Here is a 63,988-nt window from a genome sequence, read left to right as displayed (position 1 = left end):
TTGAATTTGTTAGCTGAAAAATGGTATCCATATAAATGGACCACAGAATCTCTCAGTTTTTGTGACTTCCTTCTAATTTGATCTTAAAGATCAGTGATCTGTAAGCAGGTTGTGGGTAAAGATAAAGCTATATATTGGTCCTGGTGTGGAGTTTAGCGTGTTTGCTTTTGTGCTTGCAGTAAGCACAGTGCATCATGGGTAATTCCGTTTGGTGTATTTCATGCCGGAGAACTCACTGGCCTGATTTTGGTAGTGTCTGAGCACTTCATTATAATGGATTTCACAGTGCTCCTTAGAACTCCTTGGTCTTCACAACAGCAGTACTGATCTGATCTGCCATTTTCACTGTGAGACCTCCCAAGGTCAGAGATATTTATTGTACAAGCATTCAATTGGCACAGATGGATGTACAATTAGCACAGGTACCTAACCTAACACATTGTACCTAGTTTAACATATTTAGTTCGTGCTCTTGAAAATTGAATACAAGTCCTAGTTTAGGTCAATAAAATGAATGTACAATGACAATTGCTCACTAGAGAAAACATTATATTGTACTAGAGCAAAAAGAGCGATGGGATTCTTTCTGGAGACACTGTGCGTCTACAGTCTAACTAAGAAGACTACACCTTATTGAAGACTACATATAGGGTTGTATAGGGTAGACTGTATAGGGTTGTAATTTTACTCAACTAAACTAGGCAAATAATTTATAAAGTTATTGCAACTTATGAAATGATATTTTTTCTTGCTTTCTAGCTACATATATGTAATTTTTATATTAATTATTTTATGTTTTTATATTTTATATTCCTTTTAAATTAGGAGAATTTGCCTAAAAAATTGAAAAAGCTTTTTATTTACACAGTTTATATATAATTTGAATAGGGCAATATGACTCAGTTCATGTAGGTGGTTAGAGGTATTTGAACACACTCACATTTGAAAAGGTGTCAAATTTTCTTAGACTGCACAAATAATATGTGTAAAAAATGACAAATTATGGCAGTTACATGGGCATTTCAAATAGAAACACCAATTCATGAGGCTTAAGATTGCATGGTTGATATAATTCTAAATATCAGCGCACTCTAAAACAGTCTAAATATCTAAACAATGTCTAAATATTAATATTCATTGTATTTCATGTGCTGCATGATCGCACAGCTAAGATAATACATCCAATAGATAGAAAAATTCAACAGAAATCTATGCCGCTTGTGAAGGTAAATTACTCGTAAAACTCTCCTCATGAAGCACTAAACCCCTGCATTATAGAAAACTCAAGATGATATAAAATAAAAATATGAAGGAAATTAAACAGTGTTATGATCAAAGGTCCATCTCATTACAGTTATGACATTATTCAGCTATTTATTATGCGTTTAACATGAAAACATCTGAGTGTCAAACAGGCCGACAGGTTAAAAAAAAAACAAAGTAGGCTGTTACCGGTTTGCAGCTGTAATGAATTCTGAAAGGCAGAAATTCTGATCCTCTCGCACTTCCTGCCCATGAACTGAGGCACAAGGATGTTTATGATTGCTCACGCAGGAGGAATGTGAGGACTAGTTCACTGGGTCAGGAAGGGACCTAAATAACACACACACACACACACACACACAGGAGACCTATCATTGAGAAGAAAGACGTAGAAGCTGCAGGTCCGGAAGAAGGGATTAAGAGAGAGGGCTATCCCATAATCCCTGTTGTGACCAGCTGGACACAGGGCTTGTTCCAACAAATATACACACATACACACATTTGTAATTGTATCTTTTTTGGCCATTTTTATATGTCTAGAATCTTGTCTTGAGTTGAATATTTTTGTCATTTTTATATATTTTATATTTTCTCAATTTGTTTTTAATTAGCATGCACTCAAAAATAACCTGATATATCTGTCTGCATGTGTAAGTCATGTACAGTGTGTGTGTGTGTGTGTTCACCTGACCCCCTCATGTCTTGTAGTTGCTAAGTGATAAGAGATCATTCTTAGCACACTATTTGTTCCATGTTACAAAGGCCTAAACCACCATGTGGGTGGCAGTGAATTGTGGGAGATCATATCACATCACGTTGCCATGACAAGTAGAAAGTCAATAATGGTGTGTTGTACCACACAGCTGTTCCTCTTTTCATTTTTCCTCTTTCTCGTTCTGTTAATCTCTCATCTCTCAGTGAACCTGCACTTGTTTTTCATATACTTCATAATTCATGGTTGATTCTATGTGCATGCTCCACTAATCAAAAAACATTGAGCCTTTAAATATATTAAATACATGCTTTCAATAGGTCTAAGTGGGAATTCACACAAAGCAAATGTTTAGATGGAATCTATAATAATTGCATAGTAGATTTGCACAAGAGAAACTGATGCTTAGCAAGTATTAGTGTTCATATCACATACATCAATCTGTACTGTATATAATTAAAATAGAGATAATTTAATTAAACCAACACACAGCATGATGTTACTGAGAACTACTTTTGTATAAGAATATCTGGGTTGGTTTTGTTCAAAAAGAATTTTACCTTTAATACATTTTAATATAGTAGATGAGTGGAGACAACATAATAGATATATTTGGATTTACTGTATATATTGTACACTTTAGTTCTATATCTCCTTTAAGAATTCATAATATTGGTATATAAACTTATACTATATTTACACATATATCTGCTTTATAACTGTATAATAAAATATAGACTATTTCATAGATTATATAAACAAAACAATTATATAATATATATATATATATATATATATATATATATATATATATATATATATATATATATATATATGTGTGTGTGTGTGTGTGTGTGTGTGTGTGTGTGTGTGTGTGTGTGTGTGTGTGTATGTATATATATATATATATATATATATATATATAACATGATAATGATAACTAGGAATACAATGAGAATAGGCCACAGGACCTTCATGTCATGTAATGTAGTCAGTATACTATTTTAAAGTTTTTTTCTAGATCTGCAGTACAGAGGACTATGTATGTAACGGTGGTCTAATGACTGAGGTGACCTCAGTCTTTTTGTTTCCTTGTTTCCTAAATGATTTGCAAAAGCAAAATCATCATAACCTGTACGTGAACCTCCTGTCCTTCAGGACCTCTCGGACAGTTTCTTCAGCACTAGTTGAGGCCAAGTATCAAAGCTGTCATCAGGATTTGTAACACAAACTGACAGACAATAACAGACAACTCATAAATATCACAGAGTATAAATTAACTGTACAGTAAGTTTCTAAGGGAAGTGGAAGGTATGAGAATGTGTATCACTGCATGAACTGAAAATAATAATAATAATAATAATAATAACTGAAAAAAATACAATAAAAATAAAAACAAACAAAAAAAATGTGTCTGTAAAGGTGGTAACATATTAATAGTGCTTTTCCACCAACAAGCATTCACATTTTGTCTTGCACTTCATTTATTACAGAACGGTGTACTGGTCAGCGGTGCACTGTCCATGTCTTTTACTGTGTCCAATTATTGTACTGCACTGTCTTGGACTGTTAGCACTCATCTGCTGTACTGTGTAGGTCTGTGACTTATTACTGCGTTGTCTTCTGTAGTTTTACTGTGTTGTCTTCCGTAGTTTTACTGTGTTGTCCTCTGTAGTTTTACTGTGTTGTCTTCTGTAGTTTTACTGTAAACAACAAATGTGAGCACAGGATTATCCCTGTCTTGTGATCATACTGTATGAGAATGAGGCAAGAAATCTTAATAATAAAACAATACTCTAATTTTATATAAACTATTCTAAAATGAAACCAGCCATATCTTATTTGTTGTTAAAAAGCATGTGCCTTTTTGAGACACAGCAGGTTTATTTGAATGGTTTTCATTTCAACTCCCAAACACAGACAAGTGTGCCAATACTTTTATACTTATACAGGCATTTGACTGCAAGCGTCTACCAGACAGTGTTAAGTAAACAGACTTGCAATGTTCATGAGAAAGTATAACATCATGACATGCAGGAATGGGGAAGTACAGGCTCAGAATTCCAGAGCATGCAACAACAGACTGCTGCAAAATGATCGAAGGTCTTCCCTCAAATGAACACATGAACAACCCAGTGGACCTCAGATGTATGTGTTCACAGCACTGGCTGATTATTTGTATCTGTCACAGGAAGCACCCTTCTAATAATAAACCTACAAGATCAGCGTGATGACAGATCCCAATTAGGCTCCCAATGGTGGAGAAGGATGACTGGGGCTGAGCTCCTGAGATTATCTACTTTGTGTAATGAGGATAATAAAGGATTTTGAAAGGAACTCTCTCTCTCTCTCTCTCTCTCTCTCTCTCTCTCTCTCTCTCTCTCTCTCTCTCTCTCTCTCTCTCTCTCTCTCTCTCTCTCTCTCTCTGTGTGTGTGTGTGTTCACACCCAAACCCTGACATAACTGACACATGTTCACCTAAAAAGCTAACACCTGGAACTCAAACAAGCCCACCCCCCTCCGCCCACACACACACAAAAAAAAACACACACAACACACCAGAGTATCTCAGCAGTCTGTATCGACATCAGAGAAACTGGAGAGCAGACTCCAGCTGGAAGAAATAATTCAACACTTTAGAGGGAGAAGAAGAGAAGTTCTCTTTGTTTAAGACATTGCTGCTTGTCACTTGTCTCAATCACAAAATATAAAATTCATCTACAGGCTGCATTCAAAACAGAAGGAACAATTATGTCCAGACAAGCCAAATTGAGAGGCTTATTGAGATGTGGACATGGCTGCAGATTCCACTTAGCTTATATATATATATATATATATATATATATATATATATATATATATATATATATATATATATATATATATATATATATATATACATATATATATATATATATATATATATACATATATATATATATATATGTATATATATATATATATATATATATATATATATATATATATATATATATATATATATATATATATATATATATATATATATATATATATATTATATTATATAATTGTTAGTTTAAACCAAATAGTGGGCGGAGCAAACAATTAGCCACAGGGAAAGACAGCAGACAGAAACAGGACAGAAACACAGACAGACTCATTACAGCTCCTAAGTGACAGTCAGTTAAATGTCAGACCTACAAGTGCAAGATATACGTCTTTTCCTCTGATGTGTGAGCTCAACCATTTAGTGTGTGCATTAAATGTCAATGTGTTAGTGTGTTTGGGGGAGAAGGAGTGGCAGAGAGAGAGAGAGAGAGAGAGAGAGAGAGAGAGAGAGAGAGAGAGAGAGAGAGAGAGAGAGAGACTGAGGGGCACTTAAGGTGCTGGTTCAGTAAGAGGTTGGAAACTGCCATGCTGGTGTTTGTGAAAGAATCTGATTCCACAGAGAGAGGTGCGTGATATTCAGAGTAAAGGTACTAACTAGTTCCGGATCATGAGTGGAAACAATACATTCTTCTCAGCTCTGTTTGTTTAATGTACTTGTTTTTGTGTTAATGTGTGCACATGCTTAATAGGACCATAGCAGCAGGTGTGGGCAATGACAGGTAATGGATTTTTGGGAGTTGGGAGAACTTATGAAGCAAATATACTCAGACATTAGCTGGTGGAAGTGATGCTTTGGCATTAAAACTATTAATTTCTAAGAAAAACTGTGAGGTAGTCTGTAAAGGGATGCTGAAAGAATTACTCTCCTTAATTTTGAACAATACACTTAACAATAACTTGAACCACAGATGTACAGTTATGCTGAACCTCTCTAACTGACAGAGTAAGAGGTGTAGAAGGCATGTGAATGAAGCCTTCAAACTGTATGAGATCATGGACCAGTGTGTTACAGTTCTCTATTGCCATAATCATTGTATTCCCAAACATTGTATTCCCCACTTTAGTTTGGATAAATGGTGTATAATATTTGAATTATATTCAAATAATTATAAAGAGGGTGACATAGCAGGAAGCACTGCCATTTGAAAGCTCCAGGTTCGCTGGTGGAGTTCTCCACATGTTGTCATGGGTTTCCTCCAGCATGATTGTAGTGGGTGCACTGGTTATTATAAAGTGCTTTCATTGTTTTATACACAGTGGCTCAGTGGCATTTCCTGGGCTCATTTGACCCAAGGCCATACATCCAGGAATACAGCCTGGAAAAGCCACCGGTCCAGCACAGATTCATGACATACAATAACTGATTAATTTTTAGTAATGATGGATGGACAAGTTATAGCCACATAATGTATTAATACACTATTGTGAACTTTTATTCTATTTTAATAAATTTCTCATTAAATCACAAAGTATTCACAAGCACTAAATGAGCAGTGTATGAGAGTGTATGGGTGCTTGTCTTAGAAAAATGTTTTTATCTGCACGTGTGATCACATGACAGGACAGTACGCTGATTCAGCTGCAGGTTATTGTCACGCCGAGATTCTTTCTTACTGAGAAAATATTGTGGTACATCTGTTCACACTTAGACACACACAGATAGGAGAATCAGGGCAGATTTGAAGGAATGAATTTTAGAGCACATATTTTTGTTGGATTAAGCTAAAATTATAATGTATAATGCACACAGATGTTTTTTTTTTTATTTACTGTCTCCTTTCCTAACCTTACACCATCAGATCCATCCATCTAGATCCAAAATATAGATCATGATCCTTTTCATGATCCACAGTGTCATATGATGCTTTTAAAAAAAAGTAGTTTGGTATATTTTGTTGTGTGTAGAACAGTGAAAAAAATGTATAGTTTAACTAGATTTGTAAAGTTCAATGTCACAAACTTTGATGTTGGCTTGTCAGAGCAAGTATTCCCAAAGGCTGGTATGCTAGGGTGCTAATACCTTTGGAGGTGAGTGGATATGTGCTTGTGACATCACCTGAATACCCATGATGCAATTCCCCTCATTGTGCTGAGTGTTTTGATATATCACATGTTCATTTTGTCTAACGTTTTTCATCTGAATACATGTGAAGAAGTTCCCTTCATTGTTCTGAGTGTTTTAAAATGGCACATGTCAATGTTGTGAAAACTTATTTGATTTTGGGGGCGGGGCTGAGGGAAAACCGAAAGGCCAGTCGGTTCACCAATTTAAAACTGTGTGCAGAGTAACATCCTAAAGAAGCTGGCTAGATACATGGAAAGCTTGCCGAGTTATAAACCTCTACATTTTTTAATGGTTGTCTCTAGCAAAAAAATGCCATTTTGAGCCCCAGTACCTTGAGTACTGGTACTTGGATCACTAAGAAAAGTAACACCGACAGACTTCAGACCAGGGTCTACGACATATCCGATTTTGGTGCATGTGACTCAAAAGCTGTAGGAGGAGTTAATCTTGATATATTTTTGTCTAAGAAGAATAAGCAAAACAGAATGTTGTCTTCTACAAGCAACACAATAATTAATTTGTATATATTATTACTATATTATATATTAATATTTAATATTCTCTCTCTCTCTCGCTCTCTCTCTCTCTCTCTGAGTGAGACATTATCACAGAATGACCTTCCTTATTGCAGATGTGGTAACTGTATCTGCTGTGACCCTCTCAACCTTCTCAGACTTCACCCCCTGCTATCTTACTTTTTCTTTTTCTCTCTGTAGCTCAACCTCACACACACACACACACACACACACACACACACACACACACACGCACACACACACGGCACAACCAGGCTCTTTATAGGACCAGACTTATCTCATTATTTGTTCAGTATGTTGAACTAATTTTCTGCATGTCATGAACGGGCCTTCTGGACTGAGTTACTGTTCCTCAGAGTTCAACACTGACACTCCCAATCACTGAGAAAGAGAAAATGTGATCACTGGCAGTGTCTTAGTGTATTTCTAGCCAGCATCTCACCCTGTGTTTAAAGCATTGATCCTTATCATGAATTAATCTAATAAAGCCATATTGTGCTGCCAAGCTCTGATCCTCTCAGCAAGATCTGGATTCACATTGGTTTTCATCACGCTGGTGCACGAGGCCACGTGAGACAGTTTATTTGTGTCACCTGTGTGTTGTGTGTTTGTGTGCCTTATTTTGCAGCTGTATGAATCCATGTAAGTGTAAATACTTATATGTTTGTATTTGTATATAGGATGTAAAATTGTGTGTGTGGGTGTGAAAATGTGTGTGATTGTGAGCTAATCAGAAACAGACTAGTGTGTGTGTGTAATGTGGTAAGCATGAAGGCTTAATTACATTTATTTTATACTTTATTTATATAGTTTTTTTTAACCCAGTAACAAAGGAAGAGGAAAGCTAAACCAAGGTCACCAAAGCTTTAGCAGGCTTCAGAACATTTATCAAAAGGTTCAGTAATGTTTTTGACAGGTTCTGTAGCAAAGTTCAAACATTGTTGTAGTACCACTGTGTTTTAGAGTAGATTCCACATGAGCGATTCACTCTTGAGTTATTCTCAACTTCAGAAGGTGAAATGTGCTGACAGGGTTAAGTGCATCAGTTGTCATGTGATGTTATCGCAAAACTGACTGAATTTTAAGTGGTTGATTAAATATAACTACAGGTGAAAAATGTCTGTTCCTAGTAATTTAACATCAAATGTGAGGAATATGTTGATTTATCAGATTGTTTGGTCTCCATTGTTACCATGTTTTTCACTGAACTCAAAGACGTAAGGCAGCATCTCATCATGACTTACAGCATGTGAACACTACGTTTCTCATATTAAACATATTAAGACAATGAACTCACAAATTTCATTTCACACCGAACAAGATTAGGCATGAGATCGTTGATAATGATTCTGCTGCAGTCGGTCTGACTACATAATGTTTGTAGTTTGACAAAGACCATCTTTATGTTAATTCTCCAACACCTAATTTTTGCAGAAATATTACTGGGTTAGAGTAATATTTGCACTGTAAAAGTTGAATTAATCAACTCACAGGAAACAAAGTATACTTGACAGTTTTAATATTATAGGTGCCAAAAGGTCTGAAAACAATGTTGTCTAAATGACAACCTGATATTTATGAAGGAAACAGTATTTTAACATCAATTTTAATACATGAGGATGAGGTCGAATTTTCATTCATAGGAATAAAGTTGCATGAAAATATTTATATGCTAATCCCTAAGTTTAACCTTAACCACACTTCTTATAAGAAGAGAAGCACACTAAACACTAAGTAAGAGAAGTACACTAGGTGCTAAGTGTAACACAGGTATGAACAAATTATATTTTAAATACTAAGGTTTAATTTTGATTTGTTTGATTTAGTAAACATTGCAGCAAACAATAGACAAAAAAATGTTTGTCTTATTGTCCGTTAAATGTCTCTGAGTGGTGCATTGGTATAGGATTCTTATTATGATCAAAGGTTTCAATGTTAGCAATGACAAACATGACTTTTCTTTATTTTTAGTCAGAAAAAAAACTCCCATCTTTTTGCCTCATTCTATTTCTAAAAAGTCATGAACTTGACCTCAAATAATGTAAAAGTGTGGTGACAAACTTCATGCAAGTAGCATTCAAGCAGCGTAAAATTGTTCCTGCTACACATCAACCACAATTCAATTTTGACCCATCAGAACTTTTCTTCGTGACCTTGTAATCGACACTCCTCACCTCACCAGGGGATAAGAATGACGGGTGTGTTGGGGAAGGGTTGGTGGGGTGATCAGGGTCTACATAGGCTGGGCTGGGGGAGTTTTCTCTCTATTCAGAGAGCTGTTCACTCAGGATATTTGACCAGTATTTGCCCTTTATCCCCCAGTCCTTTCCTTCTAAACCCCCCACCAGATCAGTCAAATTGGATCAAGATGATAGCAATAATTGGCTCAAGCTGTGGCCAGGACTTGGACAGATCTAGTGATCCATATCTGTGTTTGTCACTGGTGTCTGTATGCTTCCACGCTTTCAGCCAGATCTCCTTATGAGTTTCAGCACATGACATCACAAGATCTTCAAAGATGTCTTGAAATTTATTCTTTTTCAGCACTTTTATCCCATCGTTGTTCCTCAGACCCTGATCAACAGTCCCTGATGTTGTGTGACACGTTAGTGTAGATTTGAAACAGGATTAAAGAACTTTGAAAATAGTGCATGAAGGAAATCCGGTATGGCTGTGTTGCATGTGCTTTTTAGGCATATACAGAAAGACAAGGATGTCTGATACTGAAACTCAATCTCCTTAGAGTCTGGAAGGGAAAAATACAGAGTTCATATGATGTTTCTAAATGGAACTGACAGTAGGTGTTCGTTTTTTTCCAGCTGTAATTAAGCATTTAAAAAGCACTTAAGGCCAACTTAAATGTTTAACAATTTATTAACATTTAAATAAAACACACACACATGCACACACACACACACACACACACACACACACAGACACACACATTAAATGAGATGAGAGGAAGGACAGTGTTGTTAGGTAGCAGGTCAAGGAGAGTGTTCTTGTGTCCTGCACAACTAATGCACTTAATTACACAACTCATTAACTAATACAACACATCTGTGTGTGTGTGTGTGTGTGTGTGTGTGTGTGTGTGTGTGTGTGTGTGTGTGTGTGTGTGTGCGCTCCTGCTACTCTAAAAACCTACCTTTCCTCTCAGAGGTTCAGCTTAGAGTTGTTATAGTTAATAGTTAATGATCAGATTCAAAATACTGTACCATGTATTTCAGATCAGTTAGTTAATGCACTTATCTGTGTGTATATATTTTAATCCCATTACATTTCCTTTGTAATAGGTAAAAAATATGTTTGATCTGATGTTTGATGTAAATAATTACTTAACCTGTATCTGCTTTATGTTATGCATTGTGCCGTTGCAAGATTACTGGCTAATTGAATAATTGAATGAATGTTCAGGTGTCATGGTTTAGTAAAGTGGCCAGTAAGTGTATATAAACATGGTTCAATGAATAACACTGAGCTGCAGATTTTAAAAATTGTTTCCTTTAGAACTAATAGAGTATTTCCATTTGCCCATTTCCTTGTTGAGCAACAGCAGTACAATCTTCACCTTGTGTTCAAGTGTGTAGCTAATAAAATCTCAAGTGACCCATCTGACATGGAAATGGAAAAGTTACCAGTTACAAAAGGTCCTACAATGCAATAGTTATTTCTAGCCACCTTAAAATAGTAATGACAGTCAAAACCTTTGGGTCAGGTTTGTTGGAGTTAACATTTACACATCACGTCACATTCTCATCATAGGCACAAAAAAAGGACATTATCAGAACATTAATAACCTGAACATGTAGGACATCCCAAAAAACAACCAAGGATGCCAGCAAGTCCTCCTTTTGAATTTTATAATCATATTATCCTTAACAAGGCCAGTAGTTAACACTGTATTCTGTGTGTGGATCAGAAACATCTTTACACTAGCGCACACACACGTCAGCAGGTCTGCTGCTGTAACTCATCAGTTCTGTGTTCCACTGAAGCAGGTCACTAATGCACAGACCATTCAAACATTAAAATAACACTCACGCCCTTTACATTGTGTGTTTTACCCACATATATACACCCCCTCACACAGAACATACACAGAAACACGTGTGCACATATCCCTGAACACATACACACACATATTATCTGTAAAATATAAAAGTGTGTAATCAATAAGTAGCTCTTCTACATTTATTGCTAGATTAATAACAATCATTTAAAGTCAAGTTAGTGGCAAACTGGTATATAGTCTCTTTTCTTTAGTATGTGCATTATGATCTCATCACCTATCTTGTAGGCACTGAAGTTCCTTTTATCTAATAGTATCTAGATAGTTTCTGTTATACATCACTTAAATAGACTACCATTCCCACAACTTCATATCTTTAAATAAATTCGGTAATAACTTGAGACAAATTCATGGTGTCAGTTTCGATACCTCATAATAATAACATCCAAAAACTGTGGAATTTTATTGTCACGTCATATGTCTTTGTCTCCATGTTTCTAAAAACAAATTGTGGAATCCTGGACTATGAAACCTATTTAATCCTAAATATTCCCAGCTGTGTGAATAAATTAATTGTATTCTCTGTACTATGTCATAGCACAAACTGTATGACTTTTGAACTGCTGTTGACTGACTAAAATGTTTAGAAGCATTTAGAAGCAAACAAACAACACAAAAGATCATTTTTATAATTAAAAAGTAAAAAAGTAAAAAAGATTTTTTTTACTTATATGAGAGGTGATTGGTAACCATTGTGACATATATTATGTCAAATATGTGTATCAAATATCATAAGTAGCAGATTTTCCTCTGTGTTTCTGGCCAGCCCCGAGCCCCGTGCCTCCTCATGCTCAAAACAATCCACGAATGCTTCTGAAACTTTGTGGGCTACACCAGTCTCTTGGCAACCTTTAGTCTGCAGCTGGTGGACAGTCTTAAGGAGTACCTGATGCTGACTTTGGTGGATGGCAGTTAGGGTCTTGATGAGGTCAGCGAGGAGTCAGCACTCCAAGATTGCATATCTTCCTCAATCCCTGAAATGGAAGGCAGGCTCTGAAGAGCTTTCTTTCTAAACTGTATGGATGCTAGGAATTCATTCATTCATTCATTCATTCATCTTCTACCGCTTATCCGAACTACCTCGGGTCACGGGGAGCCTGTGCCTATCTCAGGCGTCATCGGGCATCAAGGCAGGATACACCCTGGACGGAGTGCCAACCCATCACAGGGCACACACACTCTCTCATTCACTCATTCACTCACTACGGACAATTTTTCCAGAGATGCCAATCAACCTACCATGCATGTCTTTGGACCGGGGGAGGAAACCGGAGTACCCGGTGGAAACCCCCGAGGTACGGGGAGAACATGCAAACTCCACACACACAAGGTGGAGGCGGGAATCGAACCCCGACCCTGGAGGTGTGAGGCGAACGTGCTAACCACTAAGCCACCGTGACCCCGGGATGCTAGGAATCTCAATCCTAATTTTACTGGACCTTCCCAAGTGGTACAGAGGACCTCATGCTGCCTTTGCCTTCCTAGATCCCTGTGGGTGAGGCCTGTATTCAGTGTTTTACACTTTAAAACAGGTGTTACCTCCCCATTGTTATCTCCACAGCAGGTAGTTTCATATATATTGTCAGAAGGTGGTTGGACTCTTACTTGGTGGACTGAGGACTCCAATGCCTTGTAGACCTGGGGGAGTATGGAGTATGGATACAGCTGTGCTACAACCTTTTCTAGGATCTTGGAGATTAAAAGGTGGTTTGATATTGGCCTATAGGTCGAGGTTAGGTTTGATAACCACTATCTTAAAAGATTTTGGCACATAGCCAGTGCTAAGGGAAGAAATTATTGGGTTGGGTAGCTACTAGTAATATCTGTTTTTGTGTGAGATTTGGTTGCTCAGTGTTTAGTGACGTGACGTGACATACAGCTAAGTAAGGTGACCCATACTCAGAATTCGTTCTCTGCATTTAACCCATCCAAAGTGCACACACACACCGTGAACACACACCTGGAGCAGTGGGCGCCATTTATGCTGCAGTTTAAGGTGTTAGACTACTGATTGGAGGGTCAGGAGTTTGAATCCTAGGTCCACCAAGCTGGCATTGCTGGGCCCCTTAACCCTCAATTGCTCAGTTGTATAAATTTAAATAAAATGTCACACTGGATAATGGTGTCTTCTAAATGCCAGATATGTAAATTAAATGTTTAAAGTAACATGTAGGTAAGGGATCCAGTATGCAGGTTAATAATTTTTAATTTGTCAGTCTCTTGAAGCGGATAAAAATGGTCTAAATACTGATCAAAAACAGAAATATTGTCTATGGCATAATCTAGCAAATTGTTTGGTATTAAATTAATGGTCTGACTTTTCTGCTTGATGTTATACATTTTTCTATTGAAATAATTCATGATGTCATTACTACAAATAGATGGTGTGCTCTTTTCAACAGTGTTTTTATTCCTAGTTCATTTTGCTATAGTATTGAATAAAAATTTAGGATTATTTTATCAGAAATACACTGATCTAGCAGCACTAAGAGATTTTTTTGTAGCTATGAAGGCTTTCCTTCCATTCAAATTAAAATACTGATCATTTAGTTTACTCCATTTACGTTCTAATTTCCTAGCTGATTCTGCATTATATAGTTTCTGCATTATGTTTCTTATATTAGCAATAGGTATTTGTTTAGATGAAAAAAGGATATTCTAATACAATTGTCTAGGGTTAGGGTTAGGGTTAGCTTCTTCAGCCTGCGGTAGCAGGAAGTTACTCAGCATCCAGTGACTTATGCCTATTACATATTTGTTAACTTTATAAGTCTTTCAAATGGTTTTTTTGAAACATAAATCTATTTGTTTCAATATAAAAGTTGAAGCTAATCCTATGTTTATGAATACTCAAAGGTAATTTACCATGTTCTACTAAAAGCTAAATTGACATAGTTTATTTTATGATTTCAGACAGGTGTGGATTTACACATTCTCCCCAACTAAAACTACTTTTTTTAACAGTATTTTGATGAGATATGGTTAATTTTAATAAAACAAGGAAACAAACTTTGCTGCATCTGTAGATGTAGATGTAGTGTTACAGATGAACTCTTCTGCACATCACAGCTCCCATTTTTACAATGCCATGCACTTTTGTTTATTTTAATTGTCACTTCCTGTTCTAGTCTCTGCCCTTGTCCTGTTATTGGTTCATTTCCTGTGTCCTACTTTGTAAAGGTTCTCTTAATTACATTGTTTATTTTAACCCTTTTATGTCTCTTATTCATTCACATCTTATTCACTGTGCTTGTGTTTTTCTTGATCTCTGTGCTTGTTTTTCACTTGTATATTTGGATCACTAGAGTAACCTGTTAATGGAATTTTGACCCTATTCCTGTTTTCCACACTCATATCGAAGCCTCTCCATTTGTATTACTCAAAGTGAAATAGAGGCATTTTGGCTTTTACCTCTTGATTGTGGAGATACTTTGGTGTACTGCCAGATACTTTTATTGTGATCAAAGCAACATACATTTCTTCGAAATGTATGACCATAAACATAGTAAGACTTTGGTAGTTCTTTTCCAAGATGTAGAAATTTATTATTGATGATGAGGATGAAGCTGGACACGGAATTGTTCCACTTGGACATAATCAGTATAAAGTGGTGAACTGTTTAAATGGCTGAAATTGTATAATGAATGAAGTAGATTTTCAAGTAAATTTTTATCGTTATTGAGCCAGGTAAAGAAAATATTTGAACTATTTTCATAGAAATTCCTGCAATGTTTCCTACACTCAGGCAACTGCCAATGGGTTTGGGTTAGATGACTAGCTAATACTGGTAGTAACAATCAGCTGAAAAACTAATGGGGGTTCATTAAAATGAAATCCAGGACAGTGAAGTCTGTTATTGCAGCAGAAAATCTGATCTGAATATTACATTACATGTTTATATGAAGTTTAAATGACACATCATGACCTATCTAACACCATCACCTGTGGAATTGAGCTCTGAACACTGTAGATGCTGAGGGTTGTGCTTTGTGTATGTAGCGCCAATATTCACTAATTAATGAATGTACCTGTACCTTAAATATGTGTTTAAAACATGTTATCTATAAATGTTTAATTGGAAAGAACATCTGTGAAAAGTTCAAGAATAAAAAGCATTTTATCTCTAATATGTAGCCAGAATGTTATTGTATTGTATGTAGCGATTGAGTTATGTTCATAAAACATCTGTCATGGGAAGTCAGAGGAATTTATTTCTTGGTTTAACAGTACTTTTAAGAATGCTTTGTCTAGAACATTATTCATTAGAGAAACAGGAATACGTCATTTTTCTCATCATAATTTTTTATTCCTTAATCAGCTTACAAATTTGTTACAGAAAAGCTTGTTCTGAAGTATTTAGTTCTGAGGGTCAGGTTTTTAATCAGTTACTAGATTTAGTATGTGCTAAAGATTTTAGTTAAGGGCAGTCTGAGACACAATAAGGCCACAGAAAACAGAAACAATGAATGATAGACTGACAGTAAAAAATGGTTAAAGAAGAGAAATTTACTTTATCAAAATTGTTATTGGTCTGTGGAGCAGCAGAAACCCAGAAAAAGACAAGCTCCATGTCTTCAAATGTCAATAATAAAATAGCATCAAAACAACTAAAGGTTTGCAATCAGAGACAAAAACAACCACCCCACTGTCGTCATCAAGTTTACTCATATCCTTCATCAACATCATCATCATCCGTAAACCAAGCTGTTGCGTGTCAGGCTACTTCCAGAACGTTTTTGAGATGACAGTGACAAATGAGCATCTTTTCCTTAGTCTTTGATTGGAGTATGGGAGTGGAACAGCATTAATGAGTTTGGAGCCATAATTAGCATCCCAGTCACTCATCACCAGAATTTATTCTCTTACTGTGTGTGTTCTTTCCTGTCTGGTGTGCCTCCTAATTACTGGGCCCATTGAGTGTGCCAGTGTGCTTGGACAAAGTGAGTGAGGAAATCATTCAGCTTCTGTCCTCAAGGATTTTGAAGTTGAAAAGCATTACATTAGGATTTGTCCTTTATTGATCTATACTTAGTACCATGTTTTACAAAAAAAGATGAAAGCTCTGTGAGCCCTAAAGCAGTGAGACAGAGAATCTTGAAAAAAGTCCTTATCAAGTGAATTATCATCAAATGATTATTCAGTAACTTACTACATATAACAAGACTAAAGAAGAACAACATGGTATTAAACTTATTCTTTGCATATTTTGTGTAATAGTTCATGTGTAACTGTGCAGAGGGATTATTAATCTTTACTTTCATCGTGAATCATGTTGTCAGATTTGTACCTACAGTACTCTACTACCACTACTACTGTATACTACTACTATACATTTTACCTGGAAATTACTGTATTTAAATTTATAGAGCAAACCAGAAGCTACAATGCCAATTAAAAACTCCTTGGCAATGAGAAATGATCATAAATACAAAAAATTTAACGTAATATTAAAATAAAAACAACAAAAAATAAACAGATAAAGTAGAGTGAGCAGCATGCATTTGTTTAGAATTTCTTTTAAAAAAAAAAGGTCCACTAGAAATAGATGTTTATGATGTGATGGCACTAGTATGATTTTCAATGCATGGGGTAAGTTAATGACAGCATTCCAGTCGTGTCACATTATCCCTACAATAAGCCCGCACCAGTGAGACTGAGTGAGAAGAGTGAGCATGAGAAAGAAAGAGTAAGATAAATGATGAAAAGAAGGCAGTTACACTGAATGTGAGAACTGACAAAGTTCTGGTGTCATGGTGACCTGCAGCTCCTCGCTCCCATCTGCTGCTCCTTTACTCCCAAAGAACACGGGGTGAAGAAAACAGTGAAAGATCTGTGGCGTTAGACCTTGAAGCATTTTTTTGCTTCCTAATGGACCTTGAACTTTTTTTTTTGCCTAAATGGACAGCATTCACAGATCTATTTCACCTTTTTCTGAAACATTTGTTCTGACAAAAATAAAATAAACACACACTACAGCAGGTGCACAACACACACAAACACACACTGTATAGACTACCACAGAGCTCTCTTCACTTCCCAGTCTGTAAAAAACCTCCTTTGCTGATTGTCTATTTGCACTAGTGTGTGTGTGTGTGTGTGTGTGTGTATGTTTGGTTGTGTGTGTGCGTGTGATTGTGTGTATATGTGTGTGAGTGGGTGTTGTGTGGTGTGTGTGTGATTGTGTGTATATGTGTGTATGGTGTTTGTGTGTGATTGTGTGTGTGTGTGTATGTGTGTGGGGGTGGTGTATGTGTGTGTGATTGTGTGTGTGGTGTGTGTGTGTATGTGTGTGTGTGTGTGTGTGTGTGTGGTGTGTGTGTGTGGTGTGTGTGTGTGTGGTGTGTGTGTGGTGTGAGCATTTTGAAGGTATGTGAGCCAGGAATAAAGAACATTTGGTTCCTTATGGAGGCAGCTGTTGCTTGCTGAAAGCTTGATTGTTTCTGCTGTCTTAATCCATCATAATCCCCTCAAACCTCCTCAAATAGAAAAATGCATGAAAAAGTCAAAATGTTCATGTGTTAGTAATAAACACTTATTAATGTGCCAATGTAATTATGTCTTAATAGGTTTGGTGGCAAAATCCAGCCACCAGACGCCTGCCAGTCTCATGTCTTACAACAACAATGGTAAGAAAAAAGACCTTTTGAGTCCAAAAGCTTACATAAGTATGTGTTTCCAGTAGAGCCAGAAAAATGTCAGCTTTGTGCAATGCTTGTCGCTGTTAGCTATCATGCTAAATGTTTTCAAATATAGCTAACAGGCATTTGCTTAGGAATTCTGATCGTTCTTCCTGATTATTTCTCTTCTTCCCATCGTCATTTTGTTCTGATGTGAGTTTTCTGACTAAACCTGATAAATCACTCTGAAAACTAAAAGTGAAAGTTGCACTGTTGCTACTTCATGTTTTTGATGTTGATTATCTTAGAAAATCAAGATATGGTTTGTAAATTTCTCAATCAGTTTACACATTTAAGTGACAGTGAAAATGTCAGTCACAGTAATCACAAAGCCAAAATGAATCAAAATATACACTTGTGGGTTCTCAAATGGGTTGACATAAAAAGTTTACCCTCAGCAGGAGGTCATGAGTTCAAATCTGATGTGTGTGGCCAGGAGTCAAAGAGCATAACTGATGAAGCTCCGTATGTGGTATGTAATTGTTGGCTTCTGTGAGCTTATGTAGAAGTATAAGGACATTTAGTGTTCTCCTCAAAGTGTTCAGCTGCTCTGTGATGTTTGAAATGTTAAAGGAAAGTATAACGATTAAAGAGAGAGAGACAGAGAGAGAGAGAGAGATGACAGCTGATATTAATAAAGTTATGCACTTGACACAGTGAAAGAACCGCATAAAGAAAATATTCACGTATTCACTTAATTTGCGGAAAAATCAGATTTTACCTTTTTGTAATCAAGTGTTAAAATGTTATCATCACATTATGTCACATGTGCTTACTTGTTGTCATACGTTCACAACACTATTTTTCTAATCTTATACAGAGGCTTTATTGCTTCACTTTATTCCAGTGCATTTAAGCAATCTGGCATAAAGAATGATTCTCTAGTTATCAGTGACAAATAATTTCTCAATAATCACATAATGTTTTCTTCATAATCACATAAGATCACAACAAATGTATTTGACTGCGTCCATTATTTTTGTACTGTATCTAGTGCACAACATGATGAGATACAGAACATTAAACTGGAGTCTGGTGTGACTTTAATAACTGTCAAAATAATTTCCCTTTGTCCTGCATGAAGCTGTTTCTCATCACCAGAATGTGTCAACACATCGGAGGGTGTAGAGCACACAGATGAATCACACTGTGTTCCACTGTACAGAGAGAAGAAGATGAAATTTCACTTGAGACAAAAGTGCAGACATCTGCACAATTCCAGGTTCCTAAATAGCCTCGAGCCAGAGTCCGACAGTACACTGTTATGTAGTGAATTTACCTGAGCTTGACAAAATCTTTTAAAATATGTATATTTTGACAATGTGAGTGAAATGCTCATGAAACAGAGATAATATAATCTTTTTTGTAAATATTTCCAAGGTGACTAATCCTGAGATGCTCTTCTCCGATCTAGACCTTGAGCTTTTACTCAGTCCAGGACATTCAAGCATGAGTTCTTTTTTCACAATATCTCAAAGGGAGCCAAATACCTTCAGCCAGACACTACAGGCTAAATGCAAACATAGTTATAGTCACTTAGAGTAATGTCTCTAGTGCAGAAAGCTTCAGGTTCCACTCTTTGAACACCACTGAATTGCATAACAAATTAAAAGCCTTTCTAGAAGAACCACGATTAGCTCAACCAGACAATAACATAAATCGTTAATTATTGAACTTACATAAGAGGAAAAAGGGGCTTTAGGCTTCAATAGATACAATATCTGCAATATTATCTGTCAAATTTGGGACAGTACCTCAGTATTTGCTGATCCCTGTCCTGGAAGTAAAAAAATGTTTTTCGTTGCTGACTGAAAATCATCGGGCAGTTTACCATCACATCTGGCCAGTAGAGATGATATTCAGTGTAAAATTCATGCTGACAGCTAATATTTAATATATATATTAAATACATATATATATATGACTTATTTAAATATCAATGACTGGAAGCATCTCAACAAAAATCTCCATAATAATTTCTGTCATGTATCCTGTTTAGTAAGCAGTGCCAGGTTATGGACCAGAGGAAACTAAACACACTGTTGCTCATCAAACTTAACAAAATATGTCTGAAAATTGACCACTGCCAATTGTCTCTGCTTTAAGTTCAGAAAAACAGTTTTAATGAATGCATGATGTAATTCTGGAGATAAGTGTTAACTACAGCCGTTTCCATCCGCTTAGCAAAGTCCACCACCACCATCAGTCCTTCTAGGCTCCTTTCTTTAACAACAAACTTAATACTGCGTTCACATGACACTATAATTTGACCCCATTCAACTAAGTACATGTCTTGAAATAACATAAATATGTATTTTAAGACGTTTTTATGGGTTTCACAGCAACAGCTGAATTTGCACGTAATCACAACTTTCCATGAAGATTCATGTCATTAATTTTAATTAATTCTCAGGTTGTAACACTACAAAACGTTCAGGTGTTCATCAGGAGACAATAACTTTATTATATTAAAAAATATAAAAAATAAATCTTAGTCTTGATTATGAACTTTATCATAGGAAACAAACAGTGCTGCTTCACTCTATGAGCTTTAGGAACACTAGTTGGCGGTAAGAGCTGAATCTCACCATCACAGCCACAGAGGAGGAAGAAGAAGAAGGTGGCAACATGGCGGCGCTCAGTGCTGCACTGCTTGTGTTTCGTCATGGACTAAAAACAGCGGATCCTAAAACTGTGTTAGGGCTTAAAATGTTGTCCTCTAGTGTATCAGCAGGGAAAAGTGAGTTTACACTAAAACAACAGTTTAATTGGATAAAAATGAAAGCTTTGTGCATTACAGTGTGTCAGTATGATAACCTTCAGCTTTAATGTTGTATTTAATGACAGATTTTTTAATCTTAATACATTTTTTACTGAAGTAATTTCATCTCTGGTGGTTTAATATTTCTGATGTTAATCTGCATATTTTAATGTATAACTTTATCACTAATGATGAAAAACTCCTTAAGATGATATGAGGAAGAAAACAGACCTGAAATATAACTATAATATATATAATATATAATATATAATGATAAGATCTGTCCTCATCTGTGTGACACAGTGTTGGTTATAAATCATTTATATTTATTACTGTAGTTTATGGTCCAAAGGAGCTTTTATTTAACCTGGAAATTGGTTGTAGTTTTAACATGAAGTCTGTTTTGTTGGACTGCACACTAATGGAGTGTAAAACTGTTCCTAGTGATTATAGACTTATTATAAATATTGTGCTGCAAACAGAAGCTTAGATTAACAATGCAGATTGATTTTATTCTTCTCCATTTGCTTTTCTTTTAAGACACTGACCAGGTCACAAAAGCTCAGTTCACAGATGCTGAAGTTCAGGACATTTTGAAGAGAATCACAGGTTTGGATTTGAATAAAGTTTTCCGTCCAATTAAACAGGAGCTTAAACCACCAAAGTATAAACTTCTGACTGATGCTCAGCTAAAGGAGGTAAGAGAATTTTTATCTTTTATTTTTTGTAACCATCGTGATCTTTTTTCAGCTGAGATCAGCAACTGCTGTGTGTTGGTTTGCATGTTCAACTGCAAATATGTAAACATGTTCAAATATGTCAACATGCATATAGAATAAAAGTGTTAATGAAAGTAAAAGAAAGGTGTGTGTGTGTGTATGTGTGTGTGTGTGTGTGTGTGTAGGCAGTGAAGAAGGCAGAGGAAGAGGCCCAGAGGTTGCTGCAGATGCCTCCAGTTTTACCAGAAAGACAACCCATCAGTGATGTCCTGTGTGAGGATGAGATACTGGAGGGAATGGACACGGCCAAATACGTCTTCACAGACATCACCTACAACATCCCACACCGAGTAATTATGACCATGTTCTTTGTGTATGAATAGTTATGTATTATGTATGTGAGTTGTGCGAGGAATCAGAGACACAATATCTGGTTGCTGATGAGGCCACATTTAACTGTCTGATTTAATCTGTTGTCTATAAGCAGCATTATTAGAATCACACAGATTATTTGTCCTGTGTATGAATGATGGGAACAGGTGTATATTGAAATACTTGGTGTGAAGTTCAGGCAGTCTACAAGAGGAACAAGAGATATTCTACCCAGAGTCTAAATCACAGGAACCAGTTATTAGAACCTGAGTCAGTCTTTGGAGCTGGAGTCCATCATAGGAACCAGAAACAGAGTTATTATTATAAGTTTAGCAGCTTTACAAAGCAAACACTGGTGTGTTCAACATTACTGATGCTGAATCTTTAGTTCCTTTCACCTTCTTTTTACTCCATACATTTTGAACAGGAGCGGTTTATTGTTGTGAGAGAGCCGAGTGGGGTGCTGCGCAAAGCATCATGGGAAGAAAGAGACCGGCTCATACAGGTTTATTTCCCCAGGGAGGGTCGTAAGCTCACAGCACCACCTATCTTTAAAGAAGAAAACCTCAAGGTACAGCAGAAGAAAATCACTTGTTTTGTTTTTTTAATATTAATTGAAAAGTGGTGGAGTTTAGTGTAACCCCAAACTTTTGTTCATGTTTAGGTTGTTTTTGGGCAAAACAGACACGAGGAGGTTCTGAACTACTGCCTGGTCCAGTTTGAACCCGACTCTGCAGATTTCAAGCGGGTGTGTGACTAAACTGTGGAACACATTAGTTTAAAATTTTTAGTGTTACTTATAAATGTATTGAAGATAAAGCAGAGTCACTTCTACATGCATTACAATTAGTGTATCATTTAAAGGAGTCCTGACTGTTTGTGTGAATCGTTCTCAGGTACACACACTGACCTACGAGGACATCGAGCAACACGGGAAATATGAGCTCCTCAGATCCACCTGTTTATTTGGAGGTCTTGTGTGGTTCCTTGTCAGCAGCCGCAGAATAGACGGACTGTTGCTGGACATGCTGCAGAGAGAGCGGTGAGCGGGAGACGGGCACAAGGCATCACATGTATGAGGAGAAATCCAGAGATTAACATTTATTATTATTTTTTATTTAGTTATGCCTCCCACTGATTAGTATCACTATGACAACAAGTAGGAACACACACTGGTGACTTTGAAGCACAGCGTCTGGTTGTCCAAAACACTGCGTGTGTGAATGTAGCTTTAGATTCTCTTCATTACTCCACATTTTAAGGATCAATGTTTTTTTTTAAAGATGGCATCAGAAGACATCAGTCCAGTTCATGGGACTCATTTAAGAAGCAGAGTTTGTGTAGATTTGGACCCCTTGTGTTGATATGGAGCCAGAGTTCAGTAAGATGATGGTTGTGTGTGATGTGTTTCAGGCTGCAGGATGCAGTGGATTTAGTGCAGCTGTTTAAACTGATTCATCCTCAGAGTGATGTAGCGTTAAAGAGCAAACAAGCCACAGGCATCGACCTGCTCAAGGTGACCACACACACACACACACACACACACACCATGTGAATACACTTTGCTCATAGATGATGTCAGTGTTTTCTCAGTATGTCTTTGTGTCCTGAAGCTATAATCTCACAAACATCTCCCACCTTTTTTCTTCTCAGGTTTATGCTGATTGTGAGTCTCAGAAGCCTGCGATCAAGTTGGCTTTGCAGTCATATGAACAGGTGACGGCAGCGAACTCGGTTTAAACTGAAACTGTACGAGAGTTCGGCGTCACGTCAGACAACACTGTATTATAAAATAAAAGATTTTGTAAGACTGAAACTGGATATTAACTATTGTTCTTGTGTAACACCGTTAATAAATCATCTGTGTACATTGTGTCATTCTGACTGTATGGAAATGAGATCAAAGATGCCTTGAAAATCTTTTCTTATGATAAATATCATTTGTAAGATTATTCAGTACTCAGGTTTTACTCATTTTATCCTTATTGTCATTCTTTTGGCAGATAATTGAGCTTTTTTATGAAATAAATTCGTAAAAATAATTCAAGCTGTAAATCAGTAACAGATGACTAGAGATAAGTTTCATTTATTTTACCTTTATTCAATCTGACCTCATTTCAGCTGCTCAGTTTTTTGGCCATTTTTACTAATTTCAAGCTAGAAATTATTTTAAGGGTTTCTTTTTTGTGTGTATTTTCTGTTAAAAGAATAATAAACCTTTGGTATATATTAATATTATATAGGATCACATTATTTACATTTAAAAAAAAATTTTGTATTAAAATGATTTACTTGATCAGGTTTCTATAAAAGTCAAATCTATGTGTAGTTAAGATGTAATTCACTATTTGTTATTAATTCATGTTATGGCTTTAGACTGAACACAATAAATCCTCTGATCCAGGTTGTATTTATTGATCGATTTGTGAGACTCACTGCTTTAAAACATTCCACATGCAGACGATTAAAACAGTTTAAATTAAAACTACGTTATCAGAATCACATCAGTACAAAAGTACAACATGAATGAACACATGAGAGAGAAACTGAGTCACACTGGAGAACTCCACTGTGCTACTGTTTCTTCTTAAACACCTGATGGCAGACTTTCTCCTGGCAGAAGATCTCCTGAGGAGGGAAAGGTGATAATTAAAACTCCATACACACACATGCGCATACACACATCCACACGCATACACACACATCCACGCGCATACACACATACAAGCATACACACACACACGCGCATACATACACACACGCACACATACAAGAACAAATCTTTGGACAAGTTCTTATGCTCCACTGGGTGAATACAGACAGAAATTTGAGTCAACTTAAATGTAAAATGTATACAGATAATTTTGTGATGCCAGAAGGCCCACGGGAATGTCTATGGACTTGGGGAGGAACATGGAGTACATGGAGGAAACGCCTGAAGCACAGGAAGAACATACAAACTTCAGACACACGTTACAGAGGCAGGACTTGAACCTCCAACCATCAAGGTATGAGGCCTTTGTTGTAAAAGCTGCATTCCCACTTTTATGTGTTTACATTTAGGATTAAATCCTAATTTCTGGACTGCAGCTGTTTAAACCAGTCCATATATTTAACTTGTCTTTATAACAGGTTCTTGATGTCTAAGTAACAACAAGGACAAAAGGTGCTCTAAAGAAAACCAAGAAGAGCTTGTTGTGACTTGACTGTGTGTGTGTGTGTGTGTGTTTCATCTGACAGGGGCATAAAAAAGATTTCAGCGCGTATTTCACAAAGATAAAAATGTATTTATAAAAACATTAAAAATGGTAATAATTGATGTTAATAGGTGTATAGGTTACTTCATGCTGACATGGCACTCTGTCATTCTTTAATCATCACTCGACTGTGTCAGTGTTAATTCTTTATCGTTATCAACAGATGAAGGTCGAGAGATATAAATGATGTCAGCTTGTGTCATATAATGATATCACATAAGCTTACTTTAAAATGCTCCTCATTCAACCAGCAAATAAACCTTATTTTTAATTATTTTAAAATCTGAAACTGTTAAAAATCAGCTTTTTTATACACATAACATCAGAGGAATACAACCAACTTTAATGATTATTAAACATTTCTTATCCATCTGAAAGAAAGTTCAGTTTGAACGGACTTGTGTTGTGTAGGTGTAGGTGTAAGTGTCGGTGTAGGTGTGTATGTGAGCAGTGTTCATTCTGATTAAGCTCATTCAGGTTATAAGGTGTTAATAGATGATTTACCAGATGCAGCAGATCTCCTTCGATCCAGTGTTTCCAGCCTCGATTCTCCTTCTCCCCTTTTTGCACACACACAAGCTTATCTCCGTCCCAGGTGACAAGTGTCTGCAAGATAAAGACTAAGTGTGTTTCACTTCACAACACAGCAACAACTCTGTAATAAAAGACTGTAAAAACTCACTGGTAATAAATTTTAAATCAAGAATAAAATAATTCTTACTGACAAACAAACACCTCCTGTATTATTTATTTATTCTACAAACAAACACAAAAAAGCATTTTAAGACGTACTGTGTGTGTATGTGTGTGTGTATGTGTGTGTATGTATGTGTGTGTGTATGTGTGCGTATGTGTGTGTGTGTGTGTGTATGTACTCTGCCCTTTGGCACAAACTGCACTTGTCACTAGCTCAGTGTCTTGTACAGATTAAGCACACAATAGCCTTTGAGCTAGTGGGCGGGGCTTATGAATGACAAAATTTTGAAAAGTGCTGTGTCTCTTTGTGTGTATAATAAAGGTAGTAATAATAATAATTGCAGCTCAGAGTGCAGGAAGGAGACCTTTGGCCAACACCTTTGGATCTGCACCACTATCTGAGATCTGCCTCCACCTCAGGACAGAGCTGCAGTGACACACACTTACAGACGCTCACATCAGTGAACTCCGTCCTGTCATGATTCAGCACTAGTGCCTGTAGATATCTAAACGGCTCTGAAGATCTTGAAATATTGTCTTCAGTGGACATTTTCACAAAAGACATTTTCAAAGACATTACTCTGTCTTTTTGTACTGGACTTTATTATAAATTGTACAGTTTATTGTATAAATTGTGTGGCACTTTGTTACCTACCATGTCGTTATGTTAAGTGTAGAAACGTGATTCCTGAGAAATGATACAGACTGATATATTACATTATATCAGTAATAATATTATATAGTATATACTGATATATAGTAATATATACTAATAATATAGTAATACTGATATATGACATTATATCAGTCTGTAAATGAAGCTGAACACAACACAATATCATCAGGACCAGAACATAAGGCTTGTGTTTGACTGAGGATCACGTTCTGATCCCAATAAACACTGTAGTGCTTTCACAGATAGTTGAGTTATAAATGACAGTCACACAAAATGTAAATCCTTAGATATTCTCCTTAGCTCTAAAGCTCATACAGACCATCACCAGTCTGTTGTCCAGGCCCTTCGTGTGCTCCTCAAACTCCTCTCCAACAGTGAAGTTCACCTCATAATTTCTGAAAGTGCTGAGAGTCTTAGTCTCGAATTTATCTCCGTTTTGCACAATAACCTTTGTCTGTGAAAGGTGTGCAGCGATCTTGCGTGTGGCAAAGTCTATATCTGATAGAGAAAGAACATTAAATACACAGCATTAAATAATCAGAAATGAACAGTAATAAGAAATGTCATTTATTCTGCTGACTACAATTAAATTCTCTATTATTGTCTGAGAGATATTCAAATCTTATCAGTTTTATCTCTAACACACTAGAATCCTATCACACACATTTACCCAATGCTCTGAAGAGTTATGATGGTAAAAAAAACATTGAAATCTTGTAGACAACATTCATTTTACTGAACAATGATTTTAAAGACACTAGAAAAATAAAGATTCTAATAGTGTTTTTTGTGAATTTGTCTCCTGAAGCTTAAAGACTCTAAGGACCTTTCACTATTTATAAATAAATAAATATTAGAAACTATTAACCATCCCTGAGAAACTTAATTTTTAAGATCTTATCTAACATCAGTTCTGCTATTGTGTTTTTTCCCTCCATTAAAAAAGGGATCAAATACTCACCTAAAGCCTTCATAACTTCATCAAAGTTCTCATTGCTCACCATCTCCCATCTCCCGTTATAGTCGGCAGGCATTGTGGTGTGAGTGAGTCTAATGTGTATATGGGGTCAGAAAGGATCCTAGGCTGGCTTTTTTATATCTGGAATAGTGTGTGTGTGTGTGTGTGTCACAATGTCGATTTCTGGGTCAAAGTTCAACTGATAAAGTTCTGTATGGAGACAGAGGACATTGTCTATGGTGTTAACTCACCTTTTAACTGCTGATTAATTTGATAGGACGATATACATGACGGATGTGTTAATAATTAAAAAAAAAATAGAGAATAAAGTCTTAGAAATTCTCAGTTGCACTACAGGGTTTTCCCCCCAAATGGAGACACAGAAGTCTTAATGATGGAACTCATATCTGTCTCAATGATCCACAGACCGTCACTACAGAGGTGTCTCAGTGGCTATCATTTGCAAGCATTATCTTCTGAGGGAACTCGTTATAGATCAACTCACCAACCACAGACTAAATAAAATATCATATGCAGCAGTTAACTGGAATTAAATGCTGTTCTGAAGGTATGATAGTAACTGCAGCCTCCTGGATATCTAATAAACTGAGATTTTCTTCCAGACATTGAGAAACATCTGTTTTATCAAGTTTCAATTCCTAATTTAAAATGTTAGCAGAAACAACAGATCCATTTATATGGACTCAGAAAAGTATAGCAACACATTTTCCTAAGTGGTCAAGATGAGAAAATTGAGGGAAAGTTCAAACTTGGCTCCGCTGTATGTACAAAATTACTGTCATAGTCTTAAACATTGCAAAACACTGGTTTTATATTCCTGCAATCATTTCTGTTCATTGAGATGTTTCCTTTGGGAAATTATGTCGAAATTTCTATCTATAGCCAAGTCTTCTCCTCCTGGGAGAAGTAGCCAGAAGGAGTTAGAGGGAGGGAGAGACGGAGGGAAGAAAGCAAAAGATCATCCATGTTTTAAAACCAGAGAACACAGCTAATGCAAATGGATCTGCTACAGACCCCATCAATGCATTTAAAAGTGGTACATCTCACACATCGAAGTCTTCAAAGACAAAAACAGATGATAAAATGACGATAAACGTTGGACATTGTTTTTAACATACTAGTGGTACGTCCTGTGACATTATGGATTTCATCTGGCTTCCCTGGTTCCTCCAAACCCCAACAAACGGTGCTCAAAGCCTCATCACTACAATAACCTGCCACTCCATAAGGAGTGAACTTAATGCAGTGACAGAAGTGCACAAGTATCCAGGTGATTAATGGATGTATGTTGTACTATTTAGACTTTTGTATTTGATCACTTTTATAATTCAACCACTATTAAGGGAAAAGCCTCTTACAGTCTTTTGTATATACACCGATTTGTTCTTTAGGATCTGCTCATGATACAAAGCACATGAGCTCATCTTTCAAGTGGACATTGCCTTGGACTTGCATGGCTGGAATAGAATCGCCAACTTTTATTGATGATGATGATGATGGTCTGCCAAACTATGGAGAAATGTCTCCAGTCTAATTGGGAGAAACTTAATCATGCTGCCAACACCACCGGACTTCATCTGGGGAAAAGCGTAATGATTTAAACTAGCTAACAATCATCAGACGACCCAAACGAGCAAATACTTCACTTACTAAAGAGAAGAATAAAGGGAGAAATCCCCTAAAACAAACAACTGGATGAAAAAAGAATGAGACAGCTTAATGATGTCAGTGGGTCATTGTCATGATGCAGTTATTGCATGTAGAGGTTACGTAAACACATTATAGATCGCTTTCACCTTAAAATTGGGAGTTTCATCACCAAAGTCTCCATGCTTTAAGTTGATTAGCAAATCTAGAGGTAAATATCAGGAAATTTAACTGTAATTCTGATCCATCATCTCATGCATCTTCTGCTCCGAGACCCAAATATCTTCAGTGTATAACACAAAAGGAATTGGCCTTGATGTGCCAATACATCTGGAGATGATTCCTGAAGTCTGCTGATTTTAAGAACAAGATTTCAAGTTGATGCTTTTTAAGTTGTTCTTTTCTTCAATTTAATTATTGTACCTTCCACTATGTGTGACTTTGTGCTATAATTATTACAGTGTACAAAGCACTTTGTAAAGCTTTATTTATTTATTTTTTCAAATATACTCATTTCTATTTACTGATATTCTGTAACGTAATGCAAAACAAAATTTTATATTGTCAATGGTCATAAATGTGTGAAATAAGATGGAAATTGGAATGAAAATGCAACAATACTTAACGTGGGAAGCATTAGTACTTGAAATTGTGCGTATATAAAAAATTTTTATACAAAAATAAATAAAAAATTATATATATATATATATTTTTTTTTTTGAACAGTGATTTAGACTCATGGTAACTTAAGTAGCCTAGTGAACCAGAGTTCCTGCATTCAATGATAGAGACTGAAGCACTTTTATACGTCGCTCTGGATAAGAGTCTGTCACATGCTGTAAACGATCAGCGGTGTCCTTCAGTCGAATTCTTTTTAATGTACTTAAAACAGAAGCCACTGAAGAAGTTGACTGTAGATTTTTGACCTTTTTGAATTAATATTGAATTGAATTCTAAAATGAAAATAATTTCTGCTGTTTACACTGATAATGTCATAAACATCCTACAGTTTGTTCTGGACATACTGTGTATCTCAGGCATGTGGGAAAGAGTGAAAAACAATATTGCCTCCGCAAAAGAAATAGGAGATGCGTTTCGCCGTTAAACAGTAGGCTATTTTATTCATCAAATGCATTTACCTCTCACACTATCCATGTTCCATTAGACTTAACATCTGCAAAACTTGAACTAAAGAGTTGGCTTTTTTGCAAAAGACATTAAGAAATAATGTCAGCTCAGGTGTACGTCATCTCCAACACTATTCATTTCAAATGCAGTGGGTACAAAAGTTATTTACCGTTCATAAGTTAAGTCAGAAAAATGAATTAATACTGAAAAGTATATAACAGGTGACAAACATCTTCCCAATATGAGAAATCACTGTGTTTCGCAGCAAGTACTGATTTCCTGTACTTTGAAAACATGTACCAAATTTATAACTATATGGCAAGACAATGCATTTAAATTTAATACAAAATAATGCTTGACAATTTTAAATATGCAAAGCTTTGCTACAAACCAATTCTCCAAAAACTCTGGAAAGATGCAGATGAAAAAAAGTCTGCAATGGGAAAAGGAAACTTTGTACATATTGGCTCAATCATTCCTTTGACAAATACAATATAAGATTCATGTGGCTTTAAAAAAAAAGAAGCAAGTGTCAAATGATGGAAGAAAGGTTATCACAAATAAAAAAATAAAAAAAAAAAAAAAAGCGGAAAAGAAAAGAAAAACCCTACAAGTCTGAAAACGGTAAATGTAGCTGACCCCTGAGTTTCTAACAGAGCTAGTGTATGAGATTCCTCAGTACAGTGTGCCATTTAGTGCAAGCCAGCAAAAATATGCTCAATTAAGCAGGAGGTATATTAAGATAGCACCCAGACAGACAATGCACCTCTAATTATTCTTGGTGGCCAAATCACAAAGAGAAAAGGGCAGCCAGACCAGTAGCTCACATTTCAGCTCTATACATATATTTCCCCCCTTTTCCCCCCACAAACAGAAAATATAAATATCCCTGAAGTTGATTCACAGTATGTAGAGGACTCCAGTGCTGCTACTTTTTTTGGGACAATCAAATGTCTTCAAGTTCTCCAGTTAGTGTCTCTTACGCAGCCAACCATCTCACTCGCTGTCTCTGTAGTTTACAGTCCGTTTGCCGAGGTTCCGGGTGCGGATGCGTGTGGCTCTCTGAGGCTTTCCATAGGAATGGTCACTGTCCATATCAGAAACAGATGGTTTGTGACGTGCGGTTCCTCGTTTCCGATCCCTCAGTCTCCCCATGGCGTAACCTTTTGGACTGCTTTGTGATCCTGAGCTGGAGAACTGCGACTCATTGCTGGACTCCTCCTGACTCCCAGAGTCTGAGCTGTCATCACTGCTGTAGCTCTTGCTTTGCTTCCGTTTACCAGATTGCCTTCTTCCTTGCTGACCAGCACCTCCAGAGAGTTCATCCTCAGATTGGTGCCTTTTTGAAGGACCATTCGCCGCTTTCTCCCTGCTTCCAGAATCGCTCTCGGATTCTGAAAGTTTCTTGAACCGCTTCCCTTTCCTCCCTGACGGTTTGCCACTGACGCTTTCATCACTGAAGTTACCATTTTCTATTTTGTCTTCAGATTCTGAAGTGCTGATATGTTTCCTTTTCGATGCTCCTGATGGCTTTGGCCGCCGGTTGTCGCTGTCTTTCGCCGAGTCACAGCTTCTCTTTCCGTTCCTTGACGGCCGTTCTGCCTCAGAATCCAGGTCTTCCTCTGAGTCTGTGATGTATTTCTTCTTGGGGAGGGCTCTGAGAGTAGGTCTTCTGGAAAACGACATCTTATCCTTTTCTGATTCATCACTTTGATGCCACTCTTCAGAAGAATCTGACTCTTTTTTCCTGCTTCTCGGATGTGAAGATGTTTCACCCTCAGAGTCAGAAATGTTGGAGTCGCCGTCCAAACTCTGAGACTTGGCTGATCTTCTGGATTTGTTCTTTCTTGTCTGTGAGCGTTTTTTGTTCTTGATTTCTTCTCCTCCACTAATGCTTTCAAGCTCATTTATTCCTTCATTTTCAGACCTGATTTTTCTCCTTGATGCACTGGATTCCTTGACATCTGTCTTTAATGCTATGGCTCCAGGAGCTGAACGAGCTTTTGAGGCAGATACTAGTTGTTGGCTTTTTGATGTAATTTTATTCATCTTCTCAGAGTATTTAAGGTCCTGTGTGTCTAATTTTCTTCCATTTTGATGAGGGTGCTCTTCAGCCATTGGAGCCTCCATTTCCTCATCAGACATGTTTGAAGTATTCGTGTTGCTCAGATGATTTCTCTGCCGTCTGGTTCTACAGTGATTCTCATCCTCCTCATCACTATCATTAATCTGCTTGATCTTACACACCGCCACTCTTGCCGTTTTCCTGATGAGCTTTCTCCTGCTGATGGAATCTTCCTCCTCATCTACGCTTTCATTTTCACTTTCTCCCTCAGTGCTGTTGTCCTCACTCTCGTCTTGGCTGTGCTTTCTGTGTCCATTAATATGAGAAGAATCATCTGAAATGAAATGATAAAAAACGGGATTAGAATTAAACCTCAACTGTGTGAATAAATCTTGAAAGTGAGCACACAGCTTTAGAACAGAAGCCCAAATGACTGCCTTGTTTATAAAATGTCTCATCACCACCATATACATTTCAGATTGCACTGAGAAACATCATCACGATCATACATGAGACTTCAGCACTAAAAACAAAGCCCTTCAAATGACGTCCCTCTTCACCTTCTGTCACGACTCTCCTCAGAGATGATCTACGGTTAACTCTTTTATTATCGCCGTTCTGTTGTGAAACCGAGAAGTCACTGTCAGCACTGGCCTCACTTTTCTCCTCCTCACTGGCACAATCCTCACTTTCATTTGACTCTGTCAAGAAAACAAAATGTACTGTAATACATTTTAAGGAAATAAGAGAGAAAAGAAACCGATAACGGCAAAATAAATAACAAATAAGAAGCTTTACAAGGACAAAGCTTGGATTTTTCCAAGTAAACAAGTTAACTAGTAACGTCTCCATAGACCATTAATTTCCAGAGACAAGGAAAGTCCATCATGAGTTGCTCCTACCCTGCTGGTCATGTTCCTCAGATTCTGAGCTGCTCTGGATAACTGCAGCACGTTTGCTGGTCCTGGAACGTGCTTTATGCTCTGAAGTGTCCTCTTCCTCGGATGCATCCATAAGCTTCATCTTACTGACTGCAGCCACAGCGGTTTTCCTTGGCTTGCGACTCTGGTCGGTCTCTTTTTCATTTTCCATATCCTCCTCCTCCTCCTCCTCATCAGAACATTCTGGGTCAGAGCCACTGCTCTGCTGAACTCTTCTGCGCTCTGCACGAGACGATCTGCAGCTAAACCTGTTCCCCTGACCGCTACCTTCTGATACACAACGGCAGTCTTGTTAAAGAAATTTACCAAGATTTCAATTTCATTTTAGGTCTAAAGAGAATAACTGGATCAGCAAAATAATTAATGACACAATAAAATAAGCAGCATTGATTTATAAATAATAAGAATGAAGAAAAAAAAATTAGGCTTAAAATATTAAGGAGGTATCGTGGTATTAGTCAAAGTCCAACAGACGTCTCTGTCTCATGTAAGTTACACCATATGATGTACTGCACTGTTATCAGATTCAACACTAAAGGGGTGAAACCCAGGACCAGGGTTTGGGAACCTCAGATTAAACTGAACTCTACATTTTTACAGTACATACCTGGCTTTCTCTTCTCAGAGCTCCGAGTGTGTCGGCCGTTCCTGCTTTTGGTTCTGCTCGACTGCGACCGTTTTATCAAACTGGACTTCCCAGAATATTCATCGTCGTCGTCATCATCATCATCATCCCCAGTTGAGCAGTCAATCTCACTTCCATTTTCAGTGACTGTAAATCAGTTAAAGATGAAAGGATCAGCGAAGATAAGCTGTGATATTCAGTCTGGAGTAAATAAAACACTTGGCACACAACAGCCTCACCGTTCTTCCTTTTTGCCTCTCTGTTCTGCAGGGCTCTCCGTGTCGCTCTCGTTTCACGTCTGAATGGCTGAGAAGACGAAGGGAAATCTTCTTCCTTAGATTTGTTCAATGAGACTTCACTGTCACTGTCAGATTCTAAAGCATTTAAGAGGAGGTAGAGATGAAGTTACATATATTACAGTGGGCGAGTTAAATACATACGAAAGTCCCTGGTTTATTTATGGCTTTTACACTTATTACAGTCAGACAGTAGTTCACATCATTAAAAACATTAGTTCCAGTAATTCTGCAGGAATACGTTAAGCTTCTAAAGCAATTTGTCCACACCAAAGAAACAGTTCAGAGTGAACACTTGTGTGTTTGGACTGCACTGTAATGAAAGATTACAAGAGTAAAACTGGTTTAAAATAATGCTGTATTTCTACAAGTTTAGGATTTCTTTAACTCCTTCTGTAAGGTCTCCCTGCTGTAGGACTTAACACGAGTGTGCAGTCTAGTCTTAACTGCAATGTTGTGATCATTTAAGGCAAACCTGACAGAGATGATGCACTCTTATTGGAGTCCTCCATCGACGTGTACGTAGAACTGAGCCTCCTTCTCTTCTTACTGCGATGGCGCTCCGCTGTAGAAGCTTTAACCGAGGTAGATTTGGTTGTAGGTGCTTCCAAATGTTCCTGAGTTTTAACAGCAGCCCTCTTCTGACTGAACAAGAACAAATCATCATGCTATTACTTAAAACTGTGAAAAGATAACAGCACTGACTGCTATCTAGTTATTGTAGCTACAGTAAACATAAACTAGACCGTATTATTGTGAAATACCTTTAAACGGTCAATAAAATTAAAATACATATTAGACACCAGTGAAAAAAAACAAAGCTACCTTGTGGATTCAACCCTGGGAGGAAGACAAAGGGGTTCCTGCTGCAGGGTTCTCTTTTTAAACCTCTGACTGCGTCTCAGCTTTAAACTGCTTTTGACTGCAGTCTTGTAGTCAGAGATGATTTTCCGAATGCGTTCCTCAAAGAACGCAGACAGTCGCAGAGTCATGCTGTAAATCTAACACATCAATGTACTGAACATTAGGCACAGCATCATGGTCTGGGGAAGAGCTTTATAAAAACATGGCACTTCAAATGACCACATTCCTTAAACCCACACGCACTTTTTACAGACCATCACTAAAGTGTACAAGAAGAAATGCAGACAAATTCTTCTAATTAATAAAAGAAAAAGAAAAAACTTGCCTTTGAGCGTTTGTTTGGTGTGTAGACTTTAGCATTAGCAAAAATAAGCCTGGTGTCTTTGCATAGTTCAGTGGGGTTTTCATAGCGATCTTCTTCAAGCGTCCGTCGTACAGTCTCCAAATCCATGGGAGTGTAGATGATCTCTGAATAATCCTACAGCAATAATGTGAGATGTGGTTTTTTTATCATTCCTAATTCAATAAGCTTCGTATGTTAAATATTGATTAAACCATTTTAAATATAATGACGCACAAAACCACAAAAGTTTAATATAAGGAAAGGGATCTGCTTTCTGCTGGATATCAATATTAAACTACCTGTTAATGGGCTTTCAGTTATTCACTGGGATGTGTGATGTGTATTGCATGTGGTGTATCAACTAGAACGCTTCCATAATAAATGAACATTCTGTCTGTACGTAACTGAGCACAAGTTTATTTATATGCAGATAATGTTATTGTAAAAATGAACAGTAATATTAAATGATCGTTAGCACATGTCAGGAGCCATATCTCTCTCACACACACACAGACGCGCGCGCACACACAGACAGACACACACACAGACAGACACACACACACAGACAGACACACACACACAGACAGACACACACACACAGACAGACACACACACACAGACAGACACACACACACAGACAGACACACACACACAGACAGACACACACACACAGACAGACACACACACACAGACAGACACACACACACAGACAGACACACACACACAGACAGACACACACACACAGACAGACACACACACACAGACAGACACACACACAGACAGACACACACACAGACAGACACACACACAGACAGACACACACACAGACAGACACACACACAGACAGACAGACACACACACAGACAGACACACACAGACAGACACACACACAGACAGACACACACACAGACACACACACACACACACAGACGCACACAGACGCACACACACAGACGCACACACACAGACGCACACACACAGACGCACACACACAGACGCACTCACAGACGCACACACACACACACACACACAGACGCACTCACACAGACGCACACACAGACGCACACACAGACGCACACACAGACGCACACACAGACGCACACACAGACGCACACACACACACACACACACACACACACACACAGACGCACACACAGACGCACACACAGACGCACACACAGACACACACACAGACGCACACACAGACGCGCACACACACACACAGACGCGCACACACACACACAGACGCGCACACACACAGACGCGCACACACACAGACGCGCACACACACAGACGCGCACACACACAGACGCGCACACACACAGACGCGCACACACACACAGACGCACACACACACACACACACACAGACGCACACACACACACACACAGACGCACACACACACACACACACACAGACGCACACACACACACACACAGACAGACACACACAGACAGACACACACAGACAGACACACACAGACACACACACAGACAGACACACAGACAGACACACAGACAGACACACACACAGACAGACACACACAGACAGACACACACACAGACAGACACACAGACAGACACACAGACAGACACACAGACAGACACACACACAGACAGACACACACACAGACAGACACACACAGACAGACACACACACAGACAGACACACAGACAGACACACACACAGACAGACACACACACAGACAGACAGACACACACACAGACACACACACAGACAGACACACACAGACAGACACACACAGACAGACACACACAGACAGACACACACAGACAGACACACACAGACAGACACACACAGACAGACACACACAGACAGACACACACAGACAGACACACACAGACAGACACACACAGACAGACACACACAGACAGACACACACAGACAGACACACACAGACAGACACACACAGACAGACACACACAGACAGACACACACAGACAGACACACACAGACAGACACACACAGACAGACACACACAGACAGACACACACAGACACACACAGACAGACACACACAGACAGACACACACAGACAGACACACACAGACAGACAGACACACACACACACACAGACAGACAGACACACACACACACACAGACAGACACACACACACACACACACACAGACAGACACACACACAAACACACACACTTCTTTGAGAAACTAATGGATTAATCTCCTTAGTTAAACTGTGTAAAAAACATTTCACATACTGAAATTAAACAATGAACTGTTTAACTATGATTATGAAGCTTTAACTGTGAACCTCCACAGACTACTTCCAGGATACATTTTGAGAAGCATTACATTGATATATGCAGTGTTACTACAGAAATATGAGAATTTTACAAAACACACTCATCATCATACCTGATACTCGTTCTGATCTACAGGCTGTCGAAAAGGCTCAGAGTCCTCGCACTCAAACATATAATCCAGCAGCTGTTTGCATGCATCCTTCCATGCGTCCCTGTCCTGTACCGGCTCCATCTTCTTAAACAAACATAAGAAAGCTGAATAGAACTGATCATGTTCTGTTTGTTTATAGGACTAGATAATGTTTTACTGCTGAGTTTGGATTCAGCTGAAGTACTAACTCCTGATCCAAATGAATGGTCTGAACTATTTAACTCTACCAAATGTAATCCATATTAAATTGTCAAGAACTACCTGATGTGCCCTTCGACCAGTAGATGTTCCTGGTGCATCAACATCCTCCATATCCTGAAACAATATAAGGCAATGAGAAATATAGCAAACACAACAAGTTATCTACTGTTAACAACTGGGTTTACCTCATCCTCAGTGTACTCCATGTTTTCAACTGCATTGTAAATCTCCATGATATCTGTACAATGGGGCTTGCTGGAGAATAAAATTCACACACTGTAAGAAAGGGAACAAAAACAACCTTCATAACAAATATGGACATATGAACAATAGACCTACCTGGTGAACTTTAAGAGGACATCCGTTATAAGTTTTGCTGATTGTGCAATTTTGCTACGTGGTTCATTGAAGGTCCTTGCATTCAAATAAATGTACCTCGTGTCCCAAACTAGTGCAGATAGTCTCCTAAAGATAAGGCAAATCAAGACAAGGCAAAATAAATGAGTTAGATCAATAGCAGACTGGAACTTACATCGGGTATGAGTCATTTTGAAACGGACATATAAACAGCTCCACCTGACGAGATCTCTGGGTGAAAAATGGTACAAAAGGTCCAAACCCTTAAACACCATCTTTATAAGAGAGCACAAGGATGAACAATCTGACTTATTTAACACAATTACCCTGACAGAGAGGAAGGCTGTATCTGGCTAATGGGAGTGGTGATGTTTCTCCATGCTCAGTTGTCTCTGCTAAAGAGACTTAACACCATGACAGCCAACACTCAGTGGGGATTTTTATGAGCTAGATGAGAAGGTAGAAATGATCTCCCACTTAAAGTTCACCTGTAGAAGTTGGTTTTCAGCCTCATTCGGATGGAGCCGAGGTCAGTGGGGTAAGCGATTACAGTACAGTAAGTGGGATATTGAGTGAGGTCCACTGGGCCAGAGAAGGGTGCAGCAATATCTGTTGAGGCCACACAGAAAAATATATATTTGGTATAGTTTCCACACAGGTGTTAATGATATTAGAACAAATGTAGAAGTGAGGATGAATTCAGCACTGTTCTCAGCACACATACCTATAGTGATGAGCTGGTCTATGCCAGCAACGATCCGTGCACACTCATCTTCTCGACTCCTCCCTCCCCACTCGTCCTCTTGTGGTTTATACAGGATGTCAGCTCTTTCCTCATCTGTGACTGGTACACTATCACCCACCGCCTCCGGAAGCTGAGCTACACAACCAACACACACTGTAAAATACACTTCACAGCCCTTCTCTCTGAGACCAAACACAAATGAATTAAAAGTTACGCTTTTAACAGAGAATACTGAATGATCTGATGTCCATGCAAGAGGACAAAAAAAAGTCCAATATTCAGGTGTAGATTAAATATTTTATTGATTAATGTATTTAATGTCAAATAGCAGCGTCTCTAGCAGAGGCGGAGAGAGAGAGAGAGAGAGAGAGAGAGAGAGAGAGAGAGAGAGAATCAGCTGAGAGTTTACCATTCTCTGGAATATTCTCCATGTCCCATGGGCTAATCTTTTCAATTTCACCATTGTCCCATCTGCAGAGTTCATTACAATAAGACTTATTAAAAGGCCAAACAATCGTCTAAACACACATGAGAAGTGGGGAAAAGTCAACGCCATACTTGACTTTGAAGCATTGGAAATGGCTGTCAGGATACTCAGGCTGATACGGCTCCTGACAGACTATGGTCCCAAACCACCAAGCATCATCAATTACTGACCGGAAAGAATCATCTAAAAGGACAAACCATGATTACACAAACATTAATAAAAACTCTTGAAAGACAGGACATCAAGTGTTCCATCTGGAAAGAGATAAAAAATGCTAAAGAGTTAAATCATGTAAAGTGGAATACGGTGACATACTTGGCCTCCAGATCCTGCTACGTGCTTCGTCGTAGTTCTGGCGGAGAACAAGGAAGTCAATAACATCAGGCATATCGTGATACCTGCAGGAAAAAACAACCAAAAAAACCACTCAAGCAAAATGTAACAAGGAAGTTATATTAATGCAAAATATAGCAGCAATTTAGTGAAACTGTGGACTCTTACTTCACAGAAAAAGACTTGTTTGTTATTTTGCCTGTTCCAGTGTCAATCTGCGTCAGTTTCAAGCAACACAGTGTCGGAGGACACACCTCGTACTTGATACCGGTTATTTTAACAAACTCTTGGTCCTGGTGATTAAAGGACAAGCAGTGATTTTTACACAATTATACAAAGACATCCATAACGTCATACAAACACTAGCAAAGTGTGACAAATTACAGACTAAATGCTGGACAAACATTTATGCAACATTTGATGCAACCATCAGAATAGAAAATGAGATTTCAAGCTTAAATGTTATAAGAGGTTTTAAATGAAAACTGACTCTCAGACCCATCTTCTTATATGGAAGTTTGTCCAGGTTTATGGGGTACAAATTATTCCTGCACACTGCATCAACATAGGCCTCATGACCCTGACGGAAGTAGATGACCTACAGACAGAGTGCGAAGGGTAAATATCCACCACAACAACAACATGTAACCAGTAGTACGAGTAACATGGGACAGGGGCAACAAACCTCATCTCCCATTTGTGGAACAAAAGGAGACTTTCGAGGAATGACATCAGTAATCCAGGCAGAGGGACGAAACTCGTTGGACACCTCTCTGTTTAGGGTCGGCCTGGGTTTTGGACACTTTTTCAGAAGGGAAGATCAACAAGGTAAAGGATATTTATTGTAATCCTTTTGTACTGTTCACACTCAGGTTGTGATCACAACAATTACTGCACTGTCATTTAATTTCACACGGCACTTTAACATTACAATGCATTCTATTTGCAGCTCTAGTACTTATTAAGCTCGGTCATTTTAAACACTCGTGGTGACTGTAGTATTTATGCTCTTCTGGTCTTGTGTATCCACAGAACGCACAGGGTTTGGGTGAAATGTGTAAATAGGACTTGTTTTTAGGTGGAAATTTCAGTTACAGTTAGCTAATGTGCCTTTTTGCCACTGCCTGCGAACCTCTTCAATGCTCCTCACCTTTGGTGCTTTGCTTTTTGCTTTTCTCTTCGGTTTCTGAGGAGATGAGGACGGCACATCCTCATCCTGTGTTTGTTCAGTTTGCTCATCCTCTGCGCTGTTGTCTTCCTCCTCCTCTTCCTCGGAACTGCTAATCTGTCTACGAGCACGTCTTCGGGAGGACATGACCCCCTGCATGGTGATGCCAGCATCAGCTGTCCAATCAGAATACTCACTGGAAGAATGACTTCAAATAAAAACATGCAGAATTAATTAAACAATCTGGGAATAAATACATTAGCATACACAATGAAACACTAGCATCCGTGTAACACCACTAAAGGAATGAAGACTTTTCACTCAGTCTTGACAATGACGTGTGCCATGAGGAATGAAAGTAATAGAGTAAACAATTACGTAAATATGCAAATTAACTTGAGATTGACTCAAGATAATTGTTGGGAGTTATGGGTTTGTACCTTGAGCTGTCACTTTTCCACTCCTCCTCTTCCTCTTCATTTGACGAATCTACATCACTAGCTTCAAGTTCATGCTCCTAAGATGTCCACATACAGCAGGATCAGAAATAAACACAAATAATCACACAGAAGAAAGAGATAAAAAGATGCTTTACCTCAGAGGAAGCGGTCTCCTCTCCCTCCTCACAAGAAAACTCGATCAGACTCTCTGCGTAGCTGTTCGTGCTGCCCACATTGCGATGCCGCTTGCGTGGCTGTGCACGCTTAGTGCACACCGCCTCATCGTCCGAGTCGTCCTGAGGATCCCACAGTAAGGAGAGATCATAAGCGTAATTTAAACAACACTCCAGTCAAAGCTCCTAGAAAAACGCTAATGCTGACTGAAAGCAGGTGTAACCACTGAGATTCCTATTTAAACTAATCAACTAATCAGACAGAAAATTATAATTCATATGAATTTATCATTTAAAAAATAACACTGATTTATTTTGCAAAATATGTTACAAGTTGCTGCAATTCATTAATTGAAAAAATTTTTACCCTAAAGGAGTTTTGAGCAATTCTGTGTTTCTTGGAGTTGTAGAGGACAATCTCCTCATCACCCTTAGAGATTCTGTAGGACTCCTGATCCCTGTAACACAAATGTTGTCGTCGCTGTTGCGTCATTGCTCCTGGATCAAATCTATTTTTTGACTTCATGTCTCTATCCCTGTATGTTATGTCCTGGACTGTTGAGCTTATGGACTTACATTGAACGCATGCAGTTGAACAAAACCACAATAAACTTAGCACAGAGGCAACACTGGTTCATGCATGAACTAAAGGCAGTTTTTTGAGTATTTCATTATATATATATGCATTTGGTCTCCACCAGTTGATGACACTTGAATTAGAAGGCAATAGCAACTTAGCTTGCAGCTATGAAACCACTTATGGTCATTAAGAAACACTATAATAATAGAGAAATGCTTGACAAGTTCAAAGGTTTTGAGGAAGAGAAGGTCACCATAAGTTATTAAGTGCCACTTTGTAACCTTGATAGCTATAAAGCATTAAATTCAAAATGCATGAGGTTCTAAGGCCTTACCTATATGCACTGGAGGTGAGTTCAGGCACCACCACCCTGCGCCGCCATGCCTGCAAGTCCCTTTCCGTTGCCATCTGACTACGTGGTGCGTTTTGATGCATCTGACGCACTCCCTCCACTTGCCCACTGCGCCGAAGCCCCACGTTAGGTGGAGACTGTACCTCCATCCTCTCACCCAAAGACACTGAGCATGAAAATTTAGGGCAAAACTTGATTTACATTTTATACACATTATGTCAGCAATAAACTGGACTCCATGTAGATTTGGTCTTAAGTGCAGAGCAACAAATGGCCTTAAATGTTTTGCTCAGAAAGGTTTGCAATTTGCGATCTGCACCTCTTCTGGGGGTTCCCTGCTGCCTTGCAGCCTGCTGGTCCTGTTGATCCCGGAGCAGGCGGATGGCGTCATCCAAGACACTCCGGCGTGCCTGAGGATCCTCACTCTCAGCAGGCTGTTGGCTGATCACCTGCTCAACCACCTCACCATCACCTGCAGAAATTTAAACCATGTGCTGGGAAACATTTTTACTACCAGGACAAGAACGCTACTTTACCAGCTGTAGAGAAAGTGCAGTAAAGAGGCAGAGGTGTTATTTGACAGGGACAAATGCATAAAACATTGCTTTATAAAATACAAAGTAGATGCCATGCATACAGGTTTATAGCCATGACTAATTTGCAACCCCTGTCCCTGGTTAGGCTTGTAAAGTTAAAACAGAAATTACAGAATATTAAATCAAGAATTTATTTATAAGAGTTATATTTATAAAACATAGTTAAAACAGAGATATCCATCTTACTTGTAGCAACGTAACCAAGCTGAGGAACAAGGTGCTCATCTGTAAAGTTCTCCCTCCCTGGCACAAGTCTCTGATATTTGGGAGGATGAGGATTCCCGTCAACATCCACCAGGAAGGGTGGGGGCATAAGGTGAGGGGCCTGTTGTGTTTGCTCGTCTAACACGAAGCCGTTGGAGTCCCGGATCAATGGACGGTAATCAGTGTGGAAAAACACCTGATCTGGAAGCTGCAAGTTATTTCAAAAGGGGTTTAACGTCATATGATCTGTAAGATCTTCCTGGATTAGCCACAGTAATAACACCATTATGTAACTAAAACACGTTAAAGCACGTTGGTGACTTTCTAATGCACGGTAAAGAGCTAAAATAAGTGGCTTTTAAAATAAGCTTGATCATATGTACACAAGATGTGTATGTTCCATCACCTCACGTTATTGAGAATTATTCATACATTTACCTTTGTGAATGTAGACGTATGTGAACATTATAATTAAATTCATAATCACAGTATGAATGTGATTCATATTGATAATATTTATCATGCTAGTTTAACAGATGACTTTTATGGGTTGCACTTATGGCGAACCTTTTCATAAGGCTTGGAGCTCCCAAATCCAAAAATGACCAGGTGACCATGAGAGTCTGTACAGGCAAAGCGATGACCATCAGGGGTGAACTTGCAGTCAAAAACAGCACCATGCCCCTGCCCTTCAATCTAAACAGGGGGGAAAGAATAAAACCCTTTAGACTGCGGGCTCTTAACTCCTGGCCAATTCAGTGTAAATAATTACACTACTGATTCAACAGTGATTAAACAGCAGTGTTGAGGGTAGAGAAATTCTAATGCTTAAATTCCTTCACTTCCATCTAAGCAGACAATCTGCAGTGATCCAGAGAAACGCTGTTGTATAGCTGCATTGAATTTTCAAAGTTATGTACAAGTTTATTTGTCTCCACTTTTTTCTACAAAGTCTCTCCCATCACTGAACACTGCCATTTTTTAGTAGCTAACAGCAGAACCTTATTTTTACTCCTTATGCTGAGACCTGATTGTTATTCCTTATGTTTGACTGCATGGTTTTTCTCTTAAACACTGTTCTAAATGCACCAGAAATTTCCCCATGAGACCAGCACGGCCCACGGCTGCTAACTTCTCATGGGATTAGTGCACAAAATACAGCAAATCAGCATCAAAACAACCAAGTTCATCACAAATATATCAACAGAAACATATTTAATCTGTAGCCTAATAAGGTGTAGATGTCTAGTAGCTGATATTTTCAAGATCAGACACTAAAAATAAACAATTCAGGATTGACTGTATGATGTGCTACAGTTCTGCTTGCAGAAGGCTTGCAAAGCCTTGCAACAGACATTAACGTTTTAGATTTTCATTTGCAACATCAGCGTAATCTTATTTCACACACACACAAGATTTATAACGTAGTCCATGGAATACTGCACCATGTTAAAGTAGTGATGAGTCTTTGTGCCCCGGATGAGGTCCCATATGAAAATGTTGCCATCGTGACCTGCAGACAGCATGACACGGGGATCATATGGATGTGGCTCCAGCACAAACACCTCTGCCTCATGACCCTGGGAGGAATGAAGCATGTTACCGTCTGTCCCACAGCAACAGTCCCCTACTGCATTAGTCTCAACAGACAGCTTTTTTTTTTTTAAATTCAGATGATCCAAGTGGTCCATTCTTAATGTTCTAACCAGATGCTTTTAAATGTTCCAAGTAAAATCTTACCAGATTTACAAACTATTAAATCATTCAGTTGTTTATTTAAAAAAAATAATTTAATGACTAAAACTATTAAGAACACTCCTATTTTCACACATCTCTGCACTGCTATAGCCTTATGTTTATTCACTGTACATATATGCCTATATACATATATATTACATGCTGTACACATACTACATGTTTATCTGCACTTGACTATTTGCACAATTGCTATTCTTTGCACTTCTGGTAGATGCCAAACTGCATTTTGTTGCTGTGTACTTATACTACGCTATGACATGTATGTATGTATCTATCTATCTAACAAACCCTGATATATTTGTCCTTAATTTTCATTCATATAAACAATCTTCAGTCCCGAGGTTTGATTTTTACCTTTAACACGTGTAACAGCTGCCCTGTGTAGGAGTTCCACACTTTAAGGAGATGATTGTTGACCGCTGTGATAACGGTGTTGTCATGACGATCCCACGACACCATGGTAACCTTGGGTTTGAAGAAGCTCTCTTCTTCTGCAGGCACAGTTCTGCGAAAAGATTAAAAGAGACGTGATAAAGCTTAGAATGCAAGGTTAAATATCAAGAGACTTCTGTTTCTGTTTATTACTTTTACATTTTCACAAAAATAGAATCTTTTTTTCAGTGTATTATAAAAATATAGCACTTACAAATGCTGTATGAACAAAATCATGTATTAATTGGAATTTAAATGATTTTTTAATTGTCCTGAACATGTTTTTAATCAAACAACACTTACATACACACACCTACCACCACATCATTTTGTTTAAACATCACAGTCAAGTGAAAACTGACAGGATGAAACAGATTTCTGAGGATTCGTACCCTGGTAAAGTGGCAGACATCTCCAGCAAAATGCTTCTCCACTGATGTCTCTGATGCAGCTTCCAGATGCGAGCAGTGCCGTCACGGCTGCCGCTTACAAACCTGACACACAAACAGAACTCATTTTGCAGCACAATCACTCAGGTGTCTTTACTCTCTGGGTTTGGAGCAAATCTATAAATCCATCTATTTTCCTACAGACCTCATGCTATGTGGATGTTTTACAAAAAGCACAAGATGCAATATAGTTATACTGTGGGATTAATACATGACAAGTCTTTTCTATAATTATTGGCTGATATAAAAATAATGAAACAGAATTAGCACACAAGATGTTACCAGCAAAAAGATCTTGTATGTAAGTCAACAAATGTTATGAAATGAAGGCATGATGAATAATGTGCACTTGTTCCACATGCCAAACGTTCCACAAACATTCAACACTGCGTGAAATAATTTACCAATTCTGACTGAAATTCTGAAAATGCTCTAAAAGACAAACGTACCGCTCTCCTGTATGACAGAATTGGATGCTGTCAACTTTGTCCTAAAAACAACAAACACGTCAAAACTAGCATCATATTCAGTTACACCAAAGAACAGCAGACATGATGCAGCCGTAATTAAAAACGAGGCTCCTACTGTGTGTGAGTTAAGCTCTGCTTTTTTTTCCGGATTCCCGCTGCCCATGTAGTAAATCCTGATTACATCATCAGTGCTCCCTGTGGCTAGGAACATGCCTCCTGTATCAGACAAGAACAATTTACATTAGATTTATTCTGACTGAACTCCAGATGTCTGGTTGAAAGTGAGTTTTCAACTGTTGGGACTTTGCATGATATATCGTTCTGTTTCACTGAATTTCCCCTTCTTAAAAACTGAGTTAATAAGAATGAGGGAAATGCAATAAAATTTGGACAGAATCATGAATTTGAGCACAAGGCTACATTGGTGTCTGTGCCACAATACGTTTCTCCTCTACAATAACTGAAAAAAGTGAATAAAATAAATCATAATAATAATTAATAAATAAATAAAAAAATATATAAAAAGTGCTCACTGTGACATCACATAATAAATGGAAAACAAACTATATTAATTGTAATGCGATCTTATAAGTCCACAGGTAATGAAATCTCTTCCTGAAACCTCTCGTCTCTACTATTAGGCTCCTATCTGAATGAATATAAAATTTGCAGCCACTCTGGTTATTTTCCCCAGGAGCGTTCAGCCATGTTCCCTTACCTGGGCTGAATGAGGAACACACCATCTGAACACCGGGTCTCGGCCTTTCTGTAAACTTCACTGTACGGTCACTAAAACAGAGAGGACAGTACAGGATCTTACACATCTATATTTCAGTGCCAGGTGTATTCAGGTAAAATATCCACCTACAGAAATCTTTCTTTAAAAAAACCTGAATAAGCAATGAACATGACCAAAGGAAAACAGACATCTTTTAACTTTTAGCCATTAATAACTGGTCTGTGGATATCAATAAGCAAGCAATGTTTTGTTTAACGGTGGCACTTCAAGTACTTCTGACTATTGTCCAGAACTCTGAAGAGATGATGAGCATTTTCAACATGAAGAAGGGAAAACAAATCCATACTTCTTTCATTCATCATCAATCAATCTGACCAGAGAGGCTAGAAAATGAAGAAACTAAGAACTATTTCCTTTCTTTTCCTTTTAAACAAATAAACAATGGGTAAGAAGCTCTACAGCAAGTGATGAGATTTGCTCAACATCTTATTGATATCCAGCTCCCACTAATCACAGAAATACACAGTAAACACTGCCTACAGTGGTGGCTCAAGTAGTTAAGGATGAGATATATATATATATATATATATATATTCACACACACACATATATATATGTGTGCTCTTTGCACTTCTTGTGATTGACAGTAACAACAAGAACCAGTTACAGAAGCCACACATCTAAAAGACAAGAATCACTAAATTCAGGACAGTTTATTTTGTTCTGCAGTGTTTTCATGTGCTCCATTTAACCTGTAACTATTTGATGTACTGGCCCTTGAGTTAAACACCTACAGTTGCCCAAACTTGTTAGCTCTGTATATTTAATTATGTACATTTAACAAAACGAATCGCAAAGAATCTTCACACTTGCCTGAAAGTGGTGTTCATTACATCCCACTGCCAGAAGCAGACAGTGGCATCAGTTCCTGTAGAAACCATGTACCTTTTGGAGCCCTTGGCAAATGGAGAAAACTAAGGGGACAAATTACAGGGGTCAAATCAAGCCTAGGAAATAAGGCAAGACTAAACAGTAGTGCAGCGTACCTGTAAAGAGGTAATAGATCCACTGTGACCCTGCAGCACTGCCACTGGGGCACAGGTACGAAGGCACCAGACTCGGATGGTTTTATCGCAGCTCCCTGCTGCAATGAGTGTATTCTCATAGTTGACAGCGAGGTCTGAGATCTCAGCATGGTGTCCTCGCAGAGTGGAGTGGAGCCTCCCATCAAAGGAGGACCAAATTTTTACCAAGGCATCATCTGAACCCTGTTTTGGAGAGAAAGGAGCCCAATTGCTCTTCAAGTCAGGAGGAACGAGCAGCTACACCTGGGGCTTAAAGGATTTTGTAGCACTGGACCAATAATCAACAATATGACCATCGCATAATGGTAGCTGCTACGATCGGGGACCAGTAGGGAAAATGTAGACTATAGCTAGATTTCACAGGACAGACACGAGCATCAGTAACAACAGCAAACATGATCAAAGTACTTTCACAAGCAATCTTTATCAAAGATGATGTTAAAGTAAAAAATAAAAAATTCTCACCGTGAAAATCCTGGATCCTGTTCGGTCGAAGGCGATGCAGTAAACAGCTGAGAGATGTCCCAGAATCCTCCTGTGCAATTTGATGTTCTGATATACACTGACAGGATGGACAAAGCTGAAACGCTGAGTGCCTGTCAACTCCCTGCCTCTGCACACCTCCACTACACACACACACACACGTTACATTAACACTACCACAAAATTCCTGCTTTGATGGTATTGGTGAATGCACAAGTTAACAAAATGCAGTACAGACCCTTTAAAACCCTTAGAAACCTGAGCTTAAGCTAATTTCAGTTATCCAATGTGTGTACAGTTCTCAGATCAGAGGTACATTACATTTTGCCCCTGTTGCCCCATTTATGATGTTTAGACTCACCAAGGGCTAAATAAAATACACACAAACAGAAAAGTAAAGGTTGTCATACCACATTTGTGAATGTTTTTGTAAATTTATTGCATCTCCTTTTCGGTACGATGTTCTTTTCTACTAAATCTTTACAACTCAGATATTTGGTGAACCCTACTGGACATATTTAGATTGTTTGTGCTTTCTCCCGTTTGTCTGAATCAGAGTGGAACTGGACCTTTGATTTGGTTTAACACTGCACATGAAACCAAACCAACAGCATAAAAATATTGTCTGAGAATCTGATGGGCTGAAAAACATAAATCCCCCCAAACTACACAAGCATGAAGAACAACAATCTGGCGTTGAATAAACAATCGAAAAATGAGATATTCGTATAGTCACGAGGGCGGAGGAAATTTAGAATTAACAACCTCTGATAAATAGCCTCTGAAATAACAACCTCTAATAAATAACATCTGATAACATCAGAAAACATAAGATTTCAATTAATTTTTTTCCAAGTAAACCAACAATAACTAATTGTGTGCAATTATCATTATACTAATATATATATATATATATATATATATATATATATATATATATATATATATATATATATATATATAGTATTAATCTCAGGAGGAACGAGCAGCTACACCTGGGGCTTAAAGGATTTTGTAGCACTGGGCCAATAATCAACAATGTGACGTTTTACTTTCACTTCTATGAGAATGGCTTTAATGATGCTAGTGGTGAAGAACAAAGATTTCTAAACAAGTAAACATCTGGAATTTAACTGTGCTCAGGAGTCAACACTGAGACAAACACACTGATGTGTCTGACCATCGCATAATGGTAGCTGCTACGATCGGGGACCAGCAGGGAAAATGTAGACTATAGCTAGATTTCACAGGACAGACACGAGCATCAGTAACAACAGCAAACATGATCAAAGTACTTTCACAAGCAATCTTTATCAAAGATGATGTTAAAGAAAATATATCATTAAAACCACCTTGCTATTAATTACTCACTCTTTGACTGTAGAAGGAGGAAGGTTATACTTATTTTTTCACACCTAAATTCTTGTTTACTTTTTGGGAAGAAATTATTACATATTGAAATATCATCTGAACTTCTTTGATTCTTTGTAGTGGTTGGTGAGGACCATGAAACCTGATAAATAAAAAGACAGTACTGAAGGGGGAGAAGATGCTTTTCCCCCCATTTCTGTTTAAATATCGAGAATGTCATATTACTGTAGCTCATTTTGGACAAGGCTAATTCTGGGCAATGGAGTTCAGTTTAGCAGCTTACACTGTGTAATTGTGCTGGTAACAAAACAAAATAGACAGACATTTGGTTCCCCTCCTGGAGTTATTTTGATTCAGAGCTAAATCATTTCTTCACTGCAATCAAACCTCACTAGATTTTGCTTGGAACCTGACTGAAGCCTCTTCGCTTACCCCCTCAGACCAGTTATTTTGGTCCAAACCAAAGTATGATTGCTGTATACTCACCTACGCAAAAAAACTGCACAAAAGGTAAAAAAAGAACACGAGGGTTTTATTCAAATGGACTAAACACTGCATATATAAAAGCACCCTGTATTTATTTAACTATAAACAAGTGAACCTGGTAAAAACAGCAGTGACACATACCCAGATTTGGTGCATCCCTGCAGCTTAAAGGCCTCTCTGGTGGTCTTCCTCGATGAAGTGCAGCAAAAGTCGAGCTTTTCCATCGGCTACGGCCACAATCTGTATCACATCGAGTTATAATCGTGCGTAAAAAGAATCTGTGCATTCCAGAAAGGTCAAAAGGTTTTATTGTTGATGCTACCCCACCTTTAGCTGTCCGAAGTACGGAGTGCCTCCCTGTACCCAGCAGAGAATGCACTCCAGGCAAACCAGACGGCACCTGCTTGTCAAGGACCGGACCAATCTGCTTACATATCTGCAGCAAGTGGTCTGGTGCAATATGCTTGTTGGCAGCAATCTTATGGAGAAGAAAAAAAAACCACGTGAGGCAAGCGTCAGGTAAATGCAATAGAAGCTCCATTATGAGATATGACCGGCTCATTTATATAATCCATCCATTTTTCTTCTGCAACCTCTTTACCGAGTCTCAGAGGTTTGAGAGCTAATCCCAGGAACACTAGGGGAGATTACTGCTAGAGATGCTCCGATCAGCATTTTTGGGGCCGATCACCAAGATCATGATCTGCTGATTGCCGATCACTGCCGATCACAGAATGGCAGGGAAATGGGAATCTTTTTTCTATAATCTAGCAGACAGTCAAGATCTTGAAGAACCACCAAGTGTTTATTTTAGAAAATGAAAACTTAAGGCTACTGTAGGCCATCTTCCCAAATAAGGCAGAGTAACTTAAAATTATTCCAAACAAAGAGGGGTCAGGCAGACCAACACACATCAGATCAGCTTAATGGGATGTAGCCTCTTAAATACACTGATTACATTTTATAATTGGCAGCAAAATGTAAAACTTGTTACACCAAAACTGGCTACTGCCACAAAGGACAAAACTATGGCAAGTGTTTTTTTTTCTGTTATTATTATGAACGTCTGATGTAGTTGAGGAACCAACTACATCAGATCCAAAAAATAAAATAATGAAAGCTACTGCAAGCCAATGCCATCCTTTCTAAATAACAAGGCAGAGAAACAAGGAGGCCAAGCAGATAGTTACCAACCAGATGAACTTGGGATGGTATGAGGTTACATAGGCTACTTGTAAAATGTAAATAAAATTTTTAATATATTAAAATTAAACAATTGGCCACAAAATGTTTCAAATGAAAACATGCTGGGCCTCGGCCTACTAACACAGAGTGCAAAATCCTTCAGGTCTCAATCATAAAAGTCATCACTCACACTCACATCACTACTAGTTTAAATGCATCACTCACAGTCGGCTGGTTGAGGGATGGGGATGTTGTTGGCTTCGGCTGGTTTAGTTTCTCCTACTCGGCATATTCAGTTGTATGGCGCGTTCTAAGATGCCTAATCATGTTAGTGGTATTAAAATGCCGTTGCTTGCTTCCACCTCGAGGGATTTCATCACGACATACATTGCAAACGGCTAACTTTACGTCTTTATCAGACACTTTGAAAAATTTCCAGATGGGAGAACTCATGTTGCCATTGGTAAGCTCCGCTCTGCTGTTGTTTACCTGTGCGCCATGCATGCACGTGTGAAAAAGTTGCGCGAGTAATTTACGTCACGTGAACGGCTTTTTTGATCGGCGCATTTGGGGTTCGCCGATGAAGCTATTTTTAGCCAATATCGGCCGATCATGCTCGGTGGCCGATCAATCGGAGCATCACTAATTACTGCTAGCTGAAAACATACTAAAACATCTTCATATCCAAACAGATGAACACCGTAATGAATAGCCACTGGATAATCTTTCACAAAATTCACTGCCAATTTAAAGACGTGAAATAATATGTCCTTAAAGGAAAATCTACCCCAAACATACAAATGTACATGAATTATGAATTAATTTTTGCCAAGAATTTCTGGGTTTACTTTTTTAGTTTAAACTTCCTTCATAGACAAGTTGGTCTATTTCCTACAGTATGCAGAATGAGGTTAAACCCATGCTGAGAGTGATGCCCATGAGATTAGCTCTTTCATCACCTATATCTAAAAACTAGTCTTTCCAGCTCTCTCGCCTCCTCATTTATACATGCTGTTTTAAGAGATGTGGTTCTAAAGCTCCAACTATCCTAACAGTATTTCCATGAGCACTATCAGGCTTGTCACCTCATTCACTGCCAACTCGCCAAGCTGAGTCTGTGCAGTAACTCGACTGCTTTGTAGATCTGTTATGCATTCTGAAACATTCAGATCATACAGTATACAGTGGTATACAGTGGACTCGAACAAGAAACTGAATTTATTTTTAACTGGACGTTCTAACATGTAGATCGACATCAATGTAAACGACCACTAGCCTTCAACTGTGTTTTTGGAAATGAAATTATACAATTAACTAAAACAAATTAATCAATCTGCTCGTGTTCATCGGTATAGGACCAATAATCTTGTCTGAAAAGGAAGTGGCTTGAAAGTGAAGCGTTTATACAAAGCAGGAACATGCCTCAAAAAATAAAATAGAAACCTCGGAGCGACACAGAGTAACACACACAGAATAGTGTAGCATATAATATAATAACTGCAAATGGCTGCCTAAGAAAGTTTCTTCCAGAGTAGTGACTCTTTTAATCCACCACATCCTGGAGAAGTGACGATCATTCATCAGGAATATATATGTGTAGGTTATGATCAGAATATAGATAAATATATAGAATATGATCAGAATATAAAAACATACCAAGTCTCCATATGATCTGGGGTGTTCATTTCCTTCCCAATCCACTCTACGAGGAAGGAGCTACCAGAAAAAAACAGAAACCCGTTCAGAAATGACAGGGACTTTAAATAGGATTTAAAATGTATAATTTCATTAAGAATATTATCCAAAATCTCCCAGACAAAGATAGGCATCAAAAATGACAAACATTAAATCCACCTCTCAGTGAGCAAAATTAGGCTTTGTGTTTATTACGTACAGAACACACAGACACACACACACACCTGATGTTCCTCCAGTTCACTCACGAGAACCTGCAACAGATCAGAAGTGATGTGTGTAATGAGCCCATAACCAACACACAGCATTAACACAACATATATAGGCGATATATAAACACAACATATATAGGCGATATATAAACACAACATATACAGGCGATATATAAACACAACATATACAGGCGATATATAAACACAACATATACAGGCGATATATAAACACAACATATATAGGCGATATATAAACACAACATATATAGGCGATATATAAACACAACATATATAGGCGATATATAAACACAACATATATAGGCGATATATAAACACAACATATACAAGCGATATATAAACACAACATATACAAGCGATATATAAACACAACATATACAAGCGATATATAAACACAACATATACAAGCGATATATAAACACAACATATATAGGCGATATATAAACACAACATATACAGGCGATATATAAACACAACATATACAGGCGATATATAAACACAACATATACAAGCGATATATAAACACAACATATACAAGCGATATATAAACACAACATATACAAGCGATATATAAACACAACATATACAAGCGATATATAAACACAACATATACAAGCGATATATAAACACAACATATATAGGCGATATATAAACACAACATATACAAGCGATATATAAACACAACATATATAGGCGATATATAAACACAACATATACAGGCGATATATAAACACAACATATACAAGCGATATATAAACACAACATATATAGGCGATATATAAACACAACATATACAAGCGATATATAAACACAACATATATAGGCGATATATAAACACAACATATATAGGCGATATATAAACACAACATATATAGGCGATATATAAACACAACATATACAGGCGATATATAAACACAACATATACAAGCGATATATAAACACAACATATATAGGCGATATATAAACACAACATATACAAGCGATATATAAACACAACATATACAGGCGATATATAAACACAACATATACAAGCGATATATAAACACAACATATACAAGCGATATATAAACACAACATATACAAGCGATATATAAACACAACATATATAGGCGATATATAAACACAACATATATAGGCGATATATAAACACAACATATACAAGCGATATATAAACACAACATATACAAGCGATATATAAACACAACATATACAAGCGATATATAAACACAACATATACAAGCGATATATAAACACAACATATACAGGCGATATATAAACACAACATATACAAGCGATATATAAACACAACATATATAGGCGATATATAAACACAACATATACAAGCGATATATAAACACAACATATACAGGCGATATATAAACACAACATATACAAGCGATATATAAACACAACATATACAAGCGATATATAAACACAACATATACAAGCGATATATAAACACAACATATATAGGCGATATATAAACACAACATATACAAGCGATATATAAACACAACATATACAAGCGATATATAAACACAACATATACAAGCGATATATAAACACAGCTCTCACCTCAGCAGCTCTCTGACACGGACCGGTTGTTAAAAAACGAGAAATGAGATAATAAAGCTCTGCGAAAAGAAACAATGTGAGTAAATAGGTGTTAATGTGAAGTAAACGTGAAGGTTAGCATGAAGCTAACGATGAAAACATTAAAACGCCACTTTTCTGTCTTACCCGATTCAAGGGGCGAAATATTCGCTCTTTTGTCCATTCTGTCAGCCGTAACTTAGTTCTTCTCCTGAATCTTGTGTTAATGTCTCGATACCCGCTGATAAATGTGTTTAATTCCGACTGCACGGTTCAGGGCTCCTTCGTGATCGCTCCCGCTTTCCGTTCAGCCAGTTTTCAGTCGCCATTGGAAGTGCGAGGCCTCAGCTTACAGAGCCACTTCCGGTCCGACCAAAAGGAAGTGGGGGTTGGGCAGAAAAAAGTCTCCCTGTCAAACAAAGGGATTAGAAATGTCAATAAAAATCGAACCATATTAAGCGTTTTTGTGTTTACGCGATAGAAGTCGAACACTTTTAATGTTTAGATGATTCGTAAAGAAAAGATTTATAAAAGATTTATGTCTATGTGTGTGTGTGTGTGTGTGTGTCTGTGTGTGTGTGTGTGTGTGTGTGTGTGAGTGTGTGTGTTTTACACATATGTAAAAATTCTTAAATAAATAAATAAATTGTATGTACAGCTGTGCTATAGATGATATAATGTAATAGAATAGAATAGAATAGAATAGAATAGAATAGAATAGAATGGAATGGAATGGAATGAGATGCAGGGATGTAATAGGATGGAGATGGTAACAATTAAATGTAAGATTATTGCACATTATTATGCAATAATAACTAACCCTAACCCTATTATTGTGTAATGGGGAACATTTAACTGTTCACATCAGGTAGATTGTCTGGGGGAAGAAACTGTGCCTGGTTGTGCTGGTATTTAGGGCTCTGTATCGCTGGCCAGATGGTAAAAGTTTAAGTACATTATATCTTATTTCTTAAAAAAAAAAAGTAGAATTATATACTATATACTATATGTATTTTCACAACACTATATATTTTTTAAGAATGTTAAGTCATTAATTGTAAATACCATAAAGAAGAGAATTCAAAATAAAAAACAATGAAGTTCAGAGATGGGACAAAAATTGTGATCAGAAATTTGTCATTTTGATCAATGGTAACTAATGATTGGTTATTCTGGTATTCAGTATTATTCTGATACTGGTAATGGTGATCAGTGATTGGTTACTGGGAAAATGGTGATTAATGGTTGGTCATTGGGATTAGAAACTTGGACACATGCAGCATGTAGGAGCTGTCCAGAAATCTCTGAGTCAGGCAGGACATCTGGCATACTGTAAAAAGTGTACAAATCAGATGAAAGTATGGCTTCTGGGCTTTTATTTGTGTCATGGGCACATAACACTAGAGCAAGCACTGTGGTCTGAACACAGACGCAGTAAAACGTTTCTTTAATGTAGCTGAATCATCCAATTCTGGCTGAATGCCCTTAAACTAGAACAGATTCAACTTGTCAGACAGTCATTTGAGCTGGTTAGATATAATCACAGGTATCACCATCCTGATTGCTATCACTGTATGCAGCACTAGACCTGGTCCAACGAGTAATAATAAGTGATTTTCACAGCGCTAAAAGTGTTTTCTCTTTCTCTCTCACATTCTCCTAATTTCTCTCTCCTACTTTCTTTCTCTGTCCAAAGAAGCAGATGATGGTCTGGAAGCCATTTTGTCCCAGATGGCAGGGGAAGGAAGTGTTCTTTTCTCTGTTTACTCTGTATTATTGTGTGTGTGTGTGTGTGTGTGTGTGTGTGTGTGTGTGTAAGAGAGAGAGAGAGAGAGAGAGAGAGAGAGAGAGAGAGAGAGAGAGAGAGAGAGAGATTGAATTTCTGAAAAGCTCTCATTTGAATCTTCATGTTTTTAAAATAAGCAAAAAAGACTTTCAAATATCAGCTTATTGTATGTTTTATCTTACTGAGTAAAACACAAGGCTCTTGTGATGAACACGAATAAGATGAGACCTTAAGAGGTTTATAAAATGAAACTGTAGCACAAAGTGTCAGCTGGTGGAACAGAGGTCCAGCTGCTGATCCAGCAAATTATATCAGCAGATGGAAACGATTCATAGAGTCAGAACTGTAGAAGAGCTGCAAATACCCCACATCCTCTAACCTGCCATACAACAGCTACCACCTGTGGAGGGTGAGTGTGAACCTCTGCACCAGAATAAACACATTTTTTAAACAAATTTAATTTCCACTTCTTCAAGATTTTGGTTTGGATCTTCACACTTTGAGAAATGTTAATACCCAGTTAGTTAGTTCGAGTTAAATATAAAACACAGTACTGAGGTGTCTCCTACATAAAACCCTATAAACTGTAAACACTGTCAGAACTTTAGCAGATAAGAGTGTCGTTTTTATTGAGGGAAATATTTGTTGACCTTTTAATTGTAATTAAACTTGAGTATAACAGATCAGTTATGTACACATTTCATGTATATAACTGATCAGTCATATATTCTGTATTTATATTTAATACTCATAAACACACTTTGGCCAATAAACGTGATTCTGATTCTGATATAAACAATCTTTTACTTTACAGGAAGTACCGTAGCCACTTCCGGCTTCTCTTCGCCCGGGATGCCGCTGAGTCCTAGTTTCCGCCTTATTCCTGATCGCGTTATAAACAATAAACATGGCTGCCGCAGAACTGAACTGGCTGCTGGTCCTGAGCTCGGTGTTTGTGTGTAACGTCGTCAGGACATTATTACCGTCCATTTCCTCATTAGTAAGTAGTAAAGAGATTTCTGTTCTGTGTGAGGGTCCTTTTCTGTAGGGAATCTATTACACTGTGTGTGAGAGCTGCAGCACTTTACACCTGCAGCTCTCACTGTGTTTCTCCACAATATGGCCATATTTCTGTCCTCTGGGCTTTGTGACGTGACTGATGACTGATGACTGATGACTGATGACATTTACAGATGACCGGAGACTCAGCCTGCATCTGCATAGGAAAATACAGTATAGTACTGAGAGATGATCCATGATAATATGTTTATTTTTATATGATGCAGTGTTAAGTTGTGTTTATGTGTAGTGACGAGGAGATGGAGCGTATCAGCTGAACACTGAGGCATCTAAAGCTACTTTCTGTTCCCAGAACTCACATGAACATGAACTCTCTGAGAAAACCAGTGGTGTCTGAGACGTCATGAAGAAAACTTGTGAGGATCTAGAGTCAAAAATGGACCCAGACTTTTGAACGACGAAATATTATTATATATTATTACATTATTTAAAAAGTACATTGTACAAATGTGTAATATTTGATAAAGAAATAAAAATCTGCATCAGCTTTTGATTGGTAATTGGAGCTGGCTCTGATGGAGCGTCATTTGGAGCCTCCCATTTTTGGAACGACGAGCAGTTCAATAAGTGAAAGTGTTTTATTTAGCTGACCAAACCTCACTCACGACAGGGAAGAGACTCTGTGATGGACATGAGGAAGAGCGTATGCTGTCCATCAAACCCAGAAAGCACAAACTGTTCTAACTTGTGCTCCCTGTTTCCAGCTGTGTTCACTATCACACACATTTCTGTATATGCTCAAAACACACTTGTCTTCCTGTTCTATAAGTGTGTATGTGGCTCATATATTAGTGATTACTGCTATTTCACTGATTGTGACTCTGTGATCTTGGTAAAAGTCTGTTATGTATTTTAAGGATTATCTTTTTTTCCCCTTAAATGTTTGCACGTGAAGCTGTCAAAGATACTGCAGAAAGATGCGGAGCAGGAAATGGAGATGCGAACAGAAATCCAGAACATGAAGCTGGAGCTTTCGTCTATAAGCATGATGGATGAATTTGCCAGGTATGCAAGGCTGGAGCGCAAGATAAACAAGATGACGGACAAGCTGAAAACTCACGGTAAGAGACATCAAGTTCACGGCTTGATTTAAATGGAAACGAAACATTTCATGTTGTATGAGACGTTTTCTTACTTTCTTTCTTGCTTTCTTTCTTTCTTTCTTTCTTTCTTGAATTCGTTCTTGTTCTCAGTGAAATCGAGGACGGCTCAGCAGGCTAAAATGAAATGGATTGTCAACATTGTTTTCTACATCCTTCAAGTAAGTTTTATTCCTGATTTCTTGCTCAAAATCTTTAAAATCTCATGTTTGAGACAATGAGCTCACAGTTATTAACTATTTCAGCAAAAAAGACAGAAATCTTTGTGTACAGCATTAAATGAGCAGATTATTTAAGACTGTGCCATATAACACACAAAAATCATAAAGTAATGTGTATAATTTGCTTCAGAATGTAAAAATCCCTCTCCTGTTCATGTGATATATTTACAGTAGATTTAGTCACAGTGTTGTCTCGTGGTGTGAGTTTAATGCTGCTCCGTGTCTGATCTCAGGCCGTGCTCATGATCTCACTAATCTGGAAGTATTATGCAGACCCAGTGACTGTGGTTCCCAGTAAGTGGATTTCACCACTGGAAAGACTTGTAGCTTTTCCATCTGGAGTTGCAGGTAAGAACTGGTCACAAATGATTGATGATCATGCTGTAATTCTTTAATTTTCTTTGTCTATGTTTTTTTTCTCTCTATCTGTGAAAGGGCTGTCATGAAGTACTGATTAGTAGGGTGCCAAAATATTTGCCCATGTCACAATTTTTTTTAGTTTAAACAGTAATCAAAGTAAATGCATTATTATTTATAGAAAAAAATCTATTTTTATAATAGTTTGCTGCAGATGGTTTAGTGTTAGTGCAGCTTTGTGACCAAACTGTCAGTCAGTTTCAGTAGATCAGTTACCCACAAACCTGGACTATATACAGCTGAGGACAGTAAATTGTTTATAATCGCACTGTCCAGTGTCTCCCAGGTGAGGACGGGTTCTCTGTTGTGTCTTTCAATGTTTCATCCTTTTTTTGTCTCTTAGACTTTGTTATTTGTCTATTCTAAATTCTTCAGCACTTTACTAATAAAATTGCACTGAAATATTATTTTATTTCCTTCTCTTGTTTAAGGTGGTGTCGGAATTACATGCTGGTTGGTGGTCTGCAACAAAGTGGTAGCCATTGGGATTCATGCTTTTAGTTAATTCTGTCTACAACTGTGGAAACTCTTTACAAGATCTCCAAACCATTTTTTTTGTTAGTTTTTTGAAGCCCTTGATCAGTAAAGACAAACTGTGCAGTCTGTTTAAAGACAGTTTGGCTGCCAAATTTTGAATTTCTGCCCTTGGTGAATTTCAGGTCAGTTGATCAGTTTAGTCGCTTTTTTCCGTTGTATAGCAAATGGAGAAAAAAAAACTTGCTTTTTGTTGTAAATTTGTCATTTTGATCAAGAATTTGTGCCTCATTCCACATCATTCATATAACATTACGGATTATTTTAAATTATGTAAATACAGCTGTGTTGCTTTATTGCACTTTTGTATAATGATGGTCATCAGTGCATTTAAGAAATGTTTCCTAATAGTTTACAGCTAATGAACATTCCTGAGCAAAACGTAAAGCAAATAGAACTGGATAATAATAATACACTAGTGACGTAACTCTGGTTCAGTTTACACTGGATAACAGCCAGGGACGATGAATGTCATGTGGAAACCTTCTCGTGTAAATACTTCATCATGTGGTCACTTTAGTGGTGCACAATAAGGTGATCTTCACCATTCCTGGTGTTTAAGAGACCCAAAGCAGTGAGAAACTGAAGCTGCTTTGTATTTATTGATCTTTGGTTTTATTTTGTGTTGTAATCAATTGAAGTAAAAGTGCACAAATCAATTTGAGGAACAGCCTCATTTCATTTTAATGTGGAAAAAAAGATTGTTTATCATTGTAATGATGTCTGTCCATCTATACTATCTAAACTATTGTGTGTCTTCAGTTATTTGATAGAGTAGCATTGCTCCACTGTGGGGGAAAAACACTTACTAACCCTAACCCTAACCCTGATGTTTGAATTTATCACCTTGATCATTGTACTCATTTATGCTCCATTAATCAGGTTTCATTAAATAAAACCAAATATCTGATCAAAGGCATTTTTTTGCACAATTTTTGCATATTACTATGCAGTTTAACCAAAGAAATAAATGCAAACAATGTATTCTGTTGATTAACACATTAAGTTTACATCATTTAATTCATTCAATTTTGGTATCTGCAGAATGGCAGTTGTTTCTTTGACGCTCGGGTTTTACTGCCAGGGTCTATTTCAATATCAGGCATCTGCTCAACCAATTTTACTTCAACAAACTGTTTGTTCTTCAACTTACTCTTTTTGGCATGGCTTGTCTTCACTGCTGGCACAAGACATAATGGGTCATATGTACTAGTGTTAATTACTGTGTGTAGTGGCTTTAAATCTATGGAACATTGGTCCAGATCTCGAACTTGTTCCATAAGCAGGTTCCATAAACATCTATCTTTAACCCAACTGTTCATTGTTAGCCCTTTGACTTGGGCTCATCACTCTGAGTGAGTGTGGCTGCTATTTCTTCCTGCTTTGCATTATATATTATTATTTTTTCTTATTATTATTATATATTTATTTCTGTTTCCATACTTCTGTAAAGCTGCTTTCAGTCAATGGGAAATTGTTAAATGCGCTGTACAAATAAACTGAATTGAATTGAAATTTATGAAATATAAATACAATCAAAAATAGCCAAACTTATAAAATTCAATAAACACATTTTTATCTTTTTTTTTTAAATCCTTAGTTTTATCAAGTAATCAATCAATCAATCAAGTATTTATTTATAAAGCACCTTACAGCAAGTTGAGATAAAGTGCTTCACAGCATTACAAAATAAATAAATAAATGAATAACAACCAATAGCATTTACAAAGAAAGGCAATAAAATAGCAAAACCAAGAAAATGATTATTAAACCAATTTATACGCCATTTTAAATAAGTGAGTTTTCAAGTTTGCAGGTCAGTGATAGCATGTAACTCAGAGGGGAGGGCATTCACCGGGCCGGCCATCACCCCGATGTTTACACCTCGACCGAGGGACCTCTGGTAAGTTTCGGTCAGCAGAACATGTAGCTCTACTTTGTTGGTAAAAACCAACACTCTCGCATTTACATTTACAGCATTTACCAGATGCCTTTATCCAGTGCGACTTACATTTTATCTCATTTTTATACAACTGAGGGTTAAGGGCCTTGCTCAGGGGCCCAGCAGTGGGAACCTGGTGGACGTAGGAATCGAATTCACAACCTTCCGATTGGTAGCCCAACACCTTAACCACTAGGCTACCACATCCCGGGTAAGAAGGTGCCAGGCCGTTAAGTACACTAAAAACAAACATCATTTTAACCTGAATCCAGTAACCACCTCCATACTACAATTTTCCATTGAGTTCCAATCAACTGAAATAAAACTAATAGTTTTAGATCCATACAGTTAATGAACTATTTCCCAGAACGTACCACAGTCTTCAAATATGGCTGCTCCAGACTACACTCCCCAGAACCCAACACTGCTCACCCTCTAAACCCTAATGATCTCTGGGTTTTTCTGCATTGACTGCACTCATATCATATAAATATCACCGTATTCATATCATCAGTCACTGTATTGTATTAAAAATGCTATTCTCATCTATTATTAACATCTAATTGTTTTCAGTGGCACTGTAATAAAGTAGACTTTCTTTAATTTGGGGCGATTAAGGGATTAAATAACAAATCTGTGCTAGTCTATTGTTCTTCAGTTGTTACAAATTTAATGAGAATATATCCTCATATACTCCTGAAATGAGATTATATGAAATGATTACAAATGCATTTGGTCTCATTTCTGTATCCAAAAAGGAATATTAATAAACTGCAGGCCTTCAGACTTTCTCGGTTGTCCTAACTTGCTATTTCTGTCCATGGTGAGGTTGCAGTGCCTTAGTGCCGAGAGACAGACAGCTGAAGTTGCCAATCATTCAGTCAGAGCCGCTATCATGAAGTGCTCGAGGACAGAAATAGAGCTCAGTGGCTCCTGTGCGCTCGTGCCGAGTGAACAACCTTATAGTCGCTCTGTCAAAACTTCAGCATGGTTATTAAAGTGTTTCTGGCTTCTTCCTCAGGATCCACAGCGGTAAATCCTGCATGAGTTTTATTTGTAAGCTATAATATGCGCAGGAAATGGTTATAAGTCTATTTTAATCCAGTTCAGTAACTTATTGCTGATGAATTGGGCTACTCATAGGGGCAGGCTACAAATTTAGTGAATTCTCTGTGTATAAACTGAGAATAAAATGTTTTAATCTATATTTATTTTGCTGAAGAGTTGAGGCCACAGTGCAGTCCTTAGCCCTCCTCCAGTTTCCTTATATATCTGTGCAGTCAGAGCTGGAGCACATA

General features: G+C 37.7%; 5 protein-coding genes across 17 annotated transcripts in view; 3 read left to right on the top strand and 2 right to left on the bottom strand.

Moving 5' to 3' along the window:
• The first annotated feature begins 20,786 nt into the window (after positions 1-20,786).
• mrps22 (mitochondrial ribosomal protein S22) lies at positions 20,787-24,466 on the top strand. Its single transcript, XM_060875912.1, has 8 exons — positions 20,787-20,936; positions 21,498-21,655; positions 21,862-22,026; positions 22,476-22,619; positions 22,713-22,796; positions 22,945-23,090; positions 23,462-23,564; positions 23,702-24,466. The coding sequence occupies exons 1-8, from the start codon at positions 20,825-20,827 to the stop codon at positions 23,786-23,788; spliced, it is 999 nt and encodes a 332-aa protein (XP_060731895.1). The 5' UTR covers positions 20,787-20,824; the 3' UTR covers positions 23,789-24,466.
• rbp2a (retinol binding protein 2a, cellular) lies at positions 24,443-27,800 on the bottom strand. Its single transcript, XM_060875922.1, has 4 exons — positions 27,639-27,800; positions 26,997-27,175; positions 25,810-25,911; positions 24,443-24,676 (listed from the first exon to the last, which is right to left on the bottom strand). Exons 1-4 carry the CDS (start codon positions 27,709-27,711, stop codon positions 24,623-24,625), a joined length of 408 nt encoding a protein of 135 aa, XP_060731905.1. The 5' UTR covers positions 27,712-27,800; the 3' UTR covers positions 24,443-24,622.
• A 2,596-nt stretch (positions 27,801-30,396) lies between these two features.
• On the bottom strand, positions 30,397-55,987 carry brwd1 (bromodomain and WD repeat domain containing 1). 3 transcript variants are annotated; one of them, XM_060875882.1, is made up of 43 exons: positions 55,758-55,987; positions 55,593-55,651; positions 54,012-54,041; positions 53,749-53,808; positions 51,235-51,385; positions 51,049-51,147; positions 49,033-49,193; positions 48,529-48,750; positions 48,356-48,456; positions 47,462-47,532; positions 46,859-46,959; positions 46,723-46,763; positions 46,217-46,318; positions 45,747-45,897; positions 45,080-45,214; positions 44,202-44,330; positions 43,617-43,842; positions 43,154-43,306; positions 42,817-43,000; positions 42,270-42,360; positions 41,885-42,025; positions 41,730-41,806; positions 41,272-41,497; positions 40,807-40,923; positions 40,612-40,719; positions 40,290-40,414; positions 40,104-40,186; positions 39,860-39,971; positions 39,711-39,772; positions 39,281-39,436; positions 39,045-39,165; positions 38,539-38,664; positions 38,385-38,454; positions 38,260-38,313; positions 37,960-38,082; positions 35,548-35,700; positions 35,184-35,359; positions 34,834-35,003; positions 34,302-34,436; positions 34,045-34,209; positions 33,399-33,707; positions 33,057-33,197; positions 30,397-32,830 (listed from the first exon to the last, which is right to left on the bottom strand). In XM_060875882.1, the coding sequence occupies exons 1-43, from the start codon at positions 55,792-55,794 to the stop codon at positions 31,428-31,430; spliced, it is 6,657 nt and encodes a 2,218-aa protein (XP_060731865.1). In that variant the 5' UTR covers positions 55,795-55,987; the 3' UTR covers positions 30,397-31,427. The 3 variants fall into 3 exon arrangements, with proteins under 3 accessions (XP_060731865.1, XP_060731883.1, XP_060731875.1); XM_060875900.1 differs by having other exon boundaries at positions 33,399-33,704; XM_060875892.1 differs by having other exon boundaries at positions 37,960-38,079.
• Positions 55,988-58,225: 2,238 nt separating this feature from the next.
• get1 (guided entry of tail-anchored proteins factor 1) lies at positions 58,226-61,663 on the top strand. The gene is made up of 5 exons (XM_060875866.1): positions 58,226-58,396; positions 59,372-59,537; positions 59,670-59,737; positions 60,031-60,145; positions 60,646-61,663. The coding sequence occupies exons 1-5, from the start codon at positions 58,304-58,306 to the stop codon at positions 60,717-60,719; spliced, it is 516 nt and encodes a 171-aa protein (XP_060731849.1). The 5' UTR covers positions 58,226-58,303; the 3' UTR covers positions 60,720-61,663.
• A 1,962-nt stretch (positions 61,664-63,625) lies between these two features.
• The window catches only part of sh3bgr (SH3 domain binding glutamate-rich protein), a 10,173-nt gene continuing 9,810 nt past the window's right edge, over positions 63,626-63,988 (top strand). For all 11 annotated transcript variants that reach the window (XM_060875850.1, XM_060875831.1, XM_060875839.1 and 8 more), the window contains exon 1: positions 63,626-63,722. In XM_060875850.1, the coding sequence (XP_060731833.1) occupies positions 63,678-63,722 (45 nt within the window). In that variant the 5' untranslated portion in view covers positions 63,626-63,677. The remainder of the gene's footprint in view (positions 63,723-63,988) is intronic.

The sequence above is a fragment of the Tachysurus vachellii genome, chromosome 1 (assembly GCF_030014155.1).
Source record: "Tachysurus vachellii isolate PV-2020 chromosome 1, HZAU_Pvac_v1, whole genome shotgun sequence".
Lineage (NCBI taxonomy): Eukaryota > Metazoa > Chordata > Actinopteri > Siluriformes > Bagridae > Tachysurus > Tachysurus vachellii.
The sequence above is the reverse complement of the archived record's forward strand: the minus strand, read 5'-3'. Positions and strand labels throughout refer to the sequence as shown.

Excerpts from the sequence above, each read along its gene's own strand:
- mrps22 (XM_060875912.1), top strand. The coding sequence starts at position 20,825 with ATGGCGGCGCTCAGTGCTGCACTGCTTGTGTTTCGTCATGGACTAAAA. Across the intron at positions 20,937-21,497 it reads TAGTGTATCAGCAGGGAAAA|ACACTGACCAGGTCACAAAA; the intron begins GTGAGTTTACAC and ends TTTTCTTTTAAG. Across the intron at positions 22,620-22,712 it reads TTAAAGAAGAAAACCTCAAG|GTTGTTTTTGGGCAAAACAG; the intron begins GTACAGCAGAAG and ends GTTCATGTTTAG.
- rbp2a (XM_060875922.1), bottom strand. The coding sequence starts at position 27,711 with ATGCCTGCCGACTATAACGGGAGATGGGAGATGGTGAGCAATGAGAAC. Across the intron at positions 27,176-27,638 it reads TGAAGTTATGAAGGCTTTAG|ATATAGACTTTGCCACACGC; the intron begins GTGAGTATTTGA and ends TTTCTCTATCAG. Across the intron at positions 25,912-26,996 it reads TGGACAACAGACTGGTGATG|ACACTTGTCACCTGGGACGG; the intron begins GTCTGTATGAGC and ends TTTATCTTGCAG.
- brwd1 (XM_060875882.1), bottom strand. The coding sequence starts at position 55,794 with ATGGACAAAAGAGCGAATATTTCGCCCCTTGAATCGG. Across the intron at positions 47,533-48,355 it reads GTAATGAACACCACTTTCAG|TGACCGTACAGTGAAGTTTA; the intron begins GCAAGTGTGAAG and ends TCTCTGTTTTAG. Across the intron at positions 43,843-44,201 it reads GCTCCAAGCCTTATGAAAAG|CTTCCAGATCAGGTGTTTTT; the intron begins GTTCGCCATAAG and ends AATAACTTGCAG.
- get1 (XM_060875866.1), top strand. The coding sequence starts at position 58,304 with ATGGCTGCCGCAGAACTGAACTGGCTGCTGGTCCTGAGCTCGGTGTTT. Across the intron at positions 59,538-59,669 it reads GGACAAGCTGAAAACTCACG|TGAAATCGAGGACGGCTCAG; the intron begins GTAAGAGACATC and ends TCTTGTTCTCAG. Across the intron at positions 60,146-60,645 it reads TTTTCCATCTGGAGTTGCAG|GTGGTGTCGGAATTACATGC; the intron begins GTAAGAACTGGT and ends CTCTTGTTTAAG.